The sequence below is a fragment of the Lagenorhynchus albirostris genome, chromosome X (assembly GCF_949774975.1).
Source record: "Lagenorhynchus albirostris chromosome X, mLagAlb1.1, whole genome shotgun sequence".
Lineage (NCBI taxonomy): Eukaryota > Metazoa > Chordata > Mammalia > Artiodactyla > Delphinidae > Lagenorhynchus > Lagenorhynchus albirostris.
The window spans coordinates 87,480,770-87,549,023 of record NC_083116.1 but is presented as its reverse complement, the minus strand read 5'-3'; the positions used below and the strand labels follow the sequence as shown (position 1 = coordinate 87,549,023).

The 68,254-nt window shown below is 40.1% G+C and overlaps 1 protein-coding gene and 1 long non-coding RNA gene across 3 annotated transcripts; one reads left to right on the top strand and one right to left on the bottom strand.

Moving 5' to 3' along the window:
• Nucleotides 1–7,873: 7,873 nt before the first annotated feature.
• On the bottom strand, nt 7,874–13,320 carry NUDT11 (nudix hydrolase 11). The gene is made up of 2 exons (XM_060137783.1): nt 12,768–13,320; nt 7,874–8,586 (listed from the first exon to the last, which is right to left on the bottom strand). Coding segments are annotated over exons 1-2 (495 nt in total). The 5' UTR covers nt 13,262–13,320; the 3' UTR covers nt 7,874–8,585.
• A 605-nt stretch (nt 13,321–13,925) lies between these two features.
• LOC132513938 (uncharacterized) lies at nt 13,926–63,744 on the top strand. Of its 2 annotated transcripts, XR_009538589.1 has the most exons (7): nt 13,926–13,985; nt 14,674–14,763; nt 24,841–24,972; nt 51,528–51,574; nt 56,031–56,086; nt 58,881–58,925; nt 63,620–63,744. It is a non-coding gene; the product is annotated as an uncharacterized LOC132513938 (long non-coding RNA). The 2 variants fall into 2 exon arrangements; XR_009538588.1 differs by lacking the exons at nt 13,926–13,985; nt 14,674–14,763; nt 24,841–24,972 and adding an exon at nt 36,276–36,357.
• The last annotated feature ends 4,510 nt before the right edge of the window (nt 63,745–68,254 follow it).

The following is a 68,254-nucleotide window of genomic DNA, read 5'->3' as shown; positions in this document are numbered from 1 at the left end:
GCCATTATGGAGAACAGTATGGAGGTTCCTTAAAAAACTACAAATAGAACTACCATATGACCCAGGAATCCCACTACTGGTCATATACCCTGAGAAAACCATAATTCAAAAAGAGTCATGTACCAAAATGTTCATTGCAGTTCTATTTACAATAGCTAGGAGATGGAAGCAACCTAAGTGTTTTTATTTTTAAAGGTTTTGTTTTATTTTATTTTATTTATTTTTTATTGAGGTGTAGTTGATGTACAATATTGTATAAGTTACAGGTGTACAATATAGTGATTCACAATTTTTAAAGGTTATGCTCAGTTTATAGTTCTTATGAAATATTGGCTATATTCCCTGTGTTGTACAATATATCCTTGTAGCTTATTTATTTTACACATAATAGTTTGTACCTCTTACTCTCCTACTCCTATATTGCTCCTCTTCCCTTCCTTCTCCCCACTGATAGCCACTAGTTTGTTCTCTATATCTGTGAGTCTGTTTCTTTTTATTATATTCACTAGTTTGTTTTATTTTTTAGACTCCAGAAGTATTGTTTTTAGAGTGGAAGCAGTAGAAGTTTATTTAGTCTGTCATTTAACTGTAAAGAAACAGGGTCACATTAAATAGTTTCTGTGGGTCTATAGCCACTTGTCACCACACAGGTGTTTTCCGACCTCACCTCTCATTGCTGCCTAGAAATCTTGCTCTATTTTCTTCGTTCTCTTTTCTGTTCTCCACAGAGTTATTCAATACATCAATTCTGCTCTTCTTTCTCCTAACCTCTTATATTACACATTCTCTCCTCACACAGTAGATGATTTGACTCTTACCTCCCCAAGGGAAATGAATCTCTCAAGTGTAACATACCTCAGTTTTACAGCACAAATGTACAACCTTCCTTATACATAATCCAGCCTTTCTTCCTTCCCTCCAGGTATGGTGGAAGAGGTAGCCTTCCCCCCATCTAAGATAAATTCCTTCACTGTGCTTCACACACAATTCATTCTACCCTCTTGTTCCATTGGTTACCACATCTTCCTGTGTTTTCAGGCTTTCCCTCTCTACTGGCTCCTCCTCATCAATAAGTAAAGGTGGTCAAGTGTCTGCCACCTTGAAAACATTAAAGCTGTCCTTCAATGTGACATCAACTTTGAGCTACCATTCCATTTCTCTCCTCTTCCATAATTAAACTGCTTGAATGAATTATTTAGACTCACTGAATCTAATTCCTTATCTCCCACTCATTCCTTAGCCCACTGTCATCTGTCTTCCCACCCTTCTATTTTATTGAGGCAGTTCCTATTAATCATTTTTTCTACTGTCATTGTCACTGTAACACCCCATATGCCTTAAACTCCCTCCTTAAAATGTTGTATGCCCTCAACTCTGTCATTACTTTCTCCCCATTTCCCTCTTATTTTGATAACTACCCCTTTTTTTGATGATCGTTTTGTATGCAGTTCTCTCTCTGCCCAACCCAGAAACTTTTGTTAACGGTTTTATTAAGATGTAAATTACATATCATAATCTTCACCCATTTAGTGTATAAGTCAATGGTTGTTAGTGCATTTATAGAGTTGGGCAACCATCATCATAATCTAATTTTCAAATATCTTCATCATTTCAAAGAAAAACCTTGTACCCATTAGAGGTCAATCCCTATTCCCCTTTCCTTCAGGCACAGGCAACCATTAATCTATTTTTTTGATTCTATATGTTTGCCCATACTAGACATTAAGTGAAATTGTACAATATGTGATGTATGATGTCTGGCCTCTTGTTCATCCATGAATAGCATAGTACTTCATTCCTTTTTACTGCTGAATAATATATCCTGTTGTATGAATGTACTACATTTTGTTTATACATTCATCAATTGATGGACATTTGGGTTGTTTCCATTTTTTGGCTATTATGCATAATGCTGCTATAAATATTCATGAACAAATCTTTTTTATGGAATATGCTTTTATTTCTCTTGGGTATATATCTAGTAGTAGAATTGTTGGGTTATGTGGTAACTCTATTTAACATTTTAAAGAACTGCCAAACTATTTTCCAAAGTGGTAGTAATATTTTACACATATGAGGGCTCCAATTTCTCCACATCCTCAATAGCACTTGTTACTTTTAGTCTTTTTCATTATAGTCATTCTAGTGGGTGAGTAGTATCTCATTGTGGTTTTGATTTGCATTTCCCTAATAGCTAATAATGTTTCATGTACTTATGGTCCACATGTGTATTTCTTTGGAGAAGTCTATTCAAATCCTTTGCCCATTTTTAATTGCATTATTTGTTTTATTATTGACTTATACATATTCTTAATATTCTGGATATAATACAGATTGTTGATCATTTCAAAGAGCCAACTTTTAGTGTTGTTGATTCTCACTATTGTTTTTCTATTGTTTAATTTATTTTCATTCTATTCTTTTGTATTACTTTCTTTTTGCTTGTTTTGTGTTTACTTTGCTATTCTTTTCATAGGAATTAATAATTATGAATTATCCTTTAAAGTACTGCTTTAGCTGCATCTCAAGTTTTGGTGTTTTGATTGTATCCATCTCAAAGTATTTTCTAATTTCCATCATGATTTCTTCTTTAACCCATTGGTTATTTAGGAATGTATTGTTTAATATACACATATTTGTTAGTTTCCCATATACCTCTCTCTTGTTGATTTCTAATTTAATTCCATTTTGGTTAGAGGACATAATTTGTATGATTTCAATCCTTTAAATCTTTTGAGGCATGTTTATGGCCTAGCATACAGTCTTTTTTGGAGAAGGATCCATGTTCTTGAGTGGAATGTACATTTTGTTGTTTTTTGGTGGAGTAGTCATTAGATGTATATTTGTCTAGTCATTTTATAGTGTTGTTCCCCTGTTGCTACTAGTATCCTGGAGCTACCAGGCCCCTCTTAATTGCTCACCATTAAGATCCCCATTGTTTTTTTCAAAAATGCCCTTAGGCATAAATATTTCCAGGTTCTTTTCCAAATAAATTCAGTCCCTTCAGGCAAAGCTGCTGTGCTTAGTTCTTACGGCCTGCTTCTGCACCCAGGGAGAAACTTCAGACAACTATACCTGAACTGGGGGTGGATATAGCAGGACACTTCTCCTGCAGTAACACCCCATTGGGCATTCAGGGGAGATAGTAACACCTGGTTATTTCAGCTTGCCTGTCTCCATGTAGAAACTTCACCCTATAAATGAACTTGGGCAGAGGAGATTGGGATCCTACTTTTACTGGCCTCTCATGCCTGAGGACAAGCCCTCACCCTATAATTGGGAGTTAGTCCTCTAGCCCAGGCTTGCCTGGAATAGTGCCTTGTCAACTGTGGTGGAATAAAAGACACTGGTGACCACCTCCTGGGATGAAAGTATAGCCCTAGACTAGGAACTGAGGGGATAGGGAGCCCTCGTCTTCTTGGGCACATCCATATCTGGAGTAAAGCTTGTCACACAGAGCTGTGGGAGATGGAACAGGTTATAGCTCAAATGCTAGATTCTATTTTTACAGAGATTTAGTAGATCTTTTTGAACAAATGTTTATCCATTTGCTGTATGCCCTTATGACAATTTCTAGGGACTTTAAACATGTGTGTGTGTGTGTGTGTGTGTGTGTGGTATGTGTGTCTGTATATACATATTTGTCACCAATTAAATGGTGTTTTACTGGGGAGTGGATCCACCAAGATCCTCACACAACTATTCTGGAAGTCCTGCACCCACCCTTAAATGTTGATATTCCTCAGGGAGATTTTCACTGTCCTCTCTGTACACCCTCTCCTGGATGACCTTGACCCACCTCTTCACCTATTATCCATCTACTGATGATTCCAGAATCTACACTTCCAGCTCATTCTTCTTTCCTAAGCTGCTTGACTATGTATCTCTGGCCTTTTGGACATGTACAAGTTAATGTCTCTTGGGTACCAGAAACTAACAGTTATAAAACTAATCTCATCTTCTCAGTCCTCTGTAACTAATGCTTTCCCTCTATTAGATTCCACCTAAGGGAATGGTACCATCACCTCAGTTGCTCTAGCCAGATATCTTTAAATATATCTATATCTACCTCTCTCTAATCTCCTACATCTAATTAATCAACTCATACCCCTTTAAACCCTACAAATTTCTAAAATGTGTTCATGCCTATAAATATACTCAATTACCCTAGTTAAGGTCAGCATCATTTCTTACCTGAACTACTACCACAGTCTTCTTTCCCTTTACAAATAGTTTTCCATTCTTCAGATAAATTGATGTCATGTCTCCTCTCCTCAAATCCCTGAACAAGTCACATCAGACCCTCTATAATCTTTTTCTTACCCCATTGACTTCATCACTAGATCCTTTCTTCTTCTCTACATGCTCAAACTATGTTCCAGACATAATGAACAAGTTCCTGTTCCTAAAAGCATCATACTTTATCTGTCTTCTAGAACCTCACACCTGCTCTTCCCTCCTTCTGGAGGAATACCCTCCCACGACTTCTCCTGGCTAAGCTCTATTCACCCTTCAGGTGAAGGCACTTTCTCTGAGAATCTCTCATCCCCGCTAAACTAGGTTAGTTTACTATGTGCTGCCAGAGCCCACTGAATCCCTACTATCATAAAAACTGTACATTTTGCTGAGATTTGTTTTATCATCTGTATCCCCAGTACACTGAGAGCTCCAATTGTAAGGACTGAGGTACTAGATAAATGCAAATACTTTCCTATTTATATACCAGGTTAAAGATAGATGAAAGAACACAGCTTAAAGACTCAAAATTTTATTGATTGGGACATGATAGAGGGTCTTTCTTCATATATAACATATTAAGATTTAATTCAGGATTATGAAAAAAAATGTAAATAGACTTGGACAGCAAGTGCTCTTGGGCAGCAAAGTATTGATATTCCTGGGATGGGTTTCCTTGCTCTAAACAGAATGCATCCAGGACTGGGTTAATTCCTAAAATGCCCACTAGGGATTGTGATGCCATCGCTGATACCACCTACTAAGAATGATTTTGCAGTCCATTTATCTTTTGTAACACCCAAGAAATGAGGTCTAAGTTTGAGTGCATAGACAAAAGGAAAAGAGAATTGATACCAACTCTGTTCCAAGTCCTCTATGCCCTCAGCACTGGCCCCAAAGAATTCTAAACTTCTAGAGGTCCTGCCTGCTTTTTCACACTGCTGTGTAGGATTACACAGGGGCAGGGTGTTAAGTCTTCTTGGACCATGGATGGACATTTTGGTTCCCTATGTTTACTATCCTGGGAAGAGGTGGAGCACTGAGTTCACTGTAAGATATTGTCAGCCCTGTTCTTCTTCATCTTAACGTGAATCATGATCTTTGGAGTAATAGGAGACTGAATTTCTATATCCAACCCATCACATTCTAGCCCTTTGATCCATTCCATTGATTTCAGGTAAATTTGAGACACTTTGAGTACTTTTTAGAGATTGAGTTGTGGGAGCAGCTTTCCCTTCTCCATGGTGAGGATGAGTTTATCCATGATTTGAAACTGCAAACTCTCAGGTTTTTGGTAGTGATGGGGAGTGGGGGACTGAGGGACTTTCCTAGGCCATTTGGAGTCAACCTGCATTAGGGAATTGGTCTAGCAATGGAACCTAGAAAAGATATGAACTGTGCAGTAGGTGTAAATTGTGTTCTTTGCCTCACATAATCTGGTAATCTTCAATAAAATCTCATCAAAAGTTACGGCCTTGTCTCTGGAGTACTGTAGGAAATTAGGGATGGATGAGGGCACATTCTGGGGTAAAAAGGTAGAAGGGTGAGAACGGGGTTCCATTTCCTGAGTCCAGAGTGGTGGTGTCCTTGTTTACCAGTTGAAAATCACTGTCCCCAGAAGAGCACATGAGGGTCAGAGGCTACAGACATGGTAGCTTGCTGAGGATTCAGAAAAGACAGAGGGAACTTTCTGGAAAACAAGGTAGTAGCAGGCCTACTTTTAGCCAATACATTGCAATGTGTAATTTAACAAAGGGGCACTCCCTCTGAATTGATACTTCCCCCTCCCCTGCCAGCCTCAGTGCTTGGTGAGTAGGAAGTTTGTGTGGGAATTAGAAGAAAAACCAAACCAAACCAAACCAAGCCTATTCTTCCCTACATCAGGACTTGGTAGAGAGCTTGATCTGGATTTGACACCCAAGTTTTGTGCCATGCTTGCCGCACTTGTGCAGGAAAGAAGTAGCACAAATTCCATGATGGCCCTGAGCATTAGCCTAAAAAACTGAGGAACAGCAAGGTGCCTGTGTGGTGCGTGCTTAACAAAAGGGGTCATGGATTTTGGGAAATATTCTGGAGGAAGGGGCTCACCTGTGCCATCTGTGTCTGGGTTACATATGTTTATATTTGAAAAGAAAAAGGCTGGAATACACACACACACACACACACACATATTTTTTGAACTTGGTTATTCTGTGTAGGGGGTCATGTGATTTTTGATTCATTTATTTTGGGGGGAATTTTACAAATTTTCTGAAATTAAGATGAATTAATTTTGTAATCAGGAAAACAATTCAATTTTTTTTAAGGTAAATTGTAGAATGGGGAGTGGAACCTAAGCTTATGTCCACCACTGGGGTTCCAAACTTTCTGGTCATGTCTGACATACTGATGCGACTAAAAGTCTTTTTACATGTAGAACTGGGAGACCTCCAAGGAAAGAATTCACACTAAGGGAAGAGCAAGTCTGCCAACATGTCAGCTCGGGAACAAAACCTAGGTTTTTGGAGGGGAGGAGAGAGTCTGGCAACTGGGCTGTAGATTAATGTTCCAACCAAACTTCTCTACTTAAGTCTTAGGGTTAGAGGGGGTCCTAAAAGTAAACTCTGAAGAATTTTTTTTCAATTTTTATTATGGAAAATTTCAAACATATACAAAAGTATAGAGAATAGAATAATGAACTCCCAAATATCCATCATGCAGCTTCAATAATTATCAATTTATCACCAATTTCAACTATATGCTCACTTACTCCACCCTCAGATTATTTTGAAGCAAGTATCAGTAGCATATCACTTCATGTGTCAAACTTACAGTACATTTCTCTAAAAGATAAGAATAAAAAAAAACATAACCACAGTACCATATCACACCTAAAAAACCCCAATATGTTGGGGAGGTGTGTTTTTATTTCAAATTCTGTAAAGGTTGGGGGAACAATTAATAAATAAATATATTTCACTGTTAACATGAGGAAGGGTGTAACACTCAAATGGAGCCCATTTTTTTCCTGATGTAATTGCTTTACAATGCAAAAGAAAGAAAACTACCATATTAAAGCCACTTTAGGGCCTTTGTAGGGAGCTGGGGAAGAGTGCTGACATCACAAACCCCATGGCAGAACTCCATAAAACTTCCTCTAAACACCTTTGTCATTTTCTTAAAGTTGATCTCCTGGAGGTAGCTGACCCAAGTCCTCTCTAAATCTTTCATTTTCGGCTCCCCCCCAACAGAAGTTTTTTTTCCCCCCAATGCCTTTGCCAAGTGACAACAATTTAGTTGTCTTTCAGTCCTCTGCATTCTCACATGCAGAAACCAGGGGGGATGAGGAGCTAGCTGATGTATTGGAAAAGGGGAGGAAAACTGTGGCTAACTGAATCACTAAGAGATGCAAAAGAAACCTAGGCAAGCTAAGAGGCATGATTAACTTTGGAAACTGCCTATAGCAGTCTTTTTGCCTCTGGCATCAAATAATACAGTATACTGAATCTGAAAAATAAGAAAAACCATCTTTTCTTCAAAGAGATGTTAAGATTACATGGAAGAGGTGGTTAGGGCAGTGCAAAAACATTAAATTTGTTATTTGTATATCATTTTAAAATTTTATAAAAAGCACATTATCTTATGTTCATTGTATTTATTTTTATAGTTACTTTTATAGCAAGTGATATTTTTGAATAAAATTTTAAGCAAATTAACAACAGTACAAAAACACTGAAGTTGTTACATAAAGGACTGATTCTACAGAATGTTGCCTTAAGTGATGGGTAATCTTAAAACTGTGCTAGCCACTGTGTGGTATGCCTTAGAAATATGAGTAATAATTCTTGTCCTTGAATATCTTACAACTGCCTTGAAAAGTTTCTGAAACACCTGATACAGAAAAGCCACACACGTGGTGCCTGGACAGCATATACTCTACTAGCACCAGATTGGAAGGGGAACGTTTTGCCATGTAGTGATTATAAAATATGAGTTGAATCAAAGAACCTTCAGTGATGCCAACCATATTTCAAGTAGTGTCTAAGATGCAGAATATGCAAAGAGTAAGGAAGTGTGGTCCTTGCTCTCAAGGATATCATAGTCTAATGGAGAAGGCAGACATATCCAAAAAGCACAATAAAAGGCTACGGGTGCTGAATAAGAGTCTGTTCACATACAATAGTACAATCACCAGGGCAAGAGGAGTCAGTGGAATAGACAGGGAAGGAGTGTCCCAAGATGTAGGAGGAAAACCAGATGAGCTGTCTCCTTGGAAGCATGGAAGTGCTCACCTATACTTGCCAATTCCATTCATCAGTGGTTCACATCAATGACTCTTTCAAAGCAATCCTGGATATCTTTGCTGTTCATCTGGAGAAACAAACCAACATACAATTAGCAGGCTCATACTAATTTAACAATTCTTCCAATTGATAAATTTACAAAAGGTTTATTATCTGTATCACTCACTTTGCATTTGGAAAGCCTTCACAGAATTATCTAATGCAGATGCAATGTGAGTCTGGATCAGCAGCTGAGGGAGTTACAGGTCAGTATATGTTACAAAACAAAGAAGTCAGGAAAGCAGTGATACCAGAAGTTTTGCAAAGGGGGAGTGGTCATCTAAGACATAAAAAAGTCCTAAATTCCATGTTCTGGACTCTAAGCTTATGGCAATTATTCAGGCTGGTTCCTATCCATCAAAAAGTTTGTTGTCTACTGGCCACACAGCCATGCAAATAGAGAAGTACAATAAATTGTGAGAACCATGACACACACAGAAGAGGGTACGTTGACCCAGGTGGTCAGAAAAGGCTTCTCGTAGAAGTTTATGCAGTAACTATTTTTATTATCTTCAATTTTATATTAAAAAACCCTGAGCATGAGATAGTTAGATAACTTGGCTGAAGTTACAGAATTAACAAAAACTGGAAGCAGTTTTCAACCCTAGGTCTGTTTGACTTCAAAGCCCAATGTAGTTTGATGTATCACATCAAACTCTCATAAAAATGTCAAGTTTTATTTCAGTCACCATAGTGACTTTTCCATTTCTCATAATGCTGTTTGCCCATAAAATCTGTTAAATACAGTGTAACAGTTTGTCAGGAGACAACTACCAGGAAAATACTGATGAAACTGTGGTAGTGCCTGGTGGCTTCCCCATATGGGACGCCTGGAAGTAAAAGCTCTGCCCCCCAAATATACATTATTTGTGTGTGTGTACATATACAGACACAATTTCTTGAAAAAAATTTATACTTTATAGACATAGCAATAATTATTTCTAGTGTTTCTATGTATCTACATTAATCTTTAATGTTTTCTCTCTATACATTAAAATAATAAAGTATTTGAGCAGCTGAAAATATATGCTGTTTATTAAACATGCAGAAAATAAATCTGATTCATTTCTGCAAACTTCAATTATCTATGGAGAGTACCCTTTCTCCGTTTTTACCAAGGGGAGGGCTGAAAAACCAAACAAACAACATATAAGTGACTTTTTAATACTCTTACAAGGAAAAAGAATCCCAACTGTACATCAATCTTTGGAGCACTGAGGTGGTAGAAATTTTCTGTATATGACCTCTGCTCACCTGTTTAGCCTGAAACACTTGGTCTTAAAGAGAAAAAACGAAATCTCCTTGGAGCTTTAAACTATTTTAGGCTAGGTTCCAGAGAATATTTCACAAAAACTACTTAAATGAACCTAACGGTCAATCCTTAAAAATAGCATGACAGGGCTTCCCTGGTGGCGCAGTGGTTGAGAGTCCGCCTGCCGATGCAGGGGACACAGGCTCTTGCCCCGGTCCGGGAAGATCCCACATGCTGCGGAGCAGCTGGGCCCGTGAGCCATGGCCGCTGAGCCTGCGCGTCTGGTGCCTGTGCTCCACAACGGGAGAGGCCACAAGAGTGAGAGGCCCACGTACCGCAAAAAAGAAAAAAAAAATAGCATGATATATGCTAAATGTTTCTGGCAAAAAACAACGACAAAAAAAAAAAAAACAACCAAAAAAACAAACCCACAACATATTTATAGGCTAAATTCTTTATAACAGGTTAATATGAATATTGTACATTTTTGCCTTTGTCAGATACTTAATTTAAGAACCAAATAAGATGATGCATTATTACCTCTAAGAATAACAAGTTATGGCTCCAAAGTATTTGTGACAGCATTTCAGGTGGAAGGGGTTTTTATCTGCAAAAATATCTGTAAAATAAGAACCCAGTATATCTGCTGTGTTAATGTTAATGTAGAATTTAAGAATCTTCTTGAATAACTAGGTTATTGGGGGAAAATACCTTTGGGTCTATTTGAGATTGAATGAATAGTAAAAGTCAGATTGTTTGGAATTAAAAATATGTACTCAAATATATATTCGATATATATCACTTTTGCAGAGAAAAACAGAAAAATACACAATAACCATAATTAATCAAATGATATAATACAGATAATAAAACTGTCATTGGTTTTAAAAACCCACTCATTTTTTAGTTTACTTTGATAGCCATTAGTACCGAAAATGTTTTGTGAACTGAAACTTGTACATTGTTTATCTGTGCTTGAAGGTGTAATACGATTTGTTTTCAAAAGAGCGGTACTGAATTTCTTTAGAAAGTGGAACAGAACCCACTTTTTAGAAGCAATCATATAAGCATGTTACCAATTTGTAGAATTAAAATGCAACCAAAGAGAGAAAAATATGAGTATTTTGAGGAACAAAATACATATAGCACACAAGGGGGCAGCACAAAAGAGTATGTGTTCTAAAATTCAATATAAAGTTCAAAAGCAGAACTTAAAAGATAGGAGGGGTAGTACTGATTAGGAAGAGGAATGCAATGGGCTTTTGAGTTACAGGTAATATTAATTTCTGGATCTGAACTCTGGTTACATGTATGTGCTCACTATATAAAGATTCATTAAGCTGTAAAGATTTGTCAACTGTTCTGTATGTATGCTGCACAACAGTAAGCTATGAATTAATTTAAGAAAGGTAACTTCCATTAAATCTTCAGCAGTAATTGTGTTTAAAAACAGGTTACTTTGAGGACTAACAAAATGTTTTAAACAACCATTATTTTCTACCTTATTTATTTACTAGAAGGATGTTTTAAAAATGCTTAAGCGTTATATAAGCAATGACCTTTCCACCCTGATGTCCTCTTCAGAAAGTAGATTTTCCCACTACCTAACTCCCGACATGGCTAGAGGAATAAAGGTAGTTCCAGAAGACAGACCTATGCACCTTAGATAGGATCCCTGATTTCAAACAAGTACTGATGCAAATGTAAGAGCTTTTAATTTGGTAGCTTTTAAGTCTGTCATGTGACACAAAACCTTTATCCTAAATCTTCACGAGAGATTGTTCAGGCGTCCTGACAGTTTGAGGATTCTGTAGCAGCTGAATATCAAGAAGGCTAACTCACTGAACTGGGATGTAATTACCATATAATATTCCATTCTTTTGGCTACTGGTATTCCGACAAGTTTAAGTGGACTATCATGAATTCAAATATGTGAACTAACTTTCTTTCAAAGACTAGTTTATAATGAGAGAACCATGTTGTTCTAGGGCACTGAGAAAGGAGCAATGGCAGTTGAAAGTTGAGCACGCTAAATCACACTCAGAATACAGTTTTCATAATATGTACATATCAGGATATGTACATAACAATACCTTCCCGAGAGGGTCTTTATTCTATAAAATAATATTTTGCTAAGCTACATTCAGGCTCAATGGAAAATGGCCATTTCAAGTAAGAAGTAAAAAACTACCAGTTGTGAAAATGTTCTGAAAATTGAATTATCAACATATGAATTAAGCAATTTCTGAAAAAGGCAAATTAGATCACATATCTGAAGATAAAATTATTGTTCAGTGTGGAAAGAGCACATGATGTAAAATTCCTTAAATAGTTCTTTGAAATTCAACACTGGTCTTCAAACCAATCCCCATCACAGAAGGGCTTGCTGACAAGAGCTAATGCTGTGAATGAGAAAACAACTTAAGAGAAAAAGTTAATGAAGTTGCCATACAACCAAGGTGATCAGATTTTAAAGGCCTTCACTACAAAAAACCCACAAGACTGGTACCAAAAGTGCACATACGCACACAGACACACGCAGACACACACGGACACACACACACGTGTGAACTGTAAAGAAAAAACAAAACCACAACACGTATACACGTGTACACACACACACCCGCCCCCCAAAGACTGGGTCAGCAGTTAAGGCACCTTTATAAAAAACAAACAAACAAACAAACAAACCAAAAAATCCCATGTGGCTTTGGCTTTCCGAAATGTGTTACAGTGCTACCAAGAAGCGATTCTGAAAGCATCTGAAAACGTGCAAAATGTCTGAAAACAGTGCCTGGCAACTGAGACAGTTTGCAAGCGTGATTCAGAGGTCTGCCAAGGAAACAAAAGAAGCCTCCCTCCTCCCGGTGAGACCTCACACGGCACCAGGGGCGCTCCGGGCACTATTTACTGTCAGGTAGGTGGAAAGCAAGAGTCTGTGCAGGAGCGGTACATACTAGGGATCGCTCTCTGGCGGGGACGGGGCCATGGAGTTTCCACTGGTTGGGGAACCGCCCAGCTTTAGTTTTTGCAGATATTCGGCATGCACGGGCTTGTGGCACTGGAGAACCTTGATCGCATCTTCGACTTTGAACCACTCTCGCTTCCTCCCAATGCTAACCGAATCTTCCCAATCCTCCAGAATCTCAGTGACAGTCAGTACATACACGTACGTTCTGTGCTTGCGATCTTGGTTCTGCTCGAAAATGCCCAGGAGCCGGCCCAACTTCCCCTTGACTCCCGCCTCTTCGTACACCTCGCGGACTGCAGCACCGCCCGGCTCCTCCTCGGGCTCCATGCCCCCGCCCGGCACGATCCAGCGGTCCGGGTACCGACTGCTACTCACTAACAGCACCTCGTCTTCGCGCTCGCTCCGGAAGCACAGGCACGCCGCCCGCTTCTTGAACCCCTCCGGGTCGTAGGTCCGCGTCTGGTTCGGCTTGCACTTCATCCTCGAGGCCGCTCGCCGCTGCTCGGGTCCCCGCTGCCGCCGCCACCGGGACGAGGGACTCCGAGGTGCTGCCGAGAGAAAGGGCCGCGGCGAGGGGCGGCGAGAGAGACGCGCCTCAGCCCGCGAGCCCCGGGCGCTCGGGGAAGATGAGGCGGGGGCGGGGACGGAGGCGGGGGCGCGCGAGGTACGTCAGTCGGTCCGTCCCCCCGCGCGGCCGGGGGGTCCCGGGCGCAGACGCCTGAGTGGAGGAGGCGCCACCGCCCCCGCCCCCATCCCCGCCTCCGCCCCGGAGCCCGCCACTCTGCGCGGAGCCCACCCGCGTCTCCGGTGCGCGTCCGCGTCCCTCCCTCCTCAGCCGACGGGGCCGGGGTTGAGCGAGGTGAGGCGCATTCGCGGGCGCGTCCGCGTCCCCGGGCACGTGCGCGTTCCCGTCGGAGGGCGGGGGGCGGGGGTCTCGTGGCTCCCGCGGCGCGCGGCGCCTGGGGCGCACTGCGCAGGCGCCCCGCACCTCCGGGCTGGGAATCTGCAGCCCCCGGGGTGAAATGCACCGCCTTGTGACCTGGGCCAAGCTTGCTTCCACGTGTGCCTTCGAGCCAGACGTGGCTGTGGCGCGGCCGGACGTTTCTCCTCACCCTCCCCACCAGGTTGCAGGAAACACACACGCAATCGTTTTACACACAGGACGGACGGTCAAGTGCGTGTGGTCCTCGTCATCACCCATAAGGTAGAGTGCCGGCTTACTTACAGGAAGGCCCCGGTTTTGTCAAGACGATCCTCGGTATTCTTGACAAAACAGTACCTAATCTTTGCTGAGTCATATCATGCAGTTTTGTTTCTTCAGCAGGTTCTTCACCTTGCCAGGCATCTTGGCACAGCCCATAAGTGAACACCTTTCTTGAACCCCTATTGACATCTTACCCAACCTCTGGTCCTCGGTTTGCTCAGCAGTAAACTCCTCACCTACTTGGTTCAGACCTTTGCACTTTGGGTCATGTTCACCCAACAGCTGGAGAACCACCCAAAGCAGTGTTTTATTAAATCCCAGGAATCTCTCCCCTCCACACACTCCACCCTTGTCTCTCTTTCTCATTGAGAAGTACTGGTTGAGGCTTTGGGAAACATGCCTCTGGCAATCCCTTCATATTTTGCATGTTGATTTTTAGAAGCCTCCTGGCCAGGGACTCCAGCAAGGCCACTTGGTGCTCTCTCCCCTCTGTCTGGTCATCCTGTCCCCTTGGCCAAGAAGTGGCCCTCCCACAGCCCCAGATGTAACAGCCTAAAGCCTTCCCCCTCCTTCGTATTTTTTCTTATTGTTTCCCTGCTCTCACAGTAACCTGTGGAGAAGACCTCTGATATCCCCTCCCTTTTGCCTTATTGCAACCTAGGCATCTTTGTCTCTCTCTTACCCACAGACCGTCTGCTGGCATCAGGCAAGCAGGGTCACAACACCTCACTTTTCCAGTGAAATAATCCATTCATCAAGGAGAAATTGAATCGGAAAGGTATGTGGAAAATGGTTACGAAACATACAGTCCGGTTTTTAAATAACAAGTTAGTTCAGCTTGCCAGTTCAGCTTGTTCCACGCCGTGTGTATCCAAATAGCTCATAAAATTGATTCTGTTCCTGGTGGCAAGACTACCCTCAATATCTAGAAGTATAATAAGACAAAAATATATGGGCATAATATAATAAAACTGTATGAAGAAAATGGTAAAATGGAGAAATGAAGAGAATGACCTCAACCAATAGCGATACTAGTGCTAATGACCACATTTTACCGATATATGGATGATCAAGGAACATTTGGAGGAAGGCAACATACCGTGATTAAAAACAAACTAGGAGGACTTCCCTGGTGGCCCAGTGGTTAAGACTCTGCGCTTCAATGCAGGGGGCACGGGTTGGATCCCTGGCTGGGGAACTGCCTCACGCCGCGAGGTGTGGACAAAACAAACAAACAAACAAAACACAACAAAAAAAACCCCAAAACACTAGGAAAATAGATTTCAGCACAGGCTGTATACCTCAGTGTGCCCATACTCACAAATAAATGATGTTAAACAACTAGAAACAAAATCCATTATAGTCAGGATCTAGGCAAATATACCAATTATCACCCATATTATTACATATCATTTTAGATTTTCTTTCCCGTGCAATGAGATTGTAAAGAGAAAAAAGCCTACCATTTTGATAAATAAGACAAAATTGTCATTCTTAGCAGATGGTAGGAATATATTCTTGGGAAACACCTAAGAAACGATGTAAAAATAAATTTCTTTAGGGCTTCCCTGGTGGCGCAGTGGTTGGGAATCCGCCTGCCGATGCAGGGGACACGGGTTCGTGACCCGGTCCGGGAGGATCCCACATGCCGCGGAGCGGCTGGGCCCGTGGGCCATGGCCGCTGAGACTGCGCGTCCGGAGCCTGTGCTCCGCAGCGGGAGGGGCCACAATGGTGAGAGGCCCGTGTACGGCAAAAATAAATAAATAAAAATAAATAAAAAATAAATTTCTTTAAATGGTAGACGTTAATAAACATTAACATTTAAAATCCCAAGAGCTTTCATGTATGCCAGCAATAACCCTGTAGAAAATATAATGTGGAAACGATGACATCACAGTAGCAATATCAACCACTACAAAGTAAACGAAATACCGAGGGATCCTAAAAAATATGGTTAGGGCATTGTAGTAGAAAATGATAAAACTTGTACTCAACTCTAAAAGATATTTGAATTAATCAAGAGGAACTTTAGCAAAGCTGGGAGATTGGACTGGTGTCTGCAGGGAGGTGTGGACCAAACAGGCCCCAGCCACATCACCAGTCTGCTTCACAGTTACCAGGTAGTATGTCCTTGTCTCACCAGAGGTGCCGTTTTATAGTCTGCTGCATCACTCCCACATCAGATTATACCTATGCAATATGTCTGTGCTGGGGGTGGGGCATATTTATTGGAAGGGGGAGGAGAAGCAACATTATAATATGGAAGGAGATAGAGACTGAATTCCTACTGGCAAAGTCATAACATGTTCCTGGATAAAGAGATCCACAGGTTGTAGGTTTAGTGCAATGCCAAGGAAGTTTCCAAATTAGTTTTTTTCCAAATTTCATAAAATAATTTTATTTTCCACCTGTTAAAACAATAGGGCAAGACAGTTTTAACTTTTTCTAAAGAAGAGTAGAAATCTTTTTTGGGAGACTAGCACTCTGCTGTCTGGTTTATCTATAGTTCATTGTTTCTCCACTGATGAACAGGGTTGTTTCATGAGCCACTGTGGTAGCAGACTGTTACAGCAACAGCTGTGATACGTGCATGCCTCCCACATTGTCCTTGGCCTTGGCACGGAGCTTGCTTTGTGCCATGGGACCATAGCAAGTGTGAAGCAAGCAGAGAATTGAAAAGTGCCTGTGCACTGGGGTTTGCCCTCTCTTGCTGCTCTTGAAACAAGATGACAACAATGTGAAGAAGCCTGGGCTAGGTGAATGATGAGAGATCCACAGTCCATGCATCGCCTTCACCCCACCTTACAGTGGATCCTTTGCCAGAAATGTAGGTGAGACCATCCTAGACCATACAGCCCGCAGCAGAGCCAGTTAGCCGATAGAGCACTGACCACGGATGCATAAGTAAGCCCTCTGAGAAGAGCAGAAGGACCAGTCACCCGAGCCCAGCTGAAGTCGTTGGGCTGCAGAATTATGAGCAAAAGAATCAGTTGTTGTTTAAAGCCACTAAAATTTGGGGTGGTTTCTTATACATCAAGAGCTAGCTGACACCACCATTAACTGCCATCCATCAAAATCCAACCAAAAATAAAGCAAGTATGTTTCCCAGTAGAAATTCCACCTCTTCTTGAAGAGGTTGCCATTGAACTTTCCCTGGAGTCAGAAGGAGAGGGATGAAGTTAAGACATGTAATATTTGTACGTGTCAGTCTTTGTGCCAGACCCTGTGTTGAGCCCTGTATCCTGTTTAACTGACAGCCCATTAAATCCTAAGGAGACAGTTATTATTTCCGTTTCATAGAAGAGAAGGCTTAGAGTGGAGTTAGTATTTGAATTCAAGTCTTCATGTCTCTATAGCTGTGCTCTCACAAAGTCACCATGTCTTGTCAAAAGGATTCTTTTTATCAAGAGCTACGGTTTGTTGTGGCATTTAAAAAAATTTATTTTATTGAAGTGTAGTTGATTTACAACGTTGTATTCATTTCTACTGTATAGCAAAGTGATTCAGTTATACATATGTATACATTCTTTTTCATGTTCTTTTCCATTATGGTTTATCACAGGATATTGAGTATAGATCCCTGCGCTGTACAGTAGAACCTTGCTGTTTATCCATTCTATATATAATACTTTGCATCTGCTAATCCCAAACTCCCAATCCATCCCTCTCCCAGCCTCCTCCCCCTTGGCAACCACGAGGCTGCTCTCTATGTCTGTGAGTCCTTTTCTGTTTCGTAGATAAGTTCATTCGCGTCATATTTTAGATTTCACATATAAGTGATATCACATGGTATTTGCCTTTCTCTATCTGACTTCCTTCACTTAGTATGATAATCTCTAGGCCCATCCATGTTGCGGCAAGTGGCATTATTGCATTCTCTTTTGTGGCTGAGTAGTGTTCCATTGTATATAGGAACCACATCATCTTTATGCATTCCTCTGTCGATGGACATTTAGGTTGTTTCCATGTCTTGGCTGTTGTGAAGAGTGCTGCAGTGAACACTGGGGTGCATGTATCTTTTCAAGTTATGTTTTTCTCCAGATATATGCCTGGGAGTGGGATTGCAGGATCATATGGCAACTCTGTTTTTAGTTTTTTTGAGGAACCTCCATACCGTTTTCCACAGTGGCTCCACCAGTTTACATTCTGTTGTGGCATTTTTGGATGACGTTCAGAGTTGACTTCTTAGGTAAGGTGTTCATTTGCTAAGGGTCACTGAGTTCAAAGGAAGCTATTTCCGCTCTGGATGTTCTTCTCCTGAGAAATATAGTGAAAAGCCCACCTGAGGGCCCATCTCACTCCCACCAATGAAGGATGTCACCTTGACACGTTACTTAACAACTTGAAGTTCAATTTCCCCTGCAAGCATAAAATGGAATTAGTGTTACAGAGAAGAAGGCGTTCTATTTTGTCATCATCCTGGGCATTGATTTTGATTTGTCGAGGGTCCGCTTTATGCATGTAATATTTATTTACCAGCAAAATTGAAAAATGAGTATCAAAATCTCCTTTCAACAGATTAAGAGACAGGCTGAGATGGGTTTAAGGAGGTGAGGCAGCAAGTGATGGAGCTGAGTCACACGCTGGTCTGCCTGACACCAAAGGTAATCTTCCCTTCACTATGACAGATTTCGCACGTGTTGAGAGTTGCTGAGATACACACACAGTGCATGTCATTCCTTGTGGCGCAGACTTCCTCCGCTCTCATTTTTTTCTGCCTGGGAGATCTGGGCAGCCAGGAGAACACAGCTTCTATGTAATGTTCTAAAACTGAGAGGATCTGCTCTGAGCGCAACTAGTCTGGGATACATATTTCCACATGTTTTCTGATTTAGGAAAGAGCAGGCAGATTGGAAAGTGACAGCAACATTAGAAGCATGGTCCTGGGAAGTTGGGTGCCTTTCTTGGTGAGATGGGCATGGAACCTAGAGCTGCCTCTTTTGTGATTAATTTTAAGTGGAATGCAATTCTAAGAGGGAGGACCTCTCCAGAACAGCTGTCACCGCAGATGGAGAACGTTACAGACCTTCTGAGAGCCTTGTGGTCTTCACAGCTGCACCCAGCTTTCAGGAGAGTGACCACACATACCTGAGAGGATTTCTAGACGTACTAAAGGGAAGCAGAGTCGGGAAATGTGATTTTAGTAGTAGTCAGTGAGTGGGAAAAAAATTGGTGTTTTGTAAACCAAATGCCCTAGAACTTAAGTCTGGCTCTCTCAGTAGCTGTGCAGCCTTAAGCAAGTGAATATCTTGGACCTTGATAGTTCTCATCTGTAAAATGGGGATAGTAAAAGTACCTAACTCATTAACTTCAACCCTCCCCCAAAGGCTTTCCTGACCATGTGTACTCACCCACCCCTTACACTGCGATTAAATGACCCTCCTCCATTTTACCGGGCTCCCTTGACTTTAATTCTGTCATGGCTCTAATCAAGGATCGAGCGCTGTGATGATCTGTCTGTATGTTTGTAAGAAATTGAAAGGCTAGGGTCCAGCCTGATACATACCTGTTCCCCCTGAGTCAGCACAGTGACCTGAGCTCGGCATCCAGCAGGGATTCAAAATACATTGATTGACTGAAAGAGTGTGACAGAGCCTACATGGATCATAAAGGATGGTTCTCATTGTACCTAATAATTGTTTATTACAAATATAAAATGAAAGACGAGTGAAGAGAGGCAACTCCACACATAGCTTTTCACGTGTGTGAAAAGGGAGGCTTCATCATGTTCCTTGGATAATCTGTTTTTCCTTGAAACACAGCAAGGGCTTCAGAGTGGGGCTACAGTAGGTAGTTCAGTAGAAACTTCTCAAATACAAAGGGATTGGAACAAAAAAATACCTCCCCATTTTTTTTTCTTTGCTTAATGGATGAACCATGGGGATGAATACAGGACTTGTAAGTTTGTGATTTTGTGAGTAACGGCACACGTGTGCACAGTCACGGGCGTGAGCCCAACGGTCAATGGAGGTCAAGTCCAGGTGAGTGTTTCCACTCTCTCGCAAAGAGGCAGCACTCCTTGATTTCTCCTGCTTCTTTGATCACTCCCTCTGGTCCCCTGACTGCTGTATCCCTGCTCTTCACTGATACTGTCCTCTGTACAGACCTCTAATTCAGCAACTAAACCCTTCCTAGCGCTGTTCCGTTCATGGCTCAGAGTCAAATGCGAAACCCTCAGAAAGGTGTACGAGGCCCTACAAGATCTGGCCCCATTTCCTCTCTGACTTTACCCCACCAGCCTCCCTTCAGTCACTCAGGTCCAGGACTCTGCAGTTTCTGGATCTTGTCAGCCAGGCTCCCTCCTCAGGGTCTTTGCTCTAGCTCTTCCCTTTGCCCGGATGCTCCTCACCCACATCTGCCTGGCTGACTTCCTCATTTCCCTGGAGGCCTTGCTCAGTTCTCGCCTTCTCAGTGAGGGCTAACCAGGCCACAGAACAGCATATTGCCAAGTGCACCCGTCTTTCCCACCCTCCACCCTATCCCTGATCCCCTTTGCCTTGGCCTAAATTGTCCTTTTGTTATAACACTTATCAACTAACAGACTCTGTTATTTACTTCTTTGTTATGTTTGTTGCTTATCTCTGTCCTCCCCCAGAGCTCCCAGCTGTGAGGTCCTTGGTCTTAGGGATCTTTGTCTCTTGCTCACTGGTCAATCTCCAGCAGCCCAAAACTTTGCTGAGCACACATTGTAGTCATGCAGAGGATATCTGTTGATGTAATGAGTGTGTCTGCCTCCCTTGGTACATTGTGATACCCTTGAGGGCAAGGGCCATGTTTCATTGGTCTTTGTCAGTCCATGATCCAGGACACTTTCTGATACAACTGGGAAGGCACTACGGAATATTCATTGAATTAATCAATCCGTTAATTAATTAATTTGTGAAAGCGATACTAACAGGGAAAACATTCTGTTTACAAACTGCAGTTATTCCAGTAGGTGCCATCTGTGTGAGCACCATGTCTGTATCAGCTGCCATGCAAACTCTGCTGGTCGGCGCGGCCAGATGTCTGACTCATTTTCCGTGGATCCCTCCTAGGCTCCAGCCCTGTGCTTACTACACAGCATGACTTAGGGTGGCGTTTCCAGACCTCAGGCCTTCGTCACCTAAATAGACTTTGCTTTATCTGCGCAGAACATGTACTAATTTACATAATATATTTTCTTCAAATAAAAGTGTATCTTTGAGAATAAAAGGTAATCATACAGTTAAACGTGGTGAACGCAAAAGAATGTAATGAGCTAGTTGAAATGAAAGTTGAGATTAATGTGAAGTAATAGTACATGCAGCGATGGGCACCAAGCTAGGCTCTTCATTGATCTTCTGTAGTTGAATCCTAGGACTACAGGATTTGTAGTTGAATTCCTTCAGAGGAAATATTGTCATTCCCACTTCGTAAGGGAGACTGTTGAGATGACGGACATTCTGTAAGTTGCCCACGATCTGGCAGTAGATAGCCCAAATGAGAGGGAAACTCGGGGCTCACCGATGATAACACCCCAGAAAGAGTGCAGCATAGGCAGACCCCCGCTTAATTTGCTCCCAGCAGTCCTGTCCGGTTCCCTTCCTTTTTTCACTGATCCAGCTCTCCAAAGCTTTCATCCCATCTCCTAACACTTGCAGAAGCTCTTCATCCCAGAGGTCTCGCCCCAGCTGCTTTGGCCAAATGTTGGTATATTCAACACTGATTCCTGCTGCGGCAGATGGAAGGTGACTATTCTGAGTCCTTGTGAAGGAACAAAGTAATTGTTGTTTACACTCCTTCATGACTTTTGATGATTGTGGATCCTGGGGAGGGTCCTTTGTTGCAGAGCTAGTTTCCTTGTGTGAGAATCCTGTTCTTGGCAGGATGCCCTTTTCTTCCACAAAGACATCCAACTGGCCCAGGAGGGAAGATCAGGAGTTTACTGATCAATGCTGCTGTGCACCCACAGGCCCAGGCACCGTGAGACCAGTTCCCTCAGAAGCAATACTACAGATTTCTCAGGGTTACCAAGCTGTTCTGCACATTTCGCAGGCTCCTTTGATGAAGACCACAAGCGAGGTATAGAATCAAAATTGGGATCAGGAAAACGGCCACATTCTCCCGGTACCCCCAGTAAAATCCACCTGTGCTGGGAAGGTGCACCATTAGTGAGCAGCATGGTAGGGTGGCTCTGACCAGGGGTTCTGAGCCGGGCATCATCCTCTGGAATTCGAGATTAGTAGGAAAACGGCTTTTCCTTTACTCTTTTCCCCCCATCTTCTCCTCGGGTGTTTATTATTTCAGGGCACATTGGAAAATCGGTGGTTTTCTTAGCAGTTTTCCCCAAATACGAGATCTCCTAGGAGAGGACACCAATTAGACTCTTAGTTTCTGAGCTTCGCTTTAACTTTGATCAGATAGCTTTTAGTACCAGCCTACGTCTCAAAGGAGGTATCCTTGATTTGTTGCTTCGGATGAACTTTCTGCTGTGTGTAATTCCCAAAATTCTTGTAAAGGAATCCTGTTTTTCTGTTGTTGCTTTTTCCTAACTACATATCAGAAGAGATGATAAAATCTCTTTGAGGGCCTACCATGTGTCAGGTATTTACATATCTCACTGACAATTTTCATAAAATCCCTGTGGCGTAAGTACCATTATTCCAGTTTCACAAATGAGGAAACCAAGGCCCAGGAGGGTAGATACCTTGCTCATCACAGAGCTAGGAAGTGGCAGAGCTGGGATTTAGGAGAACTGCTGTCACAATCCATTGTCTGCATATCTCCACATTTTTTTAAAGTTTTTGAAAAAAATTCCTGTGTTCTTGAGAGTCACCAATGTAAATTTTAAAATTCCACACCGTTGCTATGTCATCATTCTATTTATTTTTCGAGTTTTTCTCATGACAAATAGTACCTTCCTTTACAGAAAACATTAAGCTTATAACATTAGAGTTGGGGGTGGCAGACATGGAAAGGCTTACACATGGCTAAGTTCTGGGAATTGTTGCTTTTAGCCATATTGTGGGCTAAAGACCGTGCCACGTGCTGTGTAGAGGCACATGGACAAATGAACCAGATCTCGTCCTCCAACACCTCCTAGGTTCTAGAAGAGTTTGCATGATACTCAAAGACCACACACATGCTACCTATATAGAATGCATCTACTGTCCTACTCCCAGATTGCAAGTGGATGCTTTTGCTGTCAGAGTTTCAGTATGAAAGAAATGCCTTCAGCAAACCTTCAGCAATGCCTACCATGTTTCATGCAGTGTACGTCATACAGGATAAGCAAAGAGCAAAGAAAATATGGTACCAGCCCTTAAGGATCTCACAGGAAAACAAACATAAAAAAGAATGTAATTTCTGAATTAGAAGTATCCACGGAGTACATTTACAGTGCAAGAGAGGAAAAGAGGAAGAGGAGACACAGACTGGGGTGATAAAAAAAAAATAGAGGCAGTAGGATCAGGAGTCAGATCAGGGGAACTGAGACCTTGTGACTGTGAACATGAAGGCCTCTATCTGAAAATTCGACTGTTTGGGGGCTCATGGATGTGATTCCTTAATCCCGAATATTTGTGATTTTCAGCAAAACAAATAATCAAATTACCAGTCTTATATTCACTAATTAATTTCTGCAGTTAAATTTCTTTAAATGATTTTTATGCTTCAGTCACTTTTCACTTGCAAAGCCTAGGGGCTTTAAAAAGGCTCCCACCGGGCTTCCCTGGTGGCACAGTGGTTGAGAGTCCGCCTGCCGATGCAGGGGACACGGGTTCGTGCCCCGGTCTGGGAAGATCCCACATGCCGCGGAGCGGCTGGGCCCGTGAGCCATGGCCGCTGAGCCTGCGCGTCCGGAGCCTGTGCTCCGCAACTGGAGAGGCCACAACAGTGAGAGGCCCGCGTAATGCAAAAAAAAAAAAAAAAAAAAAAAAAGGCTCCCACCGTGAGGATATTTCAGAAACTGAGAGATTGTTAGAAAGGCCAACACTGATCACGAAGCCAGGAAGTCAGCAGTGCACTGGTACTAGAAGCTGCTGAATACAGGGAGCTGGTGTAAAAGTCAGAAAATGCGTATGTTCCACGTGCCGTGGTAGGCTCTGGGGTTAGAGGGATCAGGCAAGCTGATCCAGCTGTCTTCATACAGAAAATCACGCAGGCAGATCTTAAACCCAGTGGTCTGTAAAGATGTGTCAGGATTATCGAGGAGGCGTCTCACCTGCGCACACACGCGCGCACACACATACACACACTCACACACAGTTAATAACTTAGAATTCTGAAACACAGCTAGGATCACAGAGTGTTGGAGCCAGTCTGTCTACCTCTAAAGCCTCAAAGAATGTCTATGGCACCAAACCCTTTTTCATAAAACTTTATTTCCATTTAATTCAGAGCCACTACCTGCAGTTCCCCTGACTGTGCTTGCCTGCTGTTGCCCTGTAGGGAGCCTGGGAACTGAGTGTTCTGCTTTATCTGAAGTGCAGGGACTGAGTGGGCAGCTCCAGTGTCCAAGCCCTTCACACTGAGTATGGCCCTATCTTACCAGGACGTGCCCTCATGTTGCTGTCACACTGCAGGCTGTCTGTTCTTGCCTCTGTATTGCAGTTAATCTTCCACTACACTAGCGTTAGAATTCTCTGCCCTGCGACTTTGGTGGCGCTTATTTTAATTTGCACCTTAGAGGTTCATGTGGTTATGGCTGGGCCAGAAGTGATTCCTCACCCTCCCCAGTAGGTTGGATACTACAGAGAATTACCTTACGCACAACAGATTCAATATGCTAATGACCTGAATACCGGTGTGTCAGCTTTCTAGTGCTGCGTAACAAATTGCCACAAATTTGGCAGCTTAAACCAGCACGTATTTATTATTTCACGGTTTCCACAGGTAACACGTGTGGCATGCATCAAGTGAGTTCTCTGGTTAGGGTCTCACAAGGCTGAAATCAAGGTGTCAGTGGGCCTGGGACCTTACCTGGAGGCTCCGGGGAAAAAGCAGCTGCCAAGCTCATTCATCCAGGTGAGTGGCAGAATCCAGCTCCTGTGGTGGCAGGACTGAACTATGTCCTTGCAGGATGTCGTCAGGGCTGCTCTCAGATCCTAGAGGCTGCCTGTGTGTGGTTCCCTCCATCTTTAAGCAAACAGTGGTGTGTCAGATCCTCCTTGGGCTTCAGATCTCTGTTGCTTCCCTCTGCTGCAAGCCAGAGAGAACGGTCTGCTTTTAAAGGGCTCCTGTGGTTAGATTAGGCCCTTTTGGATAATCCAGGATAATCTCCTTATTTTAAGGTCAGGGGTTTAATAACCTCAATTACAACTGCAAAATCCTGTTAGCCATGCAGCATAGTGCAAATGTGCACGTGATTCCTCCTCTAATTCGCAATACCTGGGATTATGGTGGGATATGTTGGGAGACCAGTTTTAGAATTCTGCCTACCACAGCCTTTACTAACCATCAGATGATTATTTGTTAAAACCCTGTTTTGCGACCCTGATGGGGTATCTGTAATTCCTGTGATCATACTGCCCACTCTTTACTGAGTTCCATCATGTCATCATGTAGTTTTACTTGCACCAGGTGCTTGTGCCTTCCCAAGTGTATTGGTCAGGGTTCCAGAGGAACAGGACCAATAGGATATTTAGAGAGAGAGAGAGAGAGAGAGAGAGAGAGATTTTTTTTATTAGGAATTGGCTCCCATGTTTGTGGAGGCTGACAAGACCCAAGACCTGCACTTGGCAAGGTGGAGACCCAGGAGAGCTGATGGTGTAGTTCCAGTCCGAGTCCAAAGGCCTGAGAACCAGGAGAGCCAGTGGTGTAAGTTCCAGTCCCGAAGTTGCTGGCATCGTCTCAAGAAGATGCGCTTTTCCAGTTCAAGTCCGCAGGCAGGGAAAGACCGGTGTCCCCCCTCAAGCAGTCAGGCTTGAGTCCCTCCTGCTTGAGGGAAGGTCAGCTTTTTTTGTCCTATTCAGGCTTTCGAGTGATTGCCATGGGACACTCCCACTAGAGGGCCACCTGCTTTACTCAGTCTACCTATCCAAATGGTGATCTCATCTAAAACTCCCTCACAGACACACTCACAATAATGGTCGACCTAATATCTGGGCATCCTCCGTGGGCCAGTCACGTCGACACATAATATCACACATCACTCCAGGCACCTTGACACAGTCCATAATTTAACATTTATTTAAGAATTCCTATTCTATCTCAATTAACTGTTCGGTTTCCCAGCTTCGTCGCCTATAAGACGGAGTTGTGAATAATTTCACTTGGTTCGTTGCATTTAAACTAATTACCTTTAAGGTTATATGTGTGAAAGGGAAAAACGGATCAGGAAGCAGCTTACATTCTTTACCGTATAGGAGAATTCTGCATCATGTGGCATGCAGATTTAATAATACCTAATATTTATGAAATATTTACCATATTTAGCAAGTCCTTTTGTAAGCTCTTTAAATGCTTTACCTCATTTGTTCAGCAAAACACCATGAGATACATGCCATTGTTAGTCCCCTTTCCGTATGAAGAAACTGAAGCACAGAAGTTAAGTAATTTGTCCAAGATGACAGCTGGTAAGTGGCAGGCCCAGGATTGGAATCTATGGCTTCAGAACCAATGTCCCTAACTAATTAGTGTGACCATATAATTTGTCATCCACACCAGCATGAGAGCACTATTAAAAATTATACCTCAGTGGGCATAAAACAGGAAAGACTTACACGTATGAAGACACTGCTCACTCTGTTAGTGAACATTCTTTGGGTTGCAAGTAGCAGAAAATTCTTTCCTAGATTGGCTCAATTCAAAAGGAAGTTCATGATCTCAGAGTATTTGCAACATCAGCATCACTTTTCCTCCCTCTGCTCGATTATTCCTGTCAGCATTCAAACTGGTGTTGTTATTATTATTATTATTATTATTAAAAAACAAACACAAAACGACGTTCTTTTTGCCTCACTCCCTCTTACCTCCTATGGGGCCTTTTCTCCTCCCCTTGGTAGCAGACCTCCCATAAGGAGCGTCTACACTCGCTGTCTCCAGTTCCCCTCCTCCCATTCTGTCTTAATCTCACTCTGATCGAACAAGTACACCTTCACCTAAACTGCAACTGTTGCGGTCAACGTAAGAATGACATTGATATTTCTAAGTCAATGGCTGTGTCACAGTCCCCTCCTTAAGTGACCCGTCCATAATTTTGGACCCAGTTGATCCCTCCCTCCACCTGGAACTACTTTCTCCTCTGATGTATTATTCAGCATTCTCTAGAGACGTGGAAACAATAGGATATGTATACGGGAAGTGATTTATTAAAAGGAATTGTCTCACACAGTTGTGGAGGCTGAGAAGTCTCCCAGTCTGGTGCCTGCAAGCTGGAGACCCAGAAGAGCTGGTGGCCTAATTCAGTTTGACAGTGGCCCGAGGACCAAGAGAACCAACGATGTAGATTCCAGTCGGGGTCTGAAGACCTGAGAAACTGTAGTGCCGAGGACAGAAGAAGATCAATGTCCCAGTTCATTCAGTCAGGCAGGAAAGACTCAGTTTTTCCTTCCTCCACGTTTTGGTTCTGTTCAGGCCTCGAGGGATTGTTTGATGTCCACGTGTGCTGGGAAGGGCACACTGCTTTCCTGAGTCCACAGATTCAAATGTTAGTTTCACCTGGAAAGAGCCTTACGGACATACCCAGAGATGACGTTTAGCCAAATATTTGGACACCCCGTTATCCAGTCAAGTTGACACATACACACCTGCGTTCCAGGACAGTACTTTCCTGGTTGTTCTCTGATGTCATGCAGCTGTAGCTCCTCAGTCTTCTTGGCTGTTTCTCCTCCTGTTCCTGTGACCTCTTGATACCGACAAACCTCAGAACTGAATCCTTGTCCTCTTCTCCTCTCTACCTACACTCATTCCTTTCGTGATCTCATCCAGTACTGTGGCTTTCTATGCCATCTGGACCCTCTTCTTTCCCCAGTTTAGATATCCAACTTAGACTCCAGCGTCTGTTGCCACTGTCCACTTGGAAGTCCACGTGGATGTCTAATAGACATTAGATTTTAGCCCTGTAAAAACTGAACTTATTTCAAACAGTCGACTTCTGTTCTTTGTCATCTCAGTTAACATTATCCTTCTAACGACAGCCTCTTCAATAAGTGGTGCTGGGAAAACTGGACAGCTACATGGAAAAGAATGAAATGAGAACACTCCCTAAGACCATACACAAAAATAAACTCAAAATGGATTGAAGACCTAAATGTAAGGCCAGACACTATAAAACTCTTAGAGGAAAGCCTAGGCAGAACACTCTATGACATCAATCACAGCAGGATCCTTTTTGACCCACCTCCTAGAGGAATGGAAATAAAAACAAAAATAAACACATGGGACCTAACGAAACTTAAAAGCTTTTGCACGGCAAAAGAAACCATAAACAAGACGAAAAGACAACCCTCAGAATAGGAGAAAATATTTGCAAACGAAGCAACGGACAAAGGATTAATCTCTAAAACATACAAGCAGCTCATGCAGCTCAATATCAAAAAAAAACAAACAACCCAATCCAAAAAATGGGAGGAAGACCTAAATAGACATTTCTCCAAAGAAGACATACAGATTGCCAACAAACACATGAAAGGATGCTCACCATCAGTAATCGTTAGAGAAATGTGAGTGAAAACTACAATGAGGTATCACCTCACACCAGTCAGAATGGCCATCATCAAAATATCTACAAACGGGCTTCCCTGGTGGCACAGTGGTTGAGAGTCCGCCTGCCGATGCTGGGGACACGGGTTCGTGCCCCGGTCCGGGAAGATCCCACATGCCACGGAGCGGCTGGGCCCGTGAGCCATGGCCGCTGAGCCTGTGCGTCCGGAGCCTGTGCTCCGCAACGGGAGAGGCCACAACAGTGACAGGCCCGTGTACCGCAAAAAAAAAAAAAAAAAAAAAAAAAATTTACAAAATTAAATGCTGGAAAGGGTGTGGAGAAAAGGGAACCCTCTTGCACTGTTGGTGGGAATGTAAACTGATACAGCCACTATGGAGAACAGTATGGCGGTTCCTTAAAAAACTAAAAATAGAACTACCATACGACCTAGCAATCCCACTCCTGGGCGTATACCCTGAGAAAACCATAATTCAAAAAGAGTCGTGGCCCACAATGTTCATTGCAGCTCTATTTACAATAGCCAGGACATGGAAGCAGCCTAAGTGTCCATCGACAGATGAATGGATAAAGAAGATGTGGCACATATATACAATGGAATATTAGCCATAAAAAGAAGCGAAACTGAGTTATTTGTAGTGAGGTGCATGGACCTAGAGACTGTCATACAGAGTGAAGTAAGTCAGAAAGAGAAAAAAAAAATACCGTAGGCTAACACATATATATGGAATCTCCAAAAAAAAAAAAAAGAAGTGGTTCTGAAGAACCTATGGGCCAGAAAGGAATAAAGACACAGACGTAGAGCATGGACTTGAGGACACAGGGAAGGGGAAGCTGGGACGAAGTGAGAGAGTAGCACTGACATATGCACACTACCACATGTAAAATAGATAGCTAGTGGGAAGCAGCCGCATAGCGCAGGGAGATCAGCTCGGTGTTTTGTGACCACCTAGAGGGGATGGATAGGGAGGATGGGAGGGAGACGGAAGAGGGAGGAGATATGGGGATAGATGTATTATGTATAGCCGATTCACTTTGTTATACAGCAGAAACTAACACACCATCGTAAAGCAATTATACTCCTATAAAGATGTTGAGAACAAGCAACAGCAACAAAACAAGCAAACAGAAAAACACGTTATCCTTCTAGATGCTCACTTAGAAAGATTGGGGTCAGTCTTGCCATTATATCCATCCAGAAATCCTGTTGCTTCCATGGTCTAATGCCTCCTCCCGTGCTACCACTTGATTCTAAGCCACTACACTTTATTGCCTTAGAACAACAACAACTTGCAACACCTTTGAAGTATTTACGTGGTCTACCATTTTCTACAAGATTTGCTCTTGTGTTACTTCTCTGAAATCCAACTACACTACCACTAGATCCCTCCACACCTACCTTAACCCTAGTAGTTACACTTTAACTGAAGCCTCTTGCACTGGCTGTTCTCTGTGTTGCAAAGATTCTTCCTCCACATATTTAACAGCTCGCCCCGTCAACTCCTTCAAGACTTTACTCAAATATCACTTTCTGAGGAAGGCCTATCCTGACCGCTTCACAAAATTTCCAGTTTCTCAGCATTCCAGACCTAGTTTGCTTTTCATAACAGTGTAATCTTCCTACATACAGTATAATTTAATCATTTATTTTATTTATTGTTTATACAGTTACCCCAAAATATGAGTTCTATGAGGGCAGAGACAGATGTCTGTTTTGTTGACTACAGTATCTTCAGGGTCAACAGGAGTGCCTGGCAGTTAGCTGGCAGTCACTACCGTTTGGTCCATTTCCCAAATAGACTGGAAGTGCAAAGTAGGGTGGGTTCTAGACATGGCGAAGTCTAGCTCAGGGATGTCATCAAGGGTTCAGATACTTTCCCTCTCTTTTTCTCAGCCACCTCAGTGTCCTCATCATTCTGGTCCCCAGATGTCTGTAGCAGTTCAGGGCTCGTATCTAGGCATGGTAATATTTAGGCAAAAAGGGAAAATATCTTCCAGTGTTCCTTTTCAAAGAGAAAGAAAACTGACATGATACTTTCCAGAAGATATCCACCCGCATCGACCCAAACATATGAGACTGAATCTGGTCACATGACCAACCTAAAATCAGAGATTGTCAAGGATATTGGATGCATCGTGACCGGCTTAGATGAACATGAGATGATGAGGAGTTTATCACAGTGTTCCCTGAAACACATCTGTGCACTGGTGTGATAAGATGAGAGCGAGGTCGGGGGCGGGGCGGGGAGAGAGAGAGAGGAGAGAGAGAGAGAGAGGTTGTGTGTGTGTACTTGATAGGGGGCGGAATTCTGGTACTCAGTGGTTTCAGATTGTAAAGAAACAGATTATGGTAATTCAGGAGGCAGAAGATGGGGGAAAGTTGACGTCTTGCATACAAACTCCTGGTCTGTTAATGGCATGAGGCTAACATCATCTGATATGTCCATCTCATACTAGGTAATGCTTTGACAGAGGCACCAGAAACGCTCACAGTCAAGTTGGTAGAGACACTTTTACCCACACAGTGTTTAGATAGGCATTAAAAGTGTTTTATTTCATGGATGAGTAACCAACCCTTTCTGACTGATAACATCTTCACGTAGCCATGTTAATACCTTTATTCAAATCTCAAGGCTTCCCTGTCTTGGGACCTTCCTATTCTCTTTTGTTGGGTTCAGTTTTGAAATAATATATACGTGCATACAAGAGAAGCGTAAAACATATATACGGAGATTTATAATGAGGAATTATAACGTGAAAACCTATGTGACCACCACCCAGGACAATGAGTCAGATAGTATGAAAACCCCAGAGCCCCTGAGGCTTCCCTCCCTGACCACAACCGTGTGTCTCCTCAGTAGAGAAATCTGCCATCCTAATCGTTGTTCAGTATCTCTTTTCTTTTAATTCATTCATTCATTCATTCATTTTGGACTGCGTTGGGTCTTCGTTGCTGCGTGCGCGCTTCCTCTAGTTGCGGCGAGCGGGGGCCACTCTTCGTTGCGGTGCGCGGGCCTCTCATTGCGGTGGCTTCTCTTGTTGCGGAGCACGGGCTCTGGGCCCACGGGCTTCAGTAATTGTGGCACGCGGGCTCAGTAGTTGTGGCTCACGGGCTCTAGAGCGGAGGCTCCGTAGTTGTGGCATGCGGGCTTAGTTGCTCCGCGGCGTGTGAGATCTTCCCGGAACAGGGCTCAAACCCGTGTCCCCTGCCTTGACAGGCAGATTCTTAACCACTGCACCACCAGGGAAGTCCCCAGTATCTCTTCTTGTTGCTCATTGTAGCTTCACCTACCACCTATGTAAACTACACTAAACTATCTAGTTTCATTAAAGAACAAAAACAAAAAGCCCTTATGGCATCAGGCATCCCATGTCTGCTTTGAGTTTTTAGTGTACACTCAGAAAACCACCTCATGTAACTTGTGTCTAGAGGCTCCTTGAAATGTATAAAGAAATCCCTCTTCCCAGGTTAAAGGGACAAACCCTCTTCCCAAATATGTGCTTGGGGGTGAATTCAATGCCAGGGTATACATGAGAGCTAAACGGTGTTCTCTACCTCCAGTGAGTCTATAGTCTAGGTAGGAGGATGGTGCTTACCGACGCTGTGCACTGGCAGAGCTGAAGACAGCTCAGGTTAGCAGCAAGGCCATGGGTGAGATATTCTCTGTGCCGCCTCTCCCTAGTTTGTGATTTGGGGCGAGGCTCTCTACCTCTCTGAGCCTGTGTACTTACTTCTTAAAGAGAGATTTAAAACCTGCTCCCCAGGGTTGCCATGTGTGGAAGTTTGTAGCTCTCTGCTGTAACCCACTGCACTGCTCCGAAGGAAGGGTGAACAATATTTCGGTTCTCCCTGAACAGTCTACACGGCATACATACGAGCCTAGTGACTTTAGTACCTACTAGGTGTTAATGTGAGGATTTCTGTGGCCCCAGGAACACACCAAGGCAGCTAAGTGGAGTGGTAGGAGGCTGGACATTAAGATCAGAAATATCGGGCTTAATGATGATAATCATGGTGAAAGCTAACTTGCATTGTGCACTGTAAGCCCCCACAGGCACAGGGAGTGTGCCTCGTAGCGGGCACCTCAGTGACACAGTAAGTTCTGAGTACTGAGACTAGAAGCGTCTAGGTTAATGATGTACTTTACTTTTTAAAGAATCAAAAATGTTAGAGAGGCTTAAGTTCTGTTGAGTATTCCCTGCGTCCAATCTATTGCTCAAAACATATTATATGCACCATCTCATTTAATCCTTACCATGGCCTGAGGAGGTAGGTATGCTCAGTGATTACCCCTATTTACCAGTCAAAAACCTTGAATTCAGAGATTAAGTAACTTTTCTGTGATCACACAGTTAATAATGAAGGACACAGGAAATGATCCCAGTCGGTATCTAGAACCCACATTACTTTTTGTGAGGGAGATACTTTTTGGGGGAAATAATTTCAAACTTAGAGAAAAGTTTCAAAAATAGTGCAAGGAACTCCCATTTCTACTTCACCCAAATTCCACAATAGGTAATAGTTCCCATATTTGTTCTCTCTCTCCTCCACCTTTCTCTTTCTGTCTGTCTCACTGTCTTGTTTTCCTGTCGATACACACACCACACGCAGGCGCACATACGTACAAACTTTTTCTAAATCGTTTGAGAATAAGCTGCAGACATGTCCTTTGACCCCTAAATACTGCAGTGTTACTTCCTGAGAACTAGGGCATCTTTTGGGGTAAGCACTGTACAATTATCAAAGTCAGGAAGCTAACATTGATACAGTACTATTATGTATCTCATCACAGACCTTATTCAAATGTGGCAATTATCTCAACAATGTCATTTATAGAAAGTTTTATAATTTTCTCTTCTCCTCTCCGGTCTAGAATGACGCTTGTATGTATTTGTTGTTTCACTTTAGTCTTCAGTCTGGGACAAGTCCTCAGACTTGCTGTCTTGAACGACCATAAAAGTTTTGAAAGTATGAACCATGCCCCTCAATTTGGGTTTGCCCGATTTTCGATTCTCATGACTAGATTCAGCTTGTGTATCTTTGCCAGGGAAACGACAAAAGTGATAGTATATCCTTCTCAGTGCATTATATCAGTCGGCACATGCTATTTATTTATTCTGTACTGGTGAGGTTAAAGTTGATCACTTGGTTAAGGTTGTATTCACCAGGTTACCCCAAACTAAAGTGATTATTTTCCCTTTGTCCACTTAAATATATTGTGGGGGGATACTTGGAGACTATGGAAATATCCTGTTCTACCATCATTGATGATTCTTCCCTAAACCCACTAATGAATGGTGGTTGAAAAATCATGCATTTCCAACTCCATCATTTCCCCCCCATTTACTAGTTGGGATTCTTCTGCAATGAAGAGCTTTTCTCTGACCCTCATTTGTGAATTATTCATGTCTTCGTTGATATCCTATGAGCTCATGGACATATATTTTATTCACTGGCTATATAAACCCATTACCATCGCGATTCAGTTTGATGCTCCAATTTGCCCAGATTTGGTCAGTGGAACAATGGAAGCCCCGTAAATCTTGTTCCTGTATCCTTTTAGGTGTACCCCTATTTTTCTTTGAAAATTTCTTTTGGTACAGCAAGGTATTCCTGGCTCTTCTTGTACTTTCCCTGTTCCGGCCCTGGAATCAGCCATTTCCCAAGGAGCTCTGGTTTCTTTTGTGTAGAATGGTATTTAGAATCAAGTCTGTGCTTTTAACTATTGTTCTCTTACTGGCAGTATGAATTTACACCCCCCTACATTTCCCTTAACTTCATTACCCAATATGTGGAATTGGCATAAAAATAGGAATTTTTTTTTTTGGCTGTGTTGCGCAGCTTGTGGGATCTCAGTTCCCTGACCAGGGGTCAAACCCAGGCCCCAGCAGTGAAAGCGCTGAGTCCTAACCAATGGACCGCCGGGGAATTCCTAAAAACAGGGGTTTTGTTATTGGTATGTTGTAAGGTTTAGATACAGTAATGAAGCATGTAGTACAGTGCCTGGCACACAGGTAGTTTTTAAAAAATAGCATAATTTCGGCATCAGAAAGAATAACAACAATAATAATAATAATGGTTTATCACCCAGTGAATAAAATAAGAATCTTTAAGTCCATTTGAAAATAAGTGGTAGCTATTTTCATCATCATTTTTGTTACTACCAAGTACTTCTGACTGTCAATAAGAGATACCTCTGGGAAAACCCTCAGGTTTACAATAGTAGCCTTGTCAAGTCAAGGCCAACTCAACAGCATCACAGAGCTTGCAAAAATAGAAACATGAAGAATGATCGCAGAAGCAGGCCTCAGGCCTTGGTGACTGACACCACTTCAGTATTAGAAACAAAGGACATGAAGTGAAGAGCACCAGCTAGTCCTACAGCCTGCCTCTGGCACCCAGGACCTCCCTTATCATGGCCCTAAGAGCACTGTACTGTGAACAGTTGTTTGTCTGCTTCATTCATTAGACTGTGAGCTGATGGATGTAACTTGTTTATGACTTATTCTCGGCACCTAAAACAGTACCTGTCCGATAGGAGACATTCGACAAATGTTTGCCGACTGAATGAATGGAAGTGTTGAGCAGTTTCAAATATCTCATTAGGATAACTAAGGAAAGGAGGAAACTAAGGCTCAAAAAGGTAGAGAAGCATCCCCAAGGTCATACAACTAGTAAGAGATAGAGGTGGAATTCCATCCTGGTCTGACTCTAGAAGCCTGAAGTCTTAAGTTGTATTGGCCTCTTTGGACAATGGGCCTTCCCAGAAAGATTAACTTGTCCAGTTTCCATGTTTCCCAGAGTCAGGTGGGAGACCCGTAGGCACCAGATTGCATATCCGAGACTGCTTCAAGGATCAGGCATTTAATTCAACAAATATTTATGGATCACTTACTATAGGCCTTTCCATCTCGGGGGACAGAGCTCTGAGCACAATAGTCAGATCCCCTGTGTTCATCAATATTTCATTGTAGTGTGAAAAGACAGACAGTGAAGAAAGGGATAGATAAGATTTAATATGGTGGAAAAGTTATAGCTTGATTATCAAATAGGTAATCATCCATCATGTGTGTGTGCAGAAGAGAGAGTGGATGTGGAGGTGAGAGAGAGCTTGCTGGGTTCAGGGAAGTAGGAGTAGTTTGTAATGGCTGGAGGTAGAATGAGATGTAGACTGGGGACTGAGGTGGGAAATTGGAAAGCAGAATCCACAAGAAGGTGAGTCACTTAACTTCCCTGAGATGAAGTGTTCTTTTCAAGAAAATGGGGATTTGAATATCTGAGAAAATGCATGGAAATGTCTAAGGCTGAAATCTAAAAACAGTAATTTTATTGTTATGAAGTAATGTACATTTAAGATTCTTTCATGTCTTTTCATATCTTGAGAGTTCATTTCCTTTTAGCTCTGAATAATGTTTCATTGTCTGGATGGACCACAGTTTATCCATTCACCTACTGAAGACCATTTATTGCTTCCAGGTTTTGACAATTGTGAATTAAGTTGTTATAAACATTTGTATGCAGATGTTTATGTGTTTATAAGTTTTCAATTCAGTTGGGTAAATACCAAGGAGCATGATTGCTGGATCATATGGTAAGAGTATGTTTAGTTTTTTAAGAAGTGCGAAACTGTTTTCCAAACTGACTGCACCGTTTTGCGTACCCACCAGTAATGAATGAGAGTTCCTGTTGTTTGACATCCTTGCCAGCATTTGGTGTTGTCAGTATTTTGATTCGGCCATCCTAATAGGTGTGTAATAGTATTTCATTGTTGTTGAACATCTTTTCATATGCTTATTTACCATTTGTACATCTTCTTTGGTAAGGTGTCTCTTCATATCTTTTTTTTTATATTAGGCTATTTTTTAAGCTTTATTGAGGTATAATTTGTATACAAAAAATTGCACATGTTTAATGTATATATTTTGATGAGTTTGGTCATGCGTATACACCTGTGATATCATATCTGCAATCAAGGTATTAAACATATCCATCACACCCCAAAATTTCCTTGTGCTCTTTTGTGTATTTTTTATCGTTGTTTTGTGTGGGGTAAGAACACTTAACATGCGATGTATCCTCTTAACATATTTTAAAGCACACAATATTATATTGTTAACTATAGGTACTGTGTTGTACAACAGATCTCTTCTTGTTGAGTTTTAAGAATGCTTTGTATATTTTGGATAACAATTCTTTATCAGATGTGTCTTTTGCAAATATTTTCCCCAGGCTGTGGCTTGTGTTCTCATTCTCTTGACATTGTCTTTTGCAGAGCAGAAGTTTTTTATTTTAATGAAATCTAGCTTATCAGTTATTTATGTCATGGATCGTGCCTTTGGTGTTGCTAGCTACCATGTAGGGCTGCTAAAATTTTTTTGTTGATGAGATTCTCCCAGAAAGGCTCACAGTTGCAGAGTGGTCTGCTTGGAACCTGATCTCAGAAGTCGTAGAAATAGTGTCTGCAAAAATAACATCTACTGTATCAAGTCCCTATTGGAAGTGGGTATCTTTCCAATCTGTGGTCTCTATAAAATATTAATTTGTTATGACAGCAAATACTCAGTTATTCCCACCATATTTCCAGAAGTGTTCTGTACCCTGGATATGCAAAGACCAATGAAATATGGTATATCATAATCATGGATTTCACCATCTTGTGTGGGAAACAGACAGACAAATGATAAAAGAAGGAACTGTAGACTCTGAGATATAAATCTGTACATACTACAGTGGAAATACTAAGGAGGGACACAGGAAAAGTGGACCGGAGAAATGGGCAGAGAAGGAGTATCCCAAAATAAGGGCAGGAGATAAGGGCAGGAGAGCTGTCTCTTCCTTGTTAAGGTCAGAGACTTCACCTTTACATGACCATTGATTTCTTCATTGAATTCACATCCTTGTTTTTATCTGTATAAACCTGAATGAAATATGTCTTTATTATGTGAAATTAAATAATTTAATTATCAGACACGTATTTGTTCAACTGTTTCTCCATCCAAAAAGTAAAAACTACTTGAGAAGCTATGTTAAAAATTAATCAGTTTATATTTGATAAGTTTTTGGAGAATTACCAAATCAAGTCCAACTGTAAGTTCAGATCAGACGGTCAGAAAATAACAGACTGTCCCAAGTACATTGTGAAATCATACGTTAAGAAGTTCAGAATGTGCTGGTACTAGATATTTCTCAAAACAGAGCAATGATCAAGTACATAAACTTTCTCTAATTGAGGGTAAACTGAGTACAGTGATATCCTGTATTCAGTAATTTATCATGGATTTTCCCCAATGAACAAATGGCTCATAAAAAATAGCCATGTTTTATTGGGTGATTATCAGATCATGTGTCATCCACATTTATACCACGAATGTTTATTGAGCACCTGCTGGACACATTTCCAGGCTATGTGCCAAATTCTGTGAACACGTGTGACATGGACTGAGTCCCATTTTTCAGCGACTTCTCAGATTAATGAACATAAAAACACAGAAACAGATAATTTCTGGATTATTATCAAGACAACATGACAGAAGTAAGCACAGTGGACATTAAAAACAGAGAATGTGATGCTAATTCAAAATTTCTAAACTGCTTCTCATTCTTTATTAGATAGTTGCTATTATTATCATTCCCATTGTTCAGATAGGGAAACCTAGGAACAGAGAGAATGGTGCCAGGAAGATAGCAGACACTCATAATCTGTGGAATGCATGAAAGTATTTGACCAACATTTCAGAGACAGATACTGTATGGAAGTAACTTTTTATATTAAAAAATTAATAATCTTTTTAGAGCAGTTTTAGGTTTATGAAATATGAACAGAAATTACAGAGTCTCCATATAACCCCTCACAACCCCCTTCCCCTGTTATTAGCATCTTAAGTTAATGTGGTACATTTGTAACAATTGTTGAGCCAATATTAATATACTATTAATAACTAAAGTCTCTAATTTATATAAAGTTTCACTCTTTGCATTATACCGTTCTCTGGGTTTTTGTAAATGTATTAGATTTTTCTACCATTACAGCATCATACAGAGTAGTTTCACTGCCTGAAAATCCTCTGTGCTCCACCTGTTTTAGCCCTTCCTCCCTCCCCCCTACAACCCAAACCCCTTGCTGCCACTGATTTTTTTACTCTCTCCATAATTTTGTCTTTTCTACAGTGTCACATAGTTGGGATCATACAATATGCAGTCATTTCAGATTGGCTTCTTTAACTTAGCAATTAGGGATCCTCCATGTCTTTTTATGGCTTGATAGCTCTTTTCTATCATTGAATAATATTCCATTTTATAGATGTACCACAATTTATCCATTCACCTTTGAAGGATATTTTGGTTATTTCCAAGGTTTGGCAGTTATGAATAAAGCTAGTATAAACATCTGTGTGCAGATTTTTGTGTGGATATAATTTTCAATTCATTTGGGTAAATACTAAGGGGTTTTGTAAGAAACTGCCAAACTGTCTTCCAAATTGGCTGTACTATTTTTCATTTCCACCAGCAATGAATGAGAGTTCCTTTTGCTCCATATCCTTGCCAGCATTTGGCAGTGTTTTGGATTTTAGCCATTCGAATAGATTTATAGCAGTTTCCCGTTGTTTTAATTTGCAATTTCCTCAATAAATATGATGTTGAGCATCTTTTCACATGCCTACTTTCCATTTGCATATCTTGTTTGGTGAGATATTTGTTCATATCTCTTGTCCATATTTAATTGGGTTGTTTTCTTATTGTTGAGTTTTTTCTTTGTATATTTTGGATATCAGCCTTTTATTGGATCTATGTGTTTTGCAAAGATATTTTTCCCAGTCTTCAGCTTATCTTTTCATTCTCTTAAGAGTGTATTTTGCAGAGCACAGTTTTTAATTTTAATTAAGTCTAAGTTATCAGTTTTTTCTTTCATGGATCATACATTTGGTATTGTATCTAAAATGTAATCGCCAGGGACTTCCCTGGTGGTCCAGTGGCTAAGACTCCATGCTCCCAATGCAGGGGGCCCAGGTTCAATCCCTGGTCAGGGAACTAGATCCCACATTGCCACAACTAAAGATCCTGCATGTGGCAACGAAGATCCTGCATGCCACAACTTAGACCCAGCACAGCCTAACTAAATAAATAAATGTATGTATGTATGTATGTAATCGCCAAACCCAAGGTCACCTAGATTTTCTCCTATGGTTTCTTCTAGGTGTTTTATAGTTTCATGTTTTACATTTAGATCTGTGATCCATTTTGAGTTAATTTTTGTGAAAGATGTAAAGTCTGTGTCTCCACTCATTTATTTTGCACGTGGATGTCCAGTTGTTCCAGCATCATTTGTTGAGAAGACTTCCTTTGTCCATCAAATCGCCTTTGATTTTTTTGTCAAAGATCAATTGACTTGGGCGTCCCTGGTGGCGCAGTGGTTAATAGTCCGCCTGTCGATGCAGGGGACACGGGTTTGTGCCCCGGTCTGGGAAGATCCCACATGCCGCGGAGCGGCTAGGCCCGTGAGCCATGGCTGCTGAACCTGCACGTCCGGAGCCTGTGCTCCGCAATGGGAGAGGCCACAACAGTGAGAGGCCTGCGTACCGCAAAAAAAAAAAAAAAAAAAAAAAAAAAAAAAAAAAAAAGATCAATTGACTATATTTGTATGGGTCTGTTTTTGGGCTCTCTATTCTGTTCCATTGATCTATTTGTTTATTATTTTGCCAATATGACAAGGTGTTGATTATTGTAGGTTTATAGTAAGTCTTGAACTTGGGTAAAGTCAGCTACCAACTTTGTTCTTCTTCAGTATTGTGTTGACAATTTTGGTATTTTGTCTTTCCATATAAACTTTAGAATCAGTTTGTCAATATCCACAAAATAACTTGCTGTTACTTTGATTGATCTATAGCTAACATCTTGACAATGTTGAGTCTTCCTATACGTGTACATGGAATATTTCTCCATTTATTTAGCGCTTTTCTGATCTTTCATCAGAGTTTTATAGTTTTCCTCATATAGATCTTGTGCTTATTTTGTTAGATTTTTTACTTAGGCACTTCATTTTGAGGGAAATGTTACTGTATATGGTGCTGTGTTTTTAACTTCCAGTTCAAATTGTTCATTGTCTGTACATAAGAAAGCAGTTGAATTTTGTAAATTAGCATTGTGTCCTGAAACTTTGTTATAATTACTTATTAGTTCCAGTTTTTTTTGTTGTTGTTGATTCTTTGGAATTTTCTATATAGACAATCATGTCATCTGTGACCAAAGATAGTTTTATTTCTTCTGTCCCAATCTATATACCTTTTATTTCCTTTTATGTCTTATTCCATTAGCTAGATCTTCCAATATAAAGTTGAATAAGAGTGGTGATAGTGGACATCCTATCTTAGGGGGAAAGCATCTAGTTTCTTGTCATTGATGTTAACTGTAGGATTTTGTAGTTATTCTTTATCAAGTTGAGGAAGTTCCATTCTCTTCCTTGTTTGCTGAAGTTTTTAATCATGAATGGGTATTGGATTGTTTCAAATACTTTTTCTTTATCTACTGATATGACAATATTATTTTTCTTCTTTACCTTCTTGATGTGATGGATTACATTAACAGATTAGTAAATATTGAACCAGCTTTGCATACCCAGAATAAGTCTCACTTGGCTGTTGTGTGTAATTTCTTTATACTTGTTGGATTCAATTTTGTAATATTTTGTTGAGGATTTTTGCATCTATGCTCATGAGAGATATTGACCTGTATTTCCATTTCCTATAATATCTTTGGTTTTGGTGTTAACGTAATGGCTGGACTCATAGAGTAAGTTAGGGAGTGTTCACTTTGCTTCTATTTTCTGTGAGAGATTATGGAGAATTGGTATAATTTCTTTCTTAAATGCTTGGTAAAATTCACCAGTGAACCAGTCTGTGTTTGGTGCTTTCTGTTTTGGAAAGCTCTTAATTGTTTATTCAATTGCTTTAATAGATGTAGGCCTATTCAGTTTATCTAATTATCCTTATGTGAATTTTGGTAGATTGTGTCTTACAAAGAATTGGTCCATTTCACCTGTGTTATCAAATTTGTGGGCATAGAGTTGTTCATAATATTCCTTTATTTTCCTTTTAGTGTCCATGGGATCAGTAGTAATGGCCCCTCTTTCATTTCTGATACTAGCGATTTGTGTCTTCTCTCTTTTTTTCTTAGTTAACCTGGATAGAGGTTTAACCAGGTCAATTATTTTGGCCTTTTCAAATAACAGATTTTGGTTTTGTTGATTTTCTGTATTGATATCCTGTTTTCAATATCACTGATTTCTACTCTAAGTTTTATTATTTTTCTTTTTATTTTGAATATAATTTGCTCTTCTTTTTCTAATTCCCTAAGGTGGAGACTTAGATTATTGATTTTAGGTTTTTCTTCTTTTCTAATATATGCATTGAATAGTATGAATTTCTCTCTAAGCACTGCTTCCACTGCATCGCACAAATTTTGATAAGTTATATTTTCATTTCATTTAGTTCAAAATGATTTAAAATCTCTCTTGATATATCTTCTTTGACTCAGTATTTATTTAGAAGTGTATTGAAGAAGTGTGTTTAGAAGAAGTGATCTCCAAGTATTTTGGGATATTCCAGGTATCTTTCTGTTATTAATTTTTAGTTTAATACCATTGTGGTCATTTTCATTTAATTCCATTGTGGTCTTTGTATGATTTCTATTTGTTAAAATTTGTTAAGGTGTGTTTTAGGGTACATAATGTGGTCTGTCTTGGTGAATGTTCCATGTGAACTTGAAAAGAATTTGTATTCTGTATTCTGGTTTTGGATAAAATATTATATAAATGTCAGTTCATTCCAGTTGATTGATGGTGCTGTTCAGTTTAACTAAGTCCTTACTCATATTTTGCCTGTTGGATCTGTCAGTTATATAGTCTCCAACTATAATAGTGGATTCATCAATTTCTTCTTATAATTCTGTCAGTTGGACAAAATATTATATAAATGTCAGTTCATTCCAGTTGATTGATGGTGCTGTTCAGTTTAACTAAGTCCTAACTAATTTTTTGCCTGTTGGATCTGTCAGTTATATGGTCTCCAACTATAATAGTGGATTCATCTATTTCTTCTTACAATTCTGTCAGTTTTTGCCTCACATATTTGATGCTTTGTTGTTAGGCACATACACATTAAAGACTGTTATGTCTTCTTTGAGGATTGACCCTTTTATCATTATGTAATGACCCTCTTTATCCCTGATAATTTTCCTTGATCTGAAGCCTGCTTCCTTTGAAATTAATATAGCTGTTAATATAGCTATTAATATAGCTATTAATATAGCTACTTAAGCTTTCTTGATTAGTTGTAGTTTGGTAGACCTTTTCCCACAACTTTACTTTTAACCTGTGTCTCTATATTTAAAGTAGGTTTCTTGTAGACAATATATAGTTGTGTCTTGTTTTTTATCCACTCTTTTTATTGGTATATTTAAACCATTGACATTTCAAATGATTATTGATATAGTTGGATTAATAGCTACCATAAGTGCTACTATTTTCAAAACCAGGTTTTTATCTTATTTTTTTAAAGAATGAATACTCTTTTAATCATTTCATCTCCTTTACTGCACAGATACTAGCTACATTTCCTTGGCTTTGCTTACCTATAAATTTGAAAACTAAATTTGCTCAGGATAGTATAAAATTGACCAGGAGAAAACGTTCAAGGCAAAACAGCTAAAAATCTCTGTTTTTGCCTGATGCCTAACTTAATCTTCATGGGAACATTATGAACTATTTTCTGACATATGGTATGTGCAATGATTTTCCTAATTCCACAATAGAGGAAGCAGAGGCACTTGAGGCATCTCAGGTCACTTGCTGAAGGTCCCACTGCCAACAATGGCTGAAGCTGGAATTTGAAACCAAGTGGTCTGGCTCATTACCCATGTTCTTTAACTTATTCACATTAAGCAGTTGGGGCCCTGATAATTTTGAAGGGGGGTGCGCAGCTGCATACACCAATATCTTCTGTCATCTGCTACTGGGGCTAGTGAAGAAGATTGCTCCTTCAGTGCTCTCTCTGTCCCCCAGGATCTCATTCATGCTGTTCCCTGCCTGGACAACTCACCACCCACTCTCCACTGGGCTACCTCCTACTCATCCTTTAAATCTGAACTTACTGGTCACTTGGGGAGACTTATACCCTTAAGCAGCATTATAGTCCCCTGCCATATGCTGCTAGAGCTCACCGAATTCTGCTCATCACAAAGTGCACTCATCACAGTTGAAGATTATTTGTGGTCTGCCTCCCCTCAGCTGACTGTGAATTCCCTAAAAGCAGAGTCTATGTCTGCCTTTCTCAGCCGAGAAGCCCCAAATCCTCACTATACAGGAATGTGAGGTCCATAGATCTTAGAGGAATTCTATTCCTGCTGGGACCAAATGATTGGTTGAGGGTGGGTGCTAGCATATATATGAATAATTCAACATCTTTTTCCTATTCAACCAGGAAAAATTTAAAAATGGATAAAAAGATGCAGCTAAAGATTGACATTTTGATGGAATGCAAAATGATGGATTTCTAGGGAAGAGACTGGTTAGGTTATTTTATTATAACATACTTATGTGTGTAATACACACATGAGATTATATATTTGAACCATTAATGTATTAACAAAACAAAATGCTCAAAGTATTTCCTATATATTATATGTAGTATATAACATATATAATATGTTAATGCAGTATATATATAGGCAGATACCTAGATAAAGGGAAATATTCACTTTACACAGTAATTAGTACTAGAACAGCCATTTAGGGTTTACAAAAGTGAACAATCTAGTACACTAAGTGAATGAAGCAGAAATTAGTAACTGAAATTAAAGTGTCTCTAACAGAGTGCCTGTTATATACTGGGTGCTCAGTAAGTATTTGTTGTGTAAATGAATCTGTGCATCCTTTTCCCTTATAGTTGGCATTCATGGAGCACTTCTTATGCGCTTCACCTAAATGCCGCCTGGAAGGCCTTCTGCTTTTCTGTAGTAAGTACTCTCTTCCATCCTGCACACAGCTTTTCAAAACTTCTCACCTCTCATCAGACCTTTCCTTTCACTAATCACCTCCACCTCAATCGTAACATATAAGCCTGACTACTTAATCAAGGAAGGAGGAAAAAAATCTAGTAATTTTTTAAACAGTTCTACTGCATTATAGTTAATATACCAAAAAATTTACCCGTTGTAACTCTAAATTTAGAGAACTTATAGGAAATGTTTACAGTTGTACAAACATTACCACCCACAATCCAGTTCAAAAACACTTACATTATGGATAAAATTCCCTCATACTTATTTTTTAACAGCTTTATTGTGGTATAATTTTCATATACAAATCAAATATACAATTTGATCTTTTTACATATGTATATACTTTTGCAACAATTATCACAATCAAGATAGTGAATATATTCATGTCTCTTTCTCACTCCTCCCACCACTCCTTATCCCCATGCAACCATTGATCTGATTTCTATTATTTTTTATTAGTTTATATTTCCTAGTTTTATATAAATGGAATGACACATGCAATTTCTTTCTGGGTTCTTTCACTCAGATAATTATTTTGAGATTCATCCTTGTTGAAATATTTTGAGTTATTTCTTTGTGGTTGCTTTGAGGATTACAATATGCATTTTAATTAAACCAATCTACTACAGATTAATACTAATCTAAATGCAGTAGTGTATAGAAAGTTTGCTCCAGTATAGCACCCTTTTGTCCTATTATTTCATATGTATTACCTTTATGTTATAAACCCAAAAATACAACGTTGTAATTTTTCATTAAACAGTCTTATATTTTCAAAGAAACTAAGAAAAAAAATATATAATATATGTATAAATACTGTGTATAGTATTTACTCATATATTTACTATTTCTGGTGCTTCTCATTGCATCTTATGTTTTCAAGCTAATGCCTGATATAATTTCCTTTCAGTTTATAGGACTTCCCTTAGGATTTCATATAGGGCAGGTGTGCTAGCAATAAATCCTCTTAGTTTTCATTTATCTGGGAATGTCATTATTTCCATTTATTTTTAAAGGATAGTTTCACTGGATATAGAATTTTGGTTGACTTTTTTTTTTTCCTTTTAGTACTTTGAACATGTCATTGTACTATCTTCTGGCCTCCATGGTTTCTGGTGTGAAGTCAGCTATTATTGTATTGTTATTCCACTATAAGTGGTCATTTTTCTCTTGTTCCTTTTAAGATTTTCTCCTTGTATTTTAGACTTCGACTATGATGTGTCTAGGTAGGGATACCTTTCTGTTTATCCTGCTCATGGTTGGTTGGGCTTCTTAGATCTATATATATTGTTTCTATTAAATTTCAAAAATGTTGGCCATTATTTCCTCAAATGTTTTTCCACCTTTCTCTCTCCTCCCCTTCTGGCATTCCCATTAAATATATATTTAGGTGTATAACATGTTGGTTCACAACTCTCTGAGGCTCTGTTAATTTTTCTTCATTTTTTATTCTCTCTGCTCTTATTTTAAATTTTTTATTGACGTATAATTGACATACAACATTGTATTAGTCTCAGATGTATAGCATAATGATTCAATATTTGTATATATTGTGAAATGATCACCACAATGTCTAGTTAGCATCTGTCACCATATATAGTTACAGAATATTTTTTTCTTTGTGATGAGAACTTTTAAGATCTACTTTCTTAGCAACTTTCAAATATAGAATACAGTATTCTTAACTACAGTTGCCATGCTATAAATTATATCCCCAGGGCTTATTTTATAACTGGACTCCCTTCACTCATTTTGCCACCAACCAAGCCATGCCCCAACAACCAGCAATCTGTTCTCTGTACCTATAAGCTTTTTTTTTTAAACATCTTTACTGGAGTATAATTGCTTTACAATGGTGTGTTAGTTTCTGCTTTATAACAAAGTCAATCAGCTATACATATACATATAATCCCGTATCCCCTCCCTCTTGCATCTCCCTCCCACCCTCCCTATCCCACCCCTCTAGGTGGTCACAAAGCACTGAGCTGATCTCCCTGTGCTATGCGGCTGCTTCCCACTAGCTATCTATTTTACATTTGGTAGTGTATATATGTCCATGACACTCTCTCACTTCGTCCCAGCTTATCCTTCCCCCTCCCTGTGTCCTCAGGTCCATTCTCTATGTCTGTGTCTTTATTCCTGTCCTGCCCCTAGGTTCTTCAGAAACTTTTTTTTTTAGATTCCATATATATGTATTAGCATATGGTATTTGTCTTTCTCTTTCTGACTTACTTCACTCTGTATGACAGTCTCTGGGTCCATCCACCTCACTGCAAATAACTCAATTTTGTTTCTCTTTATGGCTGAGTAATATTCCATTGTATATATGTGCCACATCTTCTTTATCCACTCATCTGTTGATGGACACTTAGGTTGCTTCCATGTCCTGGCTATTGTAAATAGTGCTGCAGTGAACATTGTGGTACATGACTCTTTTTGAATTATGGTTTTCTCAGGTATATGCCCAGTAGTGGAATTGCTAGGTTGTATGGTAGTTCTATTTTTAGTTTTTTAAGGAACCTCCATACTGTTCTCCATAGTGGCTGTATCAATTTACATTCCCACCAATGGTGCAAGAGGGTTCCCTTTTCTCCACACCCTCTCCAGCATTTATTGTTTGTAGATTTTTTGAGGATGGCCATTCTGACTGGTGTGAGATGATATCTCATTGTAGTTTTTTTTTTTTGTTTTTGTTTTTGTTTTTTTTTTGCGGTACGCGGGCCTCTCACTGCTGTGGCCTCTCCCGTTAAGGAGCACAGGCTCCAGACGTGCAGGCCCAGCGGCCATGGCCCACGGGCCCAGCCGCTCCGCGGCATATGGGATCCTCCCAGACTGGGGCACGAACCCGCGTCCCCTGCATCAGCAGGCGGACTCTCAACCACTGTGCCACCAGGGAAGCCCTCATTGTAGTTTTGATTTGCATTTCTCTAATGATTAGTGATGTTGAGCATCCTTTCATGTGTTTGTTGGCAATCTGTATATCTTCTTTGGAGAAATGTCTATTTAGATCTTCTGCCCATTTTTGGATTGGGTTGTTTTTTAGATGTTGAACTGCTTGTATATTTTGGAGATTAATCCTTTGACTGTTGCTCCATCTGCAAATATTTTCTCCCATTCTGAGGGTTGTCTTGTTTATGGTTTCCTTTGCTGTGCAAAAGCTTTTAAGTTTCATTAGGTCCTATTTGTTTATTTTTGGTTTTATTTCCATTTCTCTAGGAGGTGGGTCAAAAAGGATCTTGCTGTGATTTATGTTGTAGAGTGTTCTGCCTATGTTTTCCTCTAAGAGTTTTATAGTGTCTGGCCTTACATTTAGGTCTTTAATCCATTTTGAGTTTATTTTTGTGTATGGTGTTAGAGAGTGTTCTAATTTCATTCTTTTACATGTAGCTCTTTAGTTTTCCTGAGCTTGTTTTTTTTTTGTAGATTCCACATATAAGTGAGATCATATGGTACTTGTCTTTGTCTGATTTCACTTAGCATAATGCCCTCGAGATTTCATTATATTTATGGCTGAATAATATTCCATTATATATATATATCACATTTTCTTTATCCATTTATATTTTGATAGATATTTTGTTTATTTCTGTATCTTGACTATTGTAAATAATGCTGCAGTGAACATGGGGTGCATGTATCTTTTGGTTTTTTTAACATCTTTATTGGAGTATAAGTGATTTACAATGTTCTTTTTGAGTTAATGTTTTCATTTCCTTCAGATAAGTACTCAGAAGTCGAATTGCTAAATCATATTCTCTCTGCTCTTTAGATTAAGTAGCTCTCTTGGTATATAGTCAAGTCCACTGACTCTTTCTTCTGACATCTCAAATCTGCCATTGCACCCCTGTAGTGAATGTTTAATTTTATTATTGAACGTTTCAACTCCAGAATTTACATTTGGTCCTTTTTAATAGTTTCTCTTTATCTGTTGAGACTCTCTATTTGTTTTGTCATTGCCATCGTATTTTCCATTGATTATTTTAGTATTGTTTCCTTTAATTCTTTCAGCATACGTGCATACCTTGTTTTATTGTGCTTCCCTTTATTGCATTTCGCAGATACTGCATTTTTTACAAATTGTAAGTTTGTGGCAACCCTGCATTGTCAGGGTTAGAATTTTTTAGCAATAAATTATTTTTTAATTAAGGTATGTACAGTTTTTTAGACATAATGCCTATTGCACACTTAACAGAGTGTGGTATAGTATAAACAACTTTTATATATACTGGGAAACCAAAAAACTTGTGTGACTTGCTTTGTTGTGGTATTTGCTTTACTGCAGTGCTCTGGAACCAAACCCGATCTCCATTGTATGCGTGTAGTTATATTGGGTTGGCCAAAAAGTTCGTTCAAGTTTTCCATAAGATGTTATGGAAAACCCGAATGAACTGTTTGGCCAACCCAATAACTGCTTTGAATGATCTGTCTGCTAAATATAACATCTGGGCCAACTCAGAATAAGTTTTGCCTATTTTTTTTCTCCTATGTATGTGTCACACTTTCGATTTGGTTGTCTCAAAACTTTGGGTGGTAAACTGGATATTTTAGATAATATATTGTAGCAATTCTGGATTTGGTTTTAAATTTATGAGTTGTTGTTTTTTTTTTTTTCTGGAGAGTTGCCTAGCTTTAGCATTGTAATTTCTCATTCCATGGTAAGCAGCCACTGAGATCTCTGTTCAGTTTTTAATTTTAATTTTTTATTCTGTCTTCCTGTTGGTTACCCCTGTGCCTATATAGTTTAGTGGTCAGGCAATGATTGGGGAAGAGGTTGTTCTCAAATATCTTGAGGTTGTAAGGCTTCCACTCTCAGCTGCTCTGGGAAACACCATCAACCAAATGAACAGATTTTACCATTTGTTTCCTAATGAGTTTACAAGCGTTAGCTAACGGTGACCTGTTTTTTCCCCATCTGACCCAAATGGAATTTACTTCCTCTCAGAGTAAAGCTGCTAATTTTGGGGGGCCAGCCCATAGTTTAGTAAAACTATCCTTTTCACCTTCATAGCTGAAGGGGAATGAAGTAGATGCTGTATGGGAATAGCCTCATGCAAGGCCACAGACTCCTATTCCTATACACAGCTCTAGTAGTTTTTCAAGGCAGTGTCTCAGTAAGTTGTTTGCCTTCAGTAGACTTTCAGAGATGTAAAATAGTTGCTTGTTCTGTATCGGTCTCAGCCAATCAATAGTGATGCTCTCAGCTACAAATGCCTGGGGGCACTCATCTGGACCCCTACTACTTGTGGGGAGCCCCCACAGACATTTCCCCAACCAGACCCAATCTGGCCCTTGTGATGCTTATTATGATAGCAAGACACACCTCAGCAGTAACCATCATGGAACTTCGAAAAATACAAGGTTTATTACTTACAAATCCTGGAGGGTACGTGGCATACCCAGGGCCACAAAGGGAGGTCATGAGGAGAGACAGAGAGAGAGAAAGAACCTGAACCTGAAGTTCTGCCTTTATTTGGGGTTGAGGGTGAGGCACCTAGGGTTTCGGGGGTTCACTCTTTATTGGTGAATTTAAAAGAGGAGAGCAGGTATTAAAGCATGGGAAGGGAAAAGCAGGATCACTCAAATTGTCAGTAATCTAGGTCAACCAGGGATTTCTAAAATGGGTGAGGTGGCCTGGCTTCTTATCTAGTTGTGTATTGGGCAATGTGCTTGTTGGAGATGGATGTTGGAAATAGATGCCTCAGCAATCAAAAGCTTAATGTCAGGCAGTTACATTACAATCAGCAAAGCTAATTGTCTGGAACTTACTACATTACTTTTGACAATTTTTTCCAGTTTTATACTTGATTTTGGCAGAGAGGATTAGCCAAACTCTTCAAGCCACCATAACCAGAATTTTCACTCTATCAGGTAGAATTCTTCTCATTTTCTCACAACCAAACCTAAAAACTTTGCCACATTCACTCTTGTATCAGTTTGTTATTGCTGTACAACAAATAACCCCTATACTTAGTGGCTTAAAATGATACCCATTTATTTAGCTCTTCTTACTCTGGGTGAACAATTAAAGCTTAGCTCAAATAATCAGTTCTTCTGGTCTCAGTTGGACCCATTCATATTCCTCTGGTGAACTGACAGATAAACCAGGAACTGGATTTTTTAAGATGACCCCAGAAGGGATGGGTTGTCTGTCTCTGCTACATGTGGTCTCTCATCCTTCAGCCAACTGGCCCAGGATTATTCACCTGGAAACTGATCAGAGTTCCAAGAGTGAGAGCCGAAGTACTCAAGTCTTCTTTAGGCCTATACTCAGAATGAGCACAATACCATTTATTCAGCACTTTATTAGTCAAACCAAGTCACAAGGCTAGCCCCAATTCAAGCTGTAGAGAAATAGACTACACCTCTTGATGTGAGGAGCTTCAGAGTCACATTGGAAAGGGATGTAACCCAGGGAGGGGTAGAGAATTCCATTTTTTTTTGAAATTGATCACAGCATCCATCTTCCCTTCCTTTCAAGTACAGTGGAATAGATGTTCTTTCTCCCACCTAAGATAAATCCATCCACTTGTGCTATGTATGCTCACTTCTTCTACCTTTTAACTCTCTAGAGGGAAGGTATCATTGGAGCAATCAGGCAAAAAGAAGATGGTGGTTTTATTTACAGGTATTTCTTTGAGAGATCATAATAATGGATGGGTTTGTCCTTTATGTGTGAATTTCCAGATACTCCCTTGTTCATTTGTAAGTATGAAAATGATGTCCTTGCTAAATATGGATGTTTTGTGTTACTAGATATTTTCCTTCTATTCAAGAATAGTCAGGGGTAGTATTGATAAACATGCATGTTCCCTAGGTCCTGATTACATTGTTGCTCTAATAATTATTGTTGGCCCCATTTTACAGATGAAGAAAATGAGGCAGCAAGGCACTGCTCCGAGTTTAAGAAATGGGTAAGTACATATTTCAATCCATATATGCTCTTCCAGATTTTGTGTTTTCTCCATCACACATTTCAAGTGATATATTCAGGGTTCGGAGAAAAACGATCACAGCTGAAGTCCATTTTGAGGGATGGAGGTAACGTATAGAAATAAAGACTTTGTCACATTCCTTTTCTTGCTCCAGATTTCATTTGCTGCTCATCACATACCGCTTTTCATACAAGTAAAAGCTTGAAATTTCACTGGCTGGAGCTTGATGGAGGTTCATTATAACTATCTAGAATGGACCAAGGTCTAATTCCTCTTCAAACAAAGATCACTGGAAATAAAGTCTGTTAGCGTGATTAATATATGTAGTCTAAAACATTACATGTTAGCTTTTTTTCTGTTGCAGCCTGCCAGATTATTGAGTTGTGAAAGATACTTTTTGTTTGACTGACTTAGTATTATTATTTTAGTAGCATTTTTAGTTGTGAGAATGGAAAGTCATTAATGTATTTAGAAATGGGGGAAAAGAAAGCAACCACTCATAACATTTTCACATATTTCCTGTTCAGTCATTTTTCTGTTTATTTATATGGGTAAATATTTTTATATTTTACATTTTTAGCAAATATGAAATATATAGTTTTTGTCTTGGGTATTTTAGTTCATTTTTCTGATTAAAAACATAATAGTTTTTAAAGTAAAACATAAACAGTAGAGATTTGGGGGAAAAGTAAACAGTCTGTATAGGGTCCCCTACAAAATTAAAATGTACACTAACAAGCATAACACTGGTTAAACAAATAATTCCTTATTTATAAGCAATTTGATTGTATATCTAGAAAAACAAAGAGAGTTATTGGTGAAAATAAGTCTTTTAGTCAAAGTGCTTGGTAAATCATCTATATGCACAACTCCTCCCAGATTGGTATTTCCCAATATACCATAAATAATGACTTATTGACACTGGTAATAAAAACAAAATACCTTAAGAATAATATAAAAGAGAAATGGGTCCTATATGAGGACAAATATTAAATGGAGTGAGAATAAAAGGTGATTTGAACAAGCTGAAATATTTACTGTGCAACTGGATTTGAAGACTGTATTATACAGATATAAATTATTTTATACACTCAATAGATTTTCCAAATGCACTCAATAATAATACAACACCTATTCCCATTTTTTAAAAATGTATATTTTAAAAGTAGATATGTAGTAGGCTATATTGATGTGAAGTTTTGGTTTTTTTTTCTGTAAAAAGACACAAAATGATTTTATACCACTGGAGGAAATTCCATTAAAATTAGGACCAAGACAAATATGCTCATTATCCCTACTACCTAATACTGCTTTAGAAATTCTCTCCACCATAAAAATATGTTAAAAAGAAATAAGGGGGCTTCCCTAGTGGCGCAGTGGCTGAGAGTCCGCCTGCCGATGCAGGGGACACAGGTTCGTGCCCCGGTCCGGGAGGATCCCACATGCCGCAGAGCCGCTGGGCCCGTGAGCCATGGCCACTGAGCCTGCGCATCCGGAGGCTGTGCTCCGCAACGGGAGAGGCCACAACAGTGAGAGGCCTACATCTTTCAGGACAGAGAAAAAATAATCATTGCTTGAAGATGAAAGCAGTGTATTCTTGGAAAACACATTAGAAACAACATAAAATGCCTTGCTATACGTGAATTCTATAAAAAGCTAGAATAAGCAGTGACTATTTAAGATATCAATAACTTTTACATGTATCAGCAGGAACCACATACAAAACATAATGAGAGAAATGATGGCATTCACAACAGTTAGTTAAAAAGAAATGATAAAATTGAGAGTTTTGAAAGAAGGTTTGAATGATAAATGGAGAGACAGTTTTGCAGAGCTGGGGATGATTGAGGTGGTAGCTGGGGTGATAAGGAAGCAATCACAATGCCCCTCTCAGATTATAAAGTCCCCAGGTTCTAGCCATGTCACAGGGATCCCTTGTAATCATTAGGCAGGATTCCCATGTCTCATCTATGTGTCCTTTTGTATAATTCATTATAATTGAATAATTCAACACTTCCACAACGCATTATGCCCTTCCAATCTTTGCAAAGACCTGTGTCAAAGGGAAGGGGAAAGAGGAGAAAGGCGTGCTAACACAGGAGGGGAGTTATGGGATAGGTGGTCCCCTAATGATGATGGTAGACAAAACTTTATTTCTAGAGTGCAAGGGCCATAACTTACAGGCTTAATACAATCCCAATCAAAATGTCAATGGAATTTTATTTGCAGAACTCAGCATAACCATGTTAATATTCACCTATTAGAATAACATTGAAAGAATGCATAATTTAAGATGAGTAAAATCATTTTCAAAAGCTTGGCGTTCCAATGTCTGAATTTGCAATAATTATTAAATAATTAGCTAATGTTGCTTAAATATTATTTGCTAACTGCTTTGAACTTTAACTCCCATCTTTTAGCTTCACCACAAGGGAGAGAGACAAAAATAACACAAAACTTGCTTTTGTAGTAGAAATTAAATCTATGATCGGGGGTAAATGCTTAACATTGCCTAAGTAGAAGGAAAGGGACGGGTTTAAGTCATCCAACATTGGTTGAGAACAATCTATGTGCCAGGTCCTGTGCTAAGCACTTCATGTTTAATTCTCATAACATTTTGCTATTGATGCTAATTATATTAAAGGAGACCAAAGATTAGAGTGGAGTTGGGATTTGAATTCAAGTTTTTCTGGCTCCCTATCCTGTGCTCCCTATCCTGTGCTCCTTACACCACCACCATGACTAATCTAAAGAATTATTTCACTGAGTACTGTTTTTTTGGTTATGTTCAGTTTTGGTGGTGTATAGAGTTTACAACTTAGATAAGTTCCTCATCTGCTTAAAACACTAGTTCCCTGGATGGTGTTGGCTGTGTTGGATGTTTCCTTCTTCTGCAGGATATAATGAATAATCTTGAGTTTTATCGTAATACAGATCTGCATTCCAATTACATTCCCAGCAGTTAATAGCTGTGTAACCTTGGATAAACTGTTTAAAAAGTTGGAGCCTCAGTTCCCTCAACATACATAAAACTTCAAGTAGTCACTCAGAAAAGAGGATAGTCTACTTTGCCATCACTCCATACAACCATTTTGATAAAAATCTTCACCTTCACAAGGGATTCTGTGACATTTTGGGTAACGATGATATTGTCGAGTTGCCTTTATTGTACCTTAACTGTTGGGTGTGTTTATCACCCAGCCTGGTGTAGAATGTGAAGAAACAAATCTGGTCCACATCTAGAAACATCCAAATCAAAGCCTCAAGTAAAAATAACCAAGTTAAAAGTCATAATACAGGAAAATTTGAATTTTCTGTTTGGTGGGTTAGTAGTTTTCATAGAAGTGTTGGATACACTTTCAAATGAAATCACATTATCTTGCAGAGGAATAGACCAAGAATGTATTTGATCAACTAGAATACCCTGACACCAAGTATGTTAGGAGCTGTGCTAGGTATGGAGGTGCAGAGATGAATCATATAGAAGTCCTTCCGTCAAGATGTTAAGAGTCTAGTTGGGGGAGAAACATAAACAGATTAATAAATCATAACCTTTCTTGATGATCTACTCTGTGCCATGCAAATTTATATATATATATATTTATTATATATAATTACAATGTATTATATATGTATATATATAATATATACATAATTTTTTTTCTCAATGGGGTTTTCTCAATGTTGCTGAGAGGGTAAATAACTAAATAGTGCTAAAGCTGGGACTTACACTAAGTATTTTGACACTAAAGCTGATCCTCTTTCCACTCGTTATGGCAACACTTATTTCATATGTAGTAGCAGGTATAATTCCCAATGAGACAGTCATCCTGTTCCCAGTAGGATTCATGTCTGGAAAATCCAGGCATACAGCAAGGCTTAGCTTCCCTGTAAAGAACCAGATCACTCTCAGTCAGAGCACAGATAAGAAATGTGCTTTGTGTTAGTGTCATCTTAAAGAAAATTGCACAATGTAAAAGTTGTGAATTAAGTTTTATTCTGGGACTTACTGAGGACTATAGCCCAGGAGACAGCCTCTCAGAGCTCTGAGGAACTTCTCTGAAGAGGTAGGGGAGGAGCCAGGATACATACACATTTTTTTGGCTGGGAAATACATGTAGTCAAGTATACATCTTGGTAAAAAATGACTGCTAACTACAAAGAACATATACTTCAAGTTAATGATTCTAGTGCTTTTCTACGTATAGGAAGATGCAAGGAGCAGGGGTCATTGAAATTCTTCCTTAGATATGCATGTTAACTATCTAGGGGCCCACGTATCCAAAGCACAGAATGTTCCATCCTTCCCCCACCCCCACCTCATCCCGAGTTCCCTTAGGGCACACTGTCAGTGGGCTACTGCAGTGGGTTGCAACTTAACCCTTTGCATAACTAGATGATGAGCAACACTCTTTGTTCTTTTTGTTTACATTAGGAATGAGTGGAGAGCTTGGAAAGTGAGAGCCACAATATTGGGCCCTTCTGTGGAAGGTGGGTTTTACCCAGTATAAAGGGCTGTGAAGCTACAGTTGCCTCTTTGTTTCTGCCACCTCAATGGGGTCCAATGCTAAGAGAACAGTTCTTCAGAAACAATTGTTCCATTGTATATATGTGCCACATCTTCTTTATCCATTCATCTGTTGATGGACACTTAGGTTGCTTCCATGTCCTGGCTATTGTAAATAGAGCTGCAATGAACATTTTGGTACATGACTATTTTTGAATTATGGTTTTCTCAGGGTATATGCCCAGTAATGGGATTGCTGGGTCATATAGTAGTTCTCTTTTTAGTTTTTTAAGGAACCTCCATACTGTTCTCCATAGTGGCTGTATCAATTTACATTCCCACCAACAGTGCAAGAGGGCTCCCTTTTCTCCACACCCTCTCCAGCATTTATTGTTTGTAGATTTTTTGATGATGGCCATTCTGACCGTGTGAGATGATATCTCATTGTAGTTTTGATTTGCATTTCTCTAATGATTAATGATGTTGAGCATTCTTTCATGTGTTTGTTGGCAATCTGTATATCTTCTTTGGAGAAATGTGTATTTGGGTCTTCTGCCCATTACTCAGCCATAAAAAGAAATGAAATTGAGTTATCTGTAGTGAGGTGGATAGACGTAGAGTCTGTCACACAGAGTGAAGTAAGTCAGAAAGAGAAAAACAAATACTGTACGCTAGCACATATATATGGAATCTAAAAGAAAAGTGTCATGAAGAACCTAGGGGTAGGATGGGAATAAAGACACAGACCTACTAGAGCATGAACTTGAGGATATGGGGAGGGGGAAGGGTAAGCTGTGACAAAGTGAGAGAGTGGCATGGACATATATACACTACCAAACGTAAAATCGATAGCTAGTGGGAAGCAGCCACATAGCACAGGGAGATCGGCTCTGTGCTTTGTGACCACCTAGAGGGGTGGGATAGGGAGGGTAGGAGGGAGGGAGATGCAAGAGGGGAGAGATATGGGAACGTGTGTATGTGTATAGCGGATTCACTTTGTTATAAAGCAGAAACTAACACACCATTGTAAAGCAATTATACTCCAATAAAGATGTTAAAAAAAAAAGAAACAATTGTTATTTTGGAAAGGGGCAGTTAAAGGCCTGGCTCAGTGCCTTCAGCCACTCAGAGCTGGGCAGATCTTTCACCTCCAGGGTCCCCCTGTGAGAGGTAGCAGAAAAAGTTTCTTTAGAGAGTTCAACAGATTTTAAGTAGAACCAAAAGAGCCATGGGACATGTTTTGGAAGACAGAAATGAGAACATACTGCAGGTTGGAGTCAAGAGACCCAGAATTGAAAATTGACTTTGCCACTAGCTAGCTGTGTGATACTGATTATAGAACAGTTCCTGACATTTGTATTCACTCAATAAATATTCATCCATTGAATGAAGGTCTTTGTTTCTCCCACTAGATTATGAGATCCTTGAGGGCAAGGGCAAGATTTCGTTGGGCTTTGTAAACCCAGCATCCAGTTCACTGTCTAAATCCTGTTAAGCACCACTAAATTTTGAATTAGTTATCCTTTTGTGAGTAACATTGATAAGAAAATCATTCTCCCAGTGTGGACATTGTACAGAAGATATTATTGATGTAGGCACCACATATTTTACTCTTGCATACAGGTACCAAGCAAATTATTCTTTCTAATCAGCTGAGTTTTTGAGAGCAAAGAAATCTGACTCATTATCTTTGGTAGTCCACACAGAAGCTAGTATTTATAGTACATGTAATGATTTACTGCAGCTTTTCCTTAATCTCAATCATTCAAGTGTCAGTAGTACGGTTTTGCTTTATCTGTGCACAATCTGTACTTTTATTAAAATGTTTTCATTTTTTGAAATAAAAAAGTATCTTTTAAAGTGAAACATAACTCTAAAAATTAAGAACACAAAATAATGTTATGAAATATCTTAAAATGAAATTAAGATTCTGTACAAGTAATAGTAAGCTAGTATGTGCATTATACTAACTACTTTACATATCTTCTCTTTTTCAATACTCATAATAGCTCTTCTAGAAAAATGTTCTTCCCATAAGCACAGATGAGATTAAGACCCAGGGAAGTTAGGCAACAGCCCAGGGTCACACAGCTAGGATAAGGGAGAACCTGAACTCTAACTCAAGGTTTTTAGATGCTAACGCCCACATGGAGTGCACTGTCACTAACTTTATTATTCCCAAGTACTTCCCCCTGAATCCTTTCCCCTTTTTCTCACTGATACAGACTTCCCTGGTTTTCAGGCCAGCTCCTCTTCACACTTTCAGCAGCTCCTCATCCCATAGGCCACTCCCCAGATCCTGTGGCCCCACTGCCTGTACAGTCAACACTGAGGCTTGCTAGAACAGAGGAAAATGAATATTTTAAAGTCTTTCTGAGAACATTAAATAATTGTTACCTACACCTTCCTGAGAACTATTAAGGGGTGAGCGTCTGAAGAGGGCTCTTTGTGATTGAGTTTCTTGGAGTGAGAATGCAGATAGGGGCCTGAAGGAGAGATAGAAATTGTCCTCCTTGTGCAAAGGACTGGGGGAGGAGATGGAGTCTGGAGGATCTAGAGGCTGCTGTGGAGGGAGGAAGGGAGAGTGAGCTGCTGATCTGCAGGAAATATAGGAGACAAGGGAGGGCTCATGGTGGGTACCCAGTAAATGTCCATAAGTTTTAACTAGAGAGAGATGTGGTAAATTATGGGGAACCATATCAGGAAATTGCCTTCCAAATTGAAGCTGTGACCAGGAACTTTGCCTTTGGGTTAACAAAAATCTTTCTTCTGTTTCAGAAGCTGAGTAGCCAGATCAAGGAAATGAGGCAGCAGTGATTTGAGGTGAGATGGGATTCAAGGAATAATGAATCTGGAGCTCGTAGCTAAAGCCAAGGGATAGAATATGTAGTAAGAGGAAGAGGGAAGGGAACTATGTTGCTTATTGGCACCTTTCCTCCACCATGTCAGGTAATTAATGTATATTACTCCATGAAATCTTCAGAGCCAATCTGCAAGGCAGTTGTTGCCCCCCACACAACAGATGAGGAAATAGGCTCAGAGTGATTGAATGTCTCGTTAAAGGTCACACAGATTGAAAATGTCAGAGCCCAGGGTGTTACTTCTAGTTGTTTGTGCCCCAAAGAAAAAGTTTATGAGGACTCCTGGATTCTAGAGTAGGAACATGTGTTTGATAAAGGCGTCTCTACACGCTTGGTAGACAGCAGTGTGGTTCCCTGGAACAGACCCTAGAGCAACCACAGGACTGACCCAGGACGTGTCCAGTTTCCTTAGACTCATGTAATCATGGTCCAAGCCACAGCTTCCAAACCTGGTGAAGCTGAAGCAAACTCTGAGTGAGTGGACCATGGAAAGAAGCTGTGTCCTTATTCTTTAGTCAAACTCAGAGCAGGGTGACAGTTAAGACTAGTAAATCATCACTTTTCAGAATTATCTTCATACTAGAATCTTCTAGGGGAGTCATAGATCTTGGGGAAAGGCTGACTTGGGTCAGGACTATGTGTCAGAACAGCTAGGGTAGTCTTTGGATTTAGTGAGATTACACTGTGGGTAAAGAATGTCACCTGCCAGATCAGTAAACAAAGGATGTTGTGGCCATTAAGCCATCAGCCACTGTACCCCCCCTCCCCATGGTGCACCCTGAGGGCATTCAGGATGTAGAAAACAGGATATTGGCCCTAGATAGCTAAGGTGCATATCAAAGGAATGATTTCAGTGAGCCCAGACTCTTGCATTTTCCCAAACATAGAAAAGTGCTAAATTCATTAACTTGAGATATCTGGTTTTTCTTTAATTAACAGTAATCCTTTGATGTTCCGACTACCTGGTTTTTTTTTTTGTTTGTTTGTTCTTGTTTTGTTTTGGTTTGGTTTGCAGAAACTCCTATATATATCCTGGCTCTTCCCTTACCTTTTTGGAACAGTCCCTCAGAGCTATCTAAGAGACTGTCTCTCAGGCTTAAGTCCTCAGCATGTCTGCTGAATAAAACATAATTCTCAGCTTTTAGGTTGTGCATTTATTTTCCAGTTAAGAATACTATGTCACTGAACATCTCTGAAGCTCAGTTTTGTAAAATGTGGATGCTCTTATTGAAATGCCCAAGGTCGCGAGGCCCCTCCACAAGACCACCAGAGTCGAGAGTCAAAGCCAAACGGCAAGGGTCATTTATTGCAGGTTCGAACCTGGACCTCCGCGCACTCGTTGCCGGTGACGCTAAGAGGTCCTGGCGGAGTTTAGTACAGCTCTTTTATAGACCGGTACAAACATAGTCGCCGATTGGTTGACTTTTAAACAGAGACACTAGTCGCCGATTGGTTGACTTTTAAACAAAGACACTAGTCGCCGATTGGTTGACTTTTAAACAGAGACACTAGTCGCCGTCTGATTGGTTGGACGGTTGCGGGGGGGGGGGGTCAGCAGGCGTAATTACAGAAGCGAGAGCGGCTGGTTAAGTTTCGGTTTCCTGAGGTTTTGTTTCTTAATTGGAAATACTTAAGGCGGGGCCATGGTCGCAAAAAGAAATAGTGCAAACAGGAGGACTGATACAACCCTAGCAGTGCTGCGGCCTCCACCAGCCCAACGGCAGGGCGTCGGGAGGCTGTGCGCCCAACTTCAGGCGGCGCTCCCAAATGTGGCAAGCCCAGCGCCGCGCCCTGGAATGGTCCTTTTTCGGCCCTTCCCCTCCGGAAAGAACAGAAAAGAAATTCCAGGAAAAGCACAAATTGAATGCAGGGCGTCAACTCAGTCCTATTCTCACCAAAGTAGAACATAGCCCCCTCATTATCTACTGCCAGGATCTTGTGGGGAATGGAGATAATATTAGACAAGAGTTTGCCACAGCAGGTTAAGACCATGATATTGGCAGCTCTGGTTTTCGGAACATTTAAAAAATTCCAGCATACTTTGTATATAACTATGTGTGTATTTGCACATTAAAAAATATAAAGGTCTGTAATTCGTAGGCAGTAAGTAGTTTTTGTTTTCAGTTTTTTATAGTTATGATGAATGCTGCAATAAATTCATTCATTACAAAGGTGTTTTGTTTTTTTTTTGCGGTATGCAGGCCTCTCACTGTTGTGGCCTCTCCTGTTGCGGAGCACAGGCTCCGGAAGCACAGGCTCAGCGGCCATGTCTCACGGGCCCAGCCGCTCCGCGGCATGTGGGATCTTCCGGACCGGGGCATGAACCCGTGTCCCCTGCATCGGCAGGCGGACTCCCAACCACTGCGCCACCAGGGAAGCCCCATTACAAAGGTTTTAATAAAACTCCTTTGCCATCAAAACATCTAATAGAGTTCAGTTTATGTGTCAGTTTTTATGTGTGTATGTGTCATATATACATCCTAGTTATTCTATTTGAACATATCTAGATACATCAGAGATGCCTACTGAATACTTATACATTTTTTTATTCAAAAAAATAAAATTTATTTCCAAATCCTTAAACGAATAAATAAGACTTATGGAAAATAAGAAAAATTTCAAAAAAGAGGAAAAATTCTTAATTTTTTGCTACTTTAAGCAACGTCCAGTGTATAACGTAATTAAGACTTAGGCCACAGAGTTACATTTCTGGAATTATGGCAGAGACCAAGTCCTACTGAAAACAGCACAAAATGCTATGGTAACACTGTGATCTATCCTTTTGGGAGTATTTTGTCTGAAATTATTAATTGTTCCTATAAGAAAATATGAATTGATTTTTGTTTTGTTCTAACTCAACAGTCATCATTCAGACAGCTCCAAGTCATTCTAATATTTTGTGGAAAAGGGCACTTCCTTGGCTCAGGAAGGAGGGGATTAGCAGGTAGCATACCATTAATATCCATTTTAAAGACAGTGGTTCTGACAGATACTTGGTAAATGAGTGCTTCAGGTGCTCCTCCTCTGTAATACAGTCTCTTCCTCGTGGCTTTAGCATGCCATATCCACTAAATGCACAAAGTCTTTTCTCAAACTCTTTTTGATGATAGATTTTTCTAGAGAAAGTTGAAAAATCATTATTATTTATAGGATGTTAACTATATTCCAGGAACTGGCTTAATTTACCCCCAAATCCAAGGGAATACAAACTGTTAAATCCACAAAACAACATAGACAATACAGACAATTAATTACTGATTTTAGATATAAGGAAAGTGAAGCTCAGGATAAGCAACTTATCCAAGGTCGTATAGTTAGTAGCTGAAAAAACTAGAGTTGGTGTTAGGGGAAATACTGACTGAAACTGCCTGCCCTGGCCAGGCAAAGACAGTAACAATTTGCATGAGTAATTTTATGACAGGAGATCCTGGTAAGGAACATGGAACTAACAAGCCACCACCAACCAGAAGAATACGGGAAAGGTGAAAAGGAGAGGAGACACCAGTCCATCTGTTCTACCATCCCCCCAGAATCCTCCTCGCAGGAATCCATCTTGGCTGGGTGGCTGTGCACACCACCAGGAAGGACCCTGAGTCAGAATGATTGGCTAGAGACAACCCGGAAACTAACCCCATTATCATAAAACCCAAGACTGTGAGCCACGTGGCAGGGCAGTTCTCCTGGGTTCCCTTACCCTCCTGCTGTCTGCCCGGGTGCCCCTTCCAAAGTCTCTTGCTTTGTCAGCACGTGTGTCTCCTCAGACAATTCATTTCCAAATGTTAGACAAGAGCCCACTCTCAGGCCCTGGAAGGGGTCCCCCTTCCTGCAACATTGGAACCTAACGTGGTCAGTGGTATGCTGGTAAATGTTTAAAAACCGTCAAGGGAAGAAGGAGAGGCCTAGGAGTACATATTTTGTAGAGTTTTCTGATTTCTGTGGTGGAAATAATCCACCATAACCAATTTCAAGGGAAGGATGCATACAATCAGCTCTCAAGAGCCAGTGTGAGCCAGCTCCAGCATACCACTACAATGGGTCAGGCAGTTAAACAGTCAGCATCATAATTTCCTCACTGTAAACTGAGAATGAGAATAACTTCACTGAAGGAATGCTCTGAAGGCTTACTGGGATAACAGTGGGAGAGTGCCTAACACTGGGATTGGCCCACAGGTACTATAATAGTGACAAAAATAACTGCTTTCTCTGTAACGACAAAACAAGATCATTACCACTTTCCTTAACTAACTCCTGAATTGAATCTACTCTTTATGAGCAATAACTAACATATTTACCAGAATATTCCTGTGTGGGCCTTTCCCTAGAGATAAATTTAAAAATTAACATATGAACAATAATTTATAACATGTAGCACAGAAAACTGTAGACTGACTGGGTTCTGTGTGGCACACCTTAACTCTTAGTTATCTGACCTTTCTGAGTTATAGCTCCTAATTAAACAGGCATCATATGAGTTACACTTCAAGTCTGGTAGGATAGTGAAAGAATTTGGTGGCACATCTGGCACGGAGTCTGGTACATAGTGCAAGCACTTATATATGGTACCTGCAGACTCATATAATAATTCACACCCTGAAGCTTTCCCTGATATAGTAATTTTCACCCTGAAGTTAGGGAGGATGTTCTTCTTTCCCCCAGGGACACTGAGAAATGGAATATTTCCTGCCATATCAACAAACAAAGGATGTCACAGTCGTCAACGATTTCAGCCCTCCAATGTGAGCCAGTGAGCCAAGGAAATTCAGGGCTGAAAAGAATACCTGCCATCTAGCAACCATCAGACTGCAGCCACTCCCTGTGGTGAGCCCTGAGGAAACTCAAGATGTGTCTGGATACTGGCCCCAGATAGCTGAGGTGCATATCAAAGGAATGATTTCAGTGAGCCCAGACTCTTATATCTTCCCATACATAGAAAAGCGCTAAATTCCTTAATTTGGGGTGTCTGGTTTTCTTCAATTAACAATAATCTTTTGACATTCCCGACTACCTGTCCTTTGTTGCAAAACTCCTATACATCCTGGCTCCTCCCCTCGCCTCCTTGGAGCAGTTTCTCAGAGCTATTGGAAATGCTGTCTCCTGGGATGCAGTCCTCATTTTGCCCCAAATAAAACTTAACTTGCAACTCTCACGTTGTGGATATAGTTTTTTAAGTCAACACACCAAACAAGACTAGGAGAAAAGATTGTTTCCTTACCAGTAGCATAGTGTATGCTATCAGACAGAGACTCCATGGGACCGGTCCCCACACAGGATGCACGTACTTCCCAGGGTCACCAAGCAGCTTCAGAAATCTCACAGATTCCTGAGATTGAAAAATAAAAGCTCACACAACTATCTTTTTGGTCTCAGAATGTACAGTCAGTAAGTAAAATGGCTTGCATTTCCTGTTCATTTGTAGAAGCTTTTAAGTGCCTTTCTGTACAATCAGCCTATTCTGGAGTGATGCCTCATTAGCCGGCACCAGTGGTAGAGAGGTTATGACTGCAGGCTCTGATTCAGGCATTATTTTTTGGAATCTGTCTGGAAGGAAAACAACTTTTTCTTTCATTTTATTTTATTTCAGGTTGTGTATTTCAGGACCATTTTTTCCAATAAGTAGCTGTATTTTAGTTTTACCAAATTACAGTAATGCTCTGTAGGAGATATCAATTAGATGTTTAGTTTATGAGCTTCTCTTTTGCTTTAATCTGATAGCTTTCAATATCAACGTACATCTCAGAGGGAATCATCCTCAACTTAAAAAAATTTGTCTGTTTTTGCAATTACCAAGATGCCTATTTAAAAATTCCAATCATATGACAGACACTTTATGGATATGTGGTGTAAGACCAAAAATGTAGGCTCAATATTATGTATTACCTTGACATGTGGTGAACTGAGGAGGGTGTTGAATGACCTAACCATGAGTTCCCCTCCCCAGTTATACCATGGATAAGGTCCTTTAATCAAACAGCCTTCCTTATCAGGATGACCAGGCACAGTTCCTGCTTATCCCTGAGTAGCAGGTTTCACTTCCCTGAATGCCTAAGGAATTATTCAAACAAGCCAATCAAATCCTCCCATGGGAAACAGGGGCACCTCAGCCTCTTAATACTACAAAACCTGCTTTACACAACACTAGTTGTCTACTCTGCTCCCAAGTGCAACCACTGTGTGGCCCTGCATGGCATGAGGTGTCCTTCTCCCCCAGGTTGTGAATATAGGTGACTGATAAACTACTGTTGATTTCATCCGTTCAGTGTTGAGTGTCATGTGTTTGGCCATCCCCATCACCAAAGCGCAGGAATATCTCCCTCAGCAAAGTAGTGAATAGAAGGCAATCTTACTGCTAATTATCACTAAACCCCTGTGACATAGGTGTTTTTATTACAATTTTACTAATGTCAAGAAATTAAGATTCAAAAAAAGATAACTTTCTCCCAGTCACACAGCTAGGAAGGTGCCACACTAGGGTTTAACTCAGTCCTTTCACACATCAAAACTTGTGCTTGTGTTAGCTAACTTATCTCAAATGTCCAAAAAATTGAGAAAAACTCTGCTTATTTTAAATATCCAATGTAATAAACTTATTTTAAAGAGTCCGTATTAAAACAAGGAAGCAAATAAGCTAGATACTAGGTGCACGCTGTGTAAGGTAAGCTCTTGTCAAAATGAACCCATATTTGCATGTGAATATATTTCCCAAAATGCTTTGAAAGAGGTATTGTGTTTTCCTTGCAATGAACATTCATTCCCAGTCATTTCTATTTTTCTCCCCTGAATCTCAGTGGCTGGAGACCTGGAAAATATATATTTTTCCTAGACCTCGACCTCCTTGTCAGCAGGAATGTCAATGTTTTTATGTGTTCAGCTAAAAAGATGACCTCTTATGAGATTTGGAAGGTGTAGGGGAAGCAGCAGCCATTTTTTCCCCAGCTACAGTGGCTTATACATTGGTTTTGGTAAACATGGGTTTTTCAGGGGCTTCTGTTTTCCCTTATCAGTCATCTGCCTCAGAAATGCAAAGGATTAATGGAGTTTGCTAGTTTTCTGTTCTCTGGGTGATAGCAGAAACTTCTGTTTTCTCAATTCTGTGGCAAAGAACCTAAAAACTAGAGATGAACCCTGTATCGATTTCACTCACCTAATTCCACATATTAAATATCATCCACTGATAGCTTCATTCTTTTCCCTATATCCACTGCATCTTCAGGACTTTTCACTCATCTCTGTTAATAGATGACCAATTTATGTCTCTGTCTAAGCCCCATATTGCATGATCACTTCCCAAACTAGATCTTCAACAAGGGATCCTTCTCAGAATCTTTACTTCTTATAGGAGGCACCTGGAAACATAATTCTTTCTCACTCTCACAAAAGTTCAAAACAAATTTCCCTGACACAATATAACTAAAACACTGATATGGTTCAGGTTGAAAACTAGTTTAAATTAACCAGATAGTTGCTGGAGATTCTGAGAAGTTTCTGAAATAAAGAACTGGTAGAAACTCTTAAGAGGAAATTAGATTACAAACTTTGGGGAATTTCTTAGAAAAGAGAAGGGAATCAAGGCTAACTGTTGGTACAATAATCAAGATGGGGGCTGGCTATGCAAGTCTCGAGTACACAAACAAAAAATGGGATTGAATACTACTTCTGAGCATAGAGTTGATTACAATATTTACTTATTATCCCATAAACCCTATAGAGTCTGTAGCAATAGCCCCTCTTTTATTCCTGATATTGGTATTTCGTGTGTTCTCTCTTTTGTTCTTGGTCTGGCCAGAGGTTTATCAATTTTATTGATCTTATCAGAGAACCAGCTTTTAGTTTTATTGATTTTTTAGTATTATGTTATCAATGATAATGATTTCTACTCTTTTTCCTTCCTTTTGCCTTCTTTGAGTTTTATGTTTTCTTGCTTTAATACTTTTGAGGTATCATTTACTTACCATGAAATTCACTGATTCTAAGTGTCCAATCAGTGGTTCTTAATAAATTTACAGTTATGCAACCATCACCAAAATCAAATTTTAGAACATTTCTTCACACACACACCCCAAATCCCATGTGTTCATTTGCACTCAATCTTCATTCTCATTCCCAGCCCCAGACAACCATTAATCTACTTTCAATCTCTGTAGTCTTGCCTTTTAGCCTTTTAAGGTCCTTTCATATAAATTGTATGATACAATATGTATTCTTCTGTGTCTGTTTTTTTTTTTACTAGCATAATGTTTATGAGATTTATCTATGTTGTAACATTTAACAATCCTGAGATCTTTTTATTGCTGAACAGCATTTTGCTTGGATATAATTCAGGTTGCAAACATTCACAGATTGATAGGCATTTGGGCTGTTTTCAGCTTTTGGTTATTAAGAATAATGCTGTTGTAGACACTCGTCAAGTCTTTGTAAGGACATATGTTTTCATTTATCTTGAGTAAATTCCTAGGGGTAGAGTCATATGGTAAATTTATGTTTAGCCATTTAATAAACTGCTAAACTCTTTTCTAAAATGGCTGCTTCATTTTACATTTCCACCTACAATGTAAAAGAGTTTCAATTTCTCCACATCCTCATAAACACTTCTTGTTGTTTGTCATTTTGATTATAATCATATTCTAGTGGGTATGAAGTGGTGTAGATTTGTATTTCCCTAATGAGTAAAGATGAGTTTCTTTTTATGTGCCTATTGGATATTCATACATTGTCATCAGTGAAAAACTATTAAAATGTTTGATCAATTTTGGTTGGCTTATTTGCCCTTTTGCTATTTAGTCATATAAATTCTTTATATATTTAAGATACAAACCCTTGTCAGAAATATGATTTGCAAATATTTTACCAGTGTGTGGCTTGTTTCTTCTTACTCTTCTGAAGTGCAGCTCTACTGATGTTGATGAAGTACAACTTATCATTTTTTTCTTTTTGTGGATTGGGTTTTTAGTGTTGTATTCAAGAGATCATTGCCTAACCCTAGGATATGAAGATATGAATCTGTTTTTTTTCCAAAAAACATTATATATAGTTTTAGCTATTACATGTAGCGTTAAGATCTGTTATGAGTTAACTTTTTGTACAGTATGAAGTAAGGGTCTAAATTTGTCTTTTTGCATGTGGATTACCAGTTGTCCCAGCACCATTTTTTCCAGCTCTGTTGAGGTAGTATTGACATAAAACGGTGTGTACGTTTAAGGTGTACAACATGATGATTTGATACACTTATATATTGAAAATAATTACCACAGTAGGATTAGTGAACACATCCATCACCTTGCATAATTACCATTT

Coding starts and splice junctions, on each gene's coding strand:
- NUDT11 (XM_060137783.1), bottom strand. CDS start 13,261: ATGAAGTGCAAGCCGAACCAGACGCGGACCTACGACCCGGAGGGGTTC.